General features: G+C 46.1%; 4 protein-coding genes across 4 annotated transcripts; 1 reads left to right on the top strand and 3 right to left on the bottom strand.

The window, feature by feature from the left end:
• Positions 1-4680: 4680 nt before the first annotated feature.
• LOC112892565 lies at positions 4681-5247 on the bottom strand. The gene has a single exon (XM_025959701.1). The coding sequence runs from the start codon at positions 5245-5247 to the stop codon at positions 4681-4683; it is 567 nt and encodes a 188-aa protein (XP_025815486.1).
• Positions 5248-34721: 29474 nt separating this feature from the next.
• Positions 34722-36698, top strand: LOC112894429. Its single transcript, XM_025962143.1, has 3 exons — positions 34722-35404; positions 36014-36326; positions 36421-36698. The coding sequence occupies exons 1-3, from the start codon at positions 35172-35174 to the stop codon at positions 36433-36435; spliced, it is 561 nt and encodes a 186-aa protein (XP_025817928.1). The 5' UTR covers positions 34722-35171; the 3' UTR covers positions 36436-36698.
• A 16019-nt stretch (positions 36699-52717) lies between these two features.
• Positions 52718-56288, bottom strand: LOC112892564. The gene is made up of 4 exons (XM_025959699.1): positions 55968-56288; positions 55256-55489; positions 53915-55171; positions 52718-53866 (listed from the first exon to the last, which is right to left on the bottom strand). Exons 1-4 carry the CDS (start codon positions 56286-56288, stop codon positions 52718-52720), a joined length of 2961 nt encoding a protein of 986 aa, XP_025815484.1.
• A 344-nt stretch (positions 56289-56632) lies between these two features.
• On the bottom strand, positions 56633-58757 carry LOC112895286 (lysine-rich arabinogalactan protein 19). Its single transcript, XM_025963235.1, has 3 exons — positions 58396-58757; positions 57494-57636; positions 56633-57221 (listed from the first exon to the last, which is right to left on the bottom strand). Exons 1-3 carry the CDS (start codon positions 58693-58695, stop codon positions 57209-57211), a joined length of 456 nt encoding a protein of 151 aa, XP_025819020.1. The 5' UTR covers positions 58696-58757; the 3' UTR covers positions 56633-57208.
• Between the last annotated feature and the right edge of the window lie 13332 nt (positions 58758-72089).

Raw genomic sequence — 72089 nt, 5'->3', positions numbered from 1 at the left:
GTGCGAGTTCTTTCTTTTGTCAATTGTCCACATAACTCAATAATATAATAAGATATAAAGAAGATCTGGTGACTGACGTGAAGAATCTGCTGTACCAAGCCACAGATGATGCAGAAAAGTTGATTAAAGCGCTCCAAGATGTAGATGTGCAACTTGTAATGTGTATGACTCAGATCAAGGACATAGCCGCTGAGAAGGAGTTGAAAGATGAGGACCTTGAAGAGCTCAGGGTTGCGGCACAAGTAGTCGTAGACATGGTGGATCCTCCAGAAGAGAGGGTAATCAATGAGAGGACGCTACTGGAGTGATTCTGTGAAGCCCCACAAAAGATTTCTAGAAATATCTCGAAGACCACCAAGATTTATGTAGCGCACATCCTTGGGCTCGTAATGTCCTACTGGCCTAAGGCCAATCTGAAGCCACTGGTTGACGGTATGTTTGCTGATTGCTCTGAGGAGAAATTCTCAGAGTATATGAAGAAGTAAAACCAGTGGCTCAGAGATTGATTGAAAGCTTAGAGCAGGAGTGAACATGATGTGTAATCACTGAACCACCTATTCGTGTATGTAAACATGTATATATGTGTCACACCGGTTTTGGAAAGGAACCGAATGCATCTCATATGTGCACTAGGATCAAGTTCCACACATATGGTAGACGATACATGTGTATACCCGAAATAATGTCATAATGAAAGAGAGTATTATAGTACTTTATTACATGACCGAAAGTCTTAATCTTAAGCGAATAATTAAACGTTTATAACTAGCAGCGGACTTCAACTTCACAGGCAAATGACTGGGAGACATACGCCTAGAACTCCTCAAAATCTTTAGGGAACTCCGGACAATTATCTTGTTCTGAGCATCATTGGTTTTAATAAATCAAGCGTGAGTACACTCATGGTTGGCACTCAGCAAGTGCAGTAAATTATATGATATGCAAGGCCAACATTAAGGAAAGGCTGACACGGTTTGACTGCGATAAGCATTTTTAGTTGACCAAGTTTTATTTAGCAAGCATTAACTAAATGTAAGTATATACCAACCCTTGAATAAGTAAAAGAGATAATTAACAACAACACAAACAAAGAACATCAATTTAGATCATTTTTAAGTTTAATTATTATGTGAGGGTCCAAGCCGCTCTTAACCGTGAGCACAGCTGATATATCAGTTTTCACTCTGGACTGCATATCATAAAGCCTCAAGAGGACCGAGCTATACCCCGACGATGCAACCCCTCTTGCCCTTTCGGTAAGATAAGCATAGGCTAAAGTTTCTAATTAATTAGATAAAACCAGAGCCATGTAGTATTGTGGTTGCACTGTTTTCCTACGTGGTTCTCCGTGTTCGAATTAATGCAATGATCTTGATTATCACCATAAAAGTATTCCAGAATATGAGCAAAACCAATGTAGCATGATTTTCAAGTTATCCAACTCAATCCTAAGTAAGAGAAACTAGCATAGCTACAATATAAATATAACAACCCAGGTTTAATCAAGGAATTTCAAAAGAAACTAGGCACATTCTTAGTTTGGGATCTATCATATTATAGACACATGCATGCATATAAAGTAAATGGTGTATTTAAAAAGTTATCAGGACCAGAATATGATCAAGGACCACTTGCCTTCGTCAAAGTACTGCTGCTGCTCAGGGACGTCTTCAAAGCCTTGCGCTTGCGGACCCTCAAACTGCGCACCGTCTATCGCAACACCTAAGTACATACAATCAAACAAGTACAATAAAGAAGAAACAGTACACCAAACAATATAAACAGAGCAAAAAAAATTTATGAAACTACTGTATACGTCGCAAGGGTCGCGTGAGCGCAAGAATCGACAAAAACGGAGTTAAAATGGCGAAGTTATGGCTAAAACATGATTCGGGGGGCTTATTTGTAAAAGATTTAACACTAGAAGGGATCTGGAAAAAAACCGAGGGCTAAAACATAATTAAACCTTAAATCTAGGGTTTAGATTGAAAAATATAGGCGCTAGGGACAGCGGGTTCTATTTTAGAAAAATACAAGAGCTTAAACAGAAGAAAAAGGATCTACTCGTGAATACTTTTGAACTGTCATGGATTGCGGGTTGATTTCGATAGAACTCAGGGGCTAAAGTGTAAAAGATCCTAGGGTTGACCAGTACGGGGTTATTTGACCCCGGTCTAGATCTAACCTACACCGTCGGATCTAGATTGGACTGCTGGGGAGAGGCTGGCGGCTTGGGGTGGCGGCGCTGGACGCCGGCGACGACGGCACACGGCGGCGGACTCGTCGAACATGGCTGTAAACAGCCGTTCGGGCTCGATTTCACGCGCGGGCTGCATGGGAAGAACGCGGGCGCTGCGAGGAACGCATCCAGGGGCTCAGGTTGGCGAGATGGGGGCCGGAGAGGGGCGCGCGGCCGTGGAGCTTCGGCGAGGAATTGCGCATGCGGTAAGGCAGGGAAAAGGGGGAAAAGGGGCCGGCGATGCTCGTTACCACAACGTGGAGCTCTGGGGGCACTTGCTCGACGGTGGAAAGCGGTGGAGCGGCGGCGCGTCGGGCGGCCGAGGGGCGGTGGCGGCGGTGGGCTTGCGCGGCTAGGGTTCGCGAGGCGAGGCGGCGGCTGCGGGGTTGATGAGACTGAGGGCGTGAGGAGGCGGCTTTATAGGGTGGCCGAGGGGCCTCGACGTGCAGGCTTGGGGCACCGCGCGGGCGGAGGTGATGTCGTGCCGTGGCTGGACTCGGGCTCGAGTCCGAGCCTGGCGCGACATCGGGGAATGACCCGACGGGCGGGTCCCGCTTGGCAGTGAGAGAGAGAGGGAGAGAAGGCTGGGCCGGCTGGGCCACGCGGGGAGGTAAAAAAAGAAGAGGCCGGTTGGGCTGGGCCTTGCGGTAGGAAAGGGAGAGAGGGGAAAAGAAAGAGAGAGTGGGCCGGGCCAAAAGAGAAAGAGAGGGAGAAAAAGAAATACATTCAAATGCATTTGAATTTGAATTTGAAATTTAAATACAAATGGAAGACAAGCAATAAAACAATGCAATATGGCATGATATGCACAAGACCTATATTTTCTTATATATCTTTTTATGGTTAAGTAAATTATTGTTAATTCTATGTAAATGCTATAAAATCAAAAGAATTTGAAATAAAACCTAATGGATCCTGAAAAAATCTAGCAAAATTTATTTAGGTTCCTAATTTGAAAATTAGGGTGTTACAATATGTTTTACTTGTTATTGCCTGTTGATGTGTTCGGTGTGCTTACTCATAAAGTAATACCAAAAATCGTAGGACTTAGATAAAGAATGTGGGATGCCCAATGCAGAAACTCAGAAGGCCACACTTCTGGAGGTAGTCCACAACTTGGTATCCAACATAAAGTCCCATACAGCAAGAATAAGCGACTTTGGATTTACTCACACTATGTGATACATTGGATTGCTTTTGTAGGTGTGAGAGCCTCTTTGTCTTTCTTGCAGTAACTCATGCTGTTGGTTCTTAAAAACTGTTAGGCTAGTGCTCGAAGTAGTCGGAGTCGATCGCAAGTAGTCTTGGCGCTTTGGCCCATAGGGCAAGTGTGAAAGTAGTCGTTTAGAAAGGGCTCGTGGTGATAGCTCCCGAGTACTTTAGAGACTAGGCATAGTTAACGTGTTGTAAGTACGCATGGCTGAAGCCCCCAAGTTATGTAGTCTTGCTTAGAGACAAAAAGTAGTCATTGAAAGATCAAACCATCTCTTTCTTGATACACATGCTGCGCTGCAGCTGATAACTTTGTGTACAAGTTATCTAGGGGTAGAAACAGCGTAGGTGCTCGATATTCCAAGAGTTTGGGACCTCTTGGCCATCAGGGTATTGTAGTCAATACGACCTTGGTTTCTTGTAACTTTCATGACGATAAAGGCCCTTCCCATCGTGAGTTGAGCTTGTGAAGCTCTGTCTCATCTTTGATGCGATGGAGGACTAAATCACCAATGTTGAATGACCTCTCCTGTACATTATGGTCGTGGTAGCGTCGGATGCCTTGTAGGTAGCGAGTTGACTATAACAGGGCTATGCATCTGACTTCTTGCGCCGAATCAAGTTCTAGATATCTTGCCTATCAGCTTCGCCTTCTTCATACATCTTCAGTCTTGGAGACTTCCACATGATCTTTGCAGGGAGGATAGCTTCTGACCCATAGAAGAGAAAAAAATAGTGATTGACCTGTGGCTTTGCTTAGTTCAATGCGAAGCCCCCAGACAACCAAGGAAGCTCATGAATCCACTTGCCCTCTTTTTTCTATTCTAGTCATAGAGTCTTTTCTTTAGCCCATCAAGGATTAAACCGTTGGCGTGCTCAACCTAGCCATTGGCCCGCGGGTGAGCAACCGACACGTAGTTTACCTCAATAGTGCTATTCTCAAAGAATTCCCAGAACTCGTGTAAGTGGAAATCAGATCCCAGATCTGTGATGATAGTGTTGGGAAAGCCAAAGCGGTGCAAGATGTCGCAGATGGAGCTGACTACTCGATCCGCGGAGATCTTTGTAATTAGCTTGTACTCGATCCATTTTGTGAACTTGTCGATGGCCACCAACACATGGGTAAAACCTCCTAGCACCATAGTCAAAGGCCCAATCATGTCTAGGCCCTAGCAAGCAAAAGGCTAGGATGGTGGTATGGTGATGAGGTTATGCGCTGGGATATGAGCCTACCTGCCGAAGAACTGCCAATTGGTACACCGATGAACAAGATCCTCGACATTAGCAAAAGCTTTCTTGACTTGCGTCCTTGATGCTGCATGATTGCCATAGATTCCTTCTTGAATTTCTTGCTGTATTTCTTTGACTTCGTCAACTGGAACGCACTTCATAAGGATGCCTATTGCTGAACCATGCTTGTACAACTTGTCGCTGACCAGAACATAACCCTTGCTTTGCCTGATGATGCGTGCAGCCCAAGCGCATTTTTCATCAACACCAGGGGGTAGCTTCTGATCTTTGATAAAGTCAATGAACGGTACCCAACGGTCGACCTCAATCATCATGACCTCTCGGTCAGGCTCAAAAGAGCATGGAGCGATGGTGCTTTGATCTGGTGCTTTGATGGACGGGTGATGTATCTCATGAACAAATACTCCCGGTGGGACATTTGCTCGATTGGAGCCTAGTTTTGAGAGCACATCTGCCCCCACGTTGTTGTCCCAAACCACATGGTGGATCTTGAGTCCCGAGAACTTGTTCTCAAGCTTGCATACTTCCGTGATGTACGCATCCATGGTGTCCTTGTTGATGTCCCACTCTTTGTTGACTTGTTGAACCACCAGCAAGGAGTCGTCGTAGACAAGTAATCTCTTGATGCCAAGGGAGACAGCTAGGCATAGCCCGTGCAGTAATGCCTCATACTTGGCTTCGTTGTTGGAGACCTCAAATAGTATCTGGATCACGTATGTTGAGCTGTTCACCCTTAGGTGAGTTGAAGAGAACTCCTATGCCACCGCCTCTGAGCTTGAGAGAACCGTCGAAGTACATAACCCAATGCTCTAGCATGTTGGCTGAAGCTGCAACTTGATTTTCTCACCACTCTGCCATGAAATCGACTAGTGCTTCTAACTTGATGGTGGTGCGAAGCTTGAAGTCAATGCTGAGAGCACCCAATTCCACTGCCCACTTGGAGATGCGTCAAGTGGCGTCCCGATTGTGGAGTATATCCGCCAATGGAAATTAGTGACAACTGAGATCTTGTATTTATCGAAGTAGTGGTGAAGCTTCCTGGAGGTGATTAGTATAGTGTAGAGAAGTTTCTGAGTTGACAGGTAACAAACCTTAGATTCAGAAAGGACCTCACTGACAAAATACACTGGCCGCTGCAAGCTGAAGGCATGGCTTTCCTCCTGGCATTCCACCACGATAGCAGTGCTGATGGCATGAGTAATCGCGGCGATGTAGAGAAGCAGATTCTCGCCTGGCAATGGAGCAGTGAGGATAGGGGGTGACTGGACATGATGCTTAAGGTCCTCCAGTGCCTACTTCGCCTCCTCTATCCATTGGAACTTGTCCTGCCACTTCGGGAGCTTGAAGAACGGTAATCCCCGTTCCCCAAGGCGTGAGATGAATCTGTTGAGGGCCGCCATACACCCTGTAAGCTTCTGGACGTCCTTGATCATTTGTGGGGCTCCCATGTCGGCGATGGCGGTAATATTCTCTGGGTTGGCTTCAATTCCCCGGTGGTTGACGATGAACCCGAGTAGTTTCCCTTGCGGTATGCTAAAGATGGACTTGGTTGAGTTGAGCTTCCACCGGAATTTGCGCAAGCTGTGGAAGGTTTCCTCGAGGTCGGAGATGAACTCATCTTGGTTCCTAGTCTTGATGACCACGACATCCACATAAGCTTCAACATTGTGATGTAGCTGATCAGCGAGGCAAAGCTGGATGGCTCGCTAATATGTAGCCCCTACGTTCTTCAACCCGAAGGACATAGTATTGTAGGTGTAAGCTCCAAACGGGGTGATGAATGTTGTCTTGATCTAGTCTTCTTCCTTGAGGCAATCTGATGGTAGCCCAAGTAACAATCAAGGAAAGAGAGCAGGACGCAGCCAGCCGTGGAGTCGATGACTTGGTCGATGCGTGAAAGTGTGAAAGGATCTTTTGGGCAATGCCTGTTAAGGTCGGTATAATCCACACACATTCTACATTCATTATTATTCTTTTTCAAAACAAGTACGGGGTTAGCTAGACACTCTGGGTGGTAGACTTCTTTAATGAAACCAGCCGTGAGTAGTTTTGCTAACTCCTTTTTGATGGCCTCCCTCTTGTCAGGGGAGAATTGGCGTAGTCGTTGCTTCTTGGGGGTGGCTTTCGGATCAACTTTTAGGCAATGCACGATCAAACTCCATGGGCACCATTGGCATATCTACTAGTTTCCACGCAAATATGTCTCGGTTAGCCCTAAGGAAGTTGACGAGCGTGAGTTCCTATTCGTCGTCCAGCTCGGCGCTGATGAGTGCTGTCTTAGACAAGTCGCCCTCCTGCAATAGGATGGACTTCACGCCAACATCGCTGGTGTTGGGCTTCGCCGTTGACTAGCCCAGCTTTTTCTGTGGAGGTACAACTTGAATCACCATCTCCAATTGGGAGAGCTGCTATACGGCCGTGAAAACTTCAGATCAAGGTTTTGGCATGCGTGTAGTCAAGGCATACTCGATTGCCTCTTGATCGCAGTGATGTTGTCTGTCGAAACCCACGGCGAGCAGCGACAGGCAACACGAGGAGCCGAGAGGCTTCCGGGACTGCTGGTGGGTCCCGGTCCCTCGGTCAATGGCCCAGAAGTCCGGCACACGCCCTGGCTTGGTGAAGTGCTAGACGTGCCACCTATCCTATACCAGATCAGGAAGGTGTAGAAGTCGTTCGCCAGCTATTTTCTGCATGCACAACCATATCAAACATTAGTCCGAGCCGTGATCGGCTCTTACAACGACCCCGAGATCAGCTAAAGAAGCCGATGGAGTCACTGTACTAGGTCGAACCTTCGGGTACCTTCCAGAATCGGCTACAAGAAGCCGATTGCCACGTTGAACAGATCGGATCTATTAACATGTGAACATTTTGTACGAATCCGATAGAAAAGATAAAAGCATGCTCTGTAATTGGCAAGCTAATCCAATCTGTGACGATAAAAGCTTTCATCGCATAACCAGAACATCCTATGCGTGGTTAAGCCTAATGAACATGAAAGGTAACAATACACTAACCCGAAGAGAGGCCTAAAAACCAACTAACAAGTCGATTCCCGGAACAATCCCTCGTCAGGTTACCATAAGGCACCAAACATGCAGCCGGAACATTTAACCCGTTTGAAGGGCCTAATCATATGGATATTAAACCAATTCCTTGTAACACAAAGAACTACCATAACAGATTAGATCTACTAAGCAATAACAGAGCAAGGCGCTGCCCTTACACCTGAGATTACGTACAAGAGTAGCTAAACAATCACGAACAGCAAGCAGAACATGGATCTACTATTCAAAACCAATGCAGCATCATAATTGTTTAAGATAACTAGTGTTACTCGCCATAAAAAATGCTTCAGTACGAGAAACACAAGAATAAACAGATAAAAGCAACGCTGCTCCGACCATGCAGGATATGATCGGAGCAGCATGTCGATTACCTGGAGAAGACCCTTGGGGAAGGGGTGGCGATGCGCCGAGAGTTTGTTGTGAATGTTTGATTGATTTCCTTTATTGAATCTCATGATACATATTTATAGTTCGGAGACTTGATCTTTTCTAACTAACCCTAGCTGATTACGATACAATCTCTAACTTACTATTTTTAAACTATCCTTAGATACACGGCCATTCTGGCCCTTAACACGTTCGCACAGAAGCCGGTTCGCAGACCATTACGATGATTTCCTTCAGCCCATGTTGCTCTCGCCCATCCCTTGGCCCTGTCAAATTATGGCGATAACACATGCCCCCCTGGTTTTGGCAATGATAATTCTGAAACCATCGCCTCTTCAACTTGTCAGACTTGTGCATGCACATACCGCTCCCAATGCCATTGGACGTGGCCCTTCGACTTCCAAGGCCCGTACACGCATGCTGCCTTCCAATACCATCGGACGCGACCCGTCGACTTCTCCCTCGGGAATCGCGATAACACCGCTTCGCCTTCCATCTCTGCCTTTATAAACTGTCATCGGCGGATTTTTTTCTATTCATCTTCTCTCCCCGTGCATTAGCCGCACTAGCACACTCTGCATCCCCTGACAATGGCTTCCCCTTCCTCTATCTCCTCCAATTCCCCTTCGTCTTCTTCCATATTCTCCATCACTTCTCCTAACTCCGAAACCTCCAGGGAGGCGATGCCGGAGTTCGATCCAATAGCTTCATATGAAGCTCTCACTCCTCTGCATTGGGACGCAGAGGAGTGGGATTTCAGTACTTGGTCATAGGACGATGAACCCCTGACCGACGATGAAGACCTCCAGATTCTCCTTCATGGGGACCTGGACGAAGGCGACGATGAAGATTCCTGGGATGATGATTTCTTCTCTTTCTCAGAAGAAGATGCCAAGGACACTTCCACCAACGACAACTCAGCAGCAGGAGGGTTCCTGCACGGTGGATCATCGACTTCAGAAGATGACGGGGATGCCAGTGACGACACCAGCGATGATGGTGGCAACAGCAACAGCACCGGCGGCGGCGATGGCAGCAGCGACGATGACACCAGCGCATCCCCCCGTACAAGCGTCGCAAGACCTTAGGGACTTACTGGTGGTAGTTCGTAGGGTCTTCCGCCGTTGTGCTCATAGCCGGTAGATCGGCTTCTTTTGTAATAATTTCTTGTAAATGAACCCTTTTAATTTCAGCGAGCCAGTGTCTAAAAATCTAATCTTCTAAAGTCCGATGGCATCGCATCAGCCTCTTTCCTTGAATCGCCCAATCCAATCTCAAACTCTTCTTTATTCCAGATCAAAAATCCCAAGAACTCGAGTACCCTTCAAATGATCTCGTCAATAACAAGAGTACTCTGCAGTCGACTTCTTTGCTTGTTGTTACATCTCGATCCCCAATCAGGTCAAAAAATATGAGTACCCAGGAAACCCTGCAAAGGAGTCGAACCTGTTCTTTTAAGGTCAAGAGACACCTGCAACCAACCTCTCTGCTTTTATCAACACCCAGGATTTGCAAGGCCCGATTATTGCTTCTAAAGTCGATGGCTTAACATCGGCTGTTCGACCTTCAACTCTGCGCACGGACAGACGCTGCTTTTTCTTTATAGATCTGGCTTGCTCATCCCATTCCACCTTACAACCTGATGCATTGCACCGGCTTCCAAAGTACCCGATAGATACCGTCCTGCAGCCCAGTATACCACGAGGTACCTGATTAGATCAACTCGATGTACCGCAAAGTACTCGATTATATCTTGCAGCCCAATGTGTCATATCGGCTTTTCTCGCAAATACCCTGATTGTATTGGTCCATAGCCTGATGCCTTACATCGGCTTCATTACTCATCTTCCCACATGCTCGGGAAATATTTCTTGAGATGCTGACCATTGACAGCCATCGGAAATTTAACCCCATCCAATTCTTCAAGCATGTATGCATTCCCTGGCAGAGCTTGATCAACTCTATAAGGCCCGTGCCAATTTAGAGACCATTTACCATATGCCGCATCCTTAGTCCCAATGGTAACACCGCTTCCCACACTAAATCCCCAACTTGGAATTCCTTCGGTTTAACCTTCTTGTTGTACGCGCGGGCTACCTTGGCCTTATTTTCCTTGTTCTTTTCCAGCGACCAAAACCTGAGTTCTGTAATGTCTTCCATATTGTCGCTCATTAGTGGTGCATATTCTTCAGCAGTCAACTCATTCTGAAACTCTATCCGTCTTGAACCGGCCGTAATTTCCCATGGCAATACGACCTCCTGCCCATATACTAAATGATATGGTGAAGTTCTTGTTGCCCCATGGCATGAAACACGATAAGCCCATAACGCTTCTGATAATACTTCATGCCAACGCCATGGATGTTCATCAATCTTCCTTTTGATCAACTTGATCAGGCTCTGATTAGACGCTTCGCCTTGTCCGTTTGCTTGAGCGTAGTATGGAGATGATTAATTTGATTCCCATGTCGGCAGCAAACTTTTTGAATTCATCAGATATAAACACCGACCCTCCATCTGTTGTAATGGTCTGTGGAATCCCAAACCTATGAATAACGTGTTCTTTGATGAAATTGATGACGTCCCTCGATGTTACTGACTTCATAGGAGCAGCCTCTACCCATTTTGTAAAATAATTTGTGATAGCCAAAATAAACTGATGGCCCTTACTCGATGGAGGATTAATCTTACCGATCATGTCCATGCCCCAGCCCCTGAATGGCCAAGGTTTGATGATAGGATTCATTGCTGATGCTAGTACTATTTGTATCTTTCCAAACCTCTGACAGGCCTGGCATCCTTTATAATACTTGAAGCAATCTTCCAGCATATTAGGCCAATAATATCCCGAGCGCCTGATCAACCACTTCATCTTGTGGGCTGATTGATGAGTACCACACGTACCTTCATGGACTTCATGTAAAAGCCGATTGGACTCAATCGGCCCCAAGCACTTAAGTAGTAGCCCTTCAAGAGTTCTGTAGAACAAGTCGTCCCCTATCTGGACTTGCTTCATGGCTCTGTAACGTATCTTCTTAGGTGCCCCCCGAGCCGGATCCTTCAAGTAATTGAAGATATCAGCTCTCCAATCCCCCTGATCCAACAGGTTTATTGGAAAATCAGCTCCATCCGCCGTGTCCTTGTAACCGGAAGCCATCTGGGCAAGATCATTGGCCTCAGAATTTTGTACCCTTGGTATCCAGTAGAAATTTATATATCTGAACCGGGCCATTAGCTCCTGGCATTATCTCCACAAGGGAAACAACAACTCGCTCTCACATCGGTATGTCTTCGTGAGCTGAGAGATGACCAGTTTGGAATCCCCAAAAACTTCTACTGCTTCTGCTCCAGCTTCGAGAAGTAACTCCATACCTTTGTGCACCACTTCATACTCGGCTAGATTATCGGTGTAAGGTGTTGGCAATCTGATTGAAAAGGAATATGTTGCCCCCCGAGGCGAGACGAGCAAGATACCTATGCCAGAACCATCCCCACAGACCGACCCATTAAAATACATTGCCCATGCGTGGATGGAAAGCGCCGCTATGTATGAGCTGGTCCTTTCCGCAATGAGATCAGCCAGCGCCTGCCCTTTGACTGCTTTCGCAGGCTGGTACCGGATATCAAATTCTGATAGAGCGAACATTCATTTACTGAGTTGGCCTTTCAACACCGTGGCTGACAACATATGTTTGATAACATCTGATTTGCAGATGACAATTGTCTCGGCAGAAAGCAGGATGTGGCGGAGCTTCGTACAGGTAAAGAATAGACAAAGGCATAATTTCTCAATTTCAGGGTACCTTGTCTCTGCATCTAGCATCCTCCTGCTGAGGTAAAAAACAACTCTCTCCTTGCCATCCTGCACTTGTACGATGACTGAAGCAATGGAAGTGGTACCCACTGACAGATAAACATAAAATGGCTTACCCTGCTGGGGTGGGACTAACACTAGCGGCTTGGATAAATATTCTTTGATGTCTTCAAATGCCTGTTGTTGCTCTGCCCCCCAGCGGAACTCATCATTGGCTTTAATTTTTACCAACTCCATGAATGGCTCAATTCTTCCTGACAGATTGGAAATGAATCTCCTAACAAAATTGATCTTGCCAATGAGTTGTTGGAGTTCCTTCTTTGTAGTCGGTGGCACCATTGTTTTTACAGCTTCTTGACTTTTTAGGCCGACCTCAATTCCCTATTCATGAACCAGAAAACCCAGGAACTGACCGGCCGATACACCAAAGGCACACTTCTTAGGATTCATTCTAAGCCCGAACTTCCTAGTTCGTTCCAGAACTTGCCGTAGATCTCCTAAATGTCCCTCAGCCAATGTAGATTTCACCACCACGTCATCAATATAGATTTCCACCAGCTTGCCGATCAAATCATGAAACATATAGTTCATGGCCCGTTGATATGTAGCACCAATATTTTTGAGCCCAAAAGTCATGACCACGTATTCGAATAATCCCACTACAACTGGTACTCTAAATGCTGTCTTATGAATATCCTCTGGAGCCATAAAAATCTGGTTATAACCAGCATTGCTAGCCATGAAACTCAACATCTTATGACCAGCAGCCGCATTGATCAACGTTTCCACGACTGGCATCGGGTACTCATCCTTTGGTGTTGCTCTGTTGAGGACTCTGAAGTTTACGCAGACCCGCCATCGGCCGTCCTTCTTCTGTACAGGTACAATACTGGAAATCCATTCAGCATACCTGCATGGCCTGATGAAGCCTGCTACTATCATCTTTTCGACTTCTTTTTTGACCTCTTCTAGTACTTCGGCCTTCATTTGCCATGCTCGTTGCTGAAACGGCCGAAATCCTAGCTTAAGAGGGAGTCAATGCTCAACAATACTTCTATCCAATTAGGGCATCTCTGCGTAATCCCAGGCAAAACAGTCTGTATATTCTCTCAGCAGTATTATCATCGCCTCTCGCAACTCTGGATTTAACTTTTTGCTGATAAATGTTGGCTGTGGCTTATCCCCAGGACCAATATCGACTTCTTCCAGCTCGTCAGCAGATGTAAACCCGTATCCTAGCTTCCCTTCATCCATTAAGTCGATACTGCAAATAAACAAAGAATATGAAGCAGAAGGATTTGGCCGATCGCAGGGATCGGCCGTCTTGTTCTTTGCATTAATGTGTATTATTTTACAATCACATGGCCGGTTGCTCGAGCGGACCTCTTTGTGATCATTATAACAATGTAACATGGATGACAAAAACAACTCGATTCTATTTCTTGGGAGCTGATCGCAGGGATCGGCCTTTCCTGTTACTTTCCAATCTACTCCGTAAGGTCAGTGGATAAGACCAGCCTCACCCTGTTTTTTGTAGCTTCCACGCGGTCACAGCCCTCCAAACTAATCCCTGAGATCGGCTCCTGGTCCTCCGCGTCCCAGACACTCATGGCGGCATGCAAAACTTCAACAGAATCATCCGCGTGGACCACTTCTACTTCATCTCCGTCCCATTGAATCAGACACTAGTGCATTGTAGAAGGGATACAGCAATTGGCATGGATCCAATCTCTCCCAAGCAGAACGGTGTATGAGCCCTTGCTGTTGACCACAAAAAATGACGTAGGGACGGTTTTACCTCCTTGCGCCTCTGAAGTTTGTCCGTTGAAGTCACTTAGCGTGATGTTGGTTTTGATCAAGTCCCAACAGAATGCCTCAACTTGCGCAGCACTGAATATGGCATTATATTAACCGCTGCTCCTGTATCGACTAGCATCTTGCTGACAGGCTGGCCGTTTATGTACCCTTTGAGATATAGAGCCTTCAGGTGCTTGTAATTCTTTTCTCAGGGCTTCTCGAATATGACTGGTCGTGGCCCCAAGTCAAGCTGAGCCACTGGCACCTCCTCATGTCCCGGTGCATGAAACTCTGCAGGGAGAACAAACACCATGTGTGCATCAGCCGATGTCTTCACATCGGCTTTCGACTTCTTGGGTCGCCATTCCTTCTTGGAAGAACTGGCCTCTGCTTTTTGGGGGCGGTGAACTTTCTCCGCCAAATCCGGCCGTGCCTTCCTTAGTGTTTCTAAGTATTGGGCCTCGGCTTCTTCCAAGCTGCGCAGCCGCTGTACCCTCCACTTCTGGGACCGGTTGAGCCCATCAGGACACCAGCATGGTCGGTGACACTTGTCCTCCTCATCTTCTGAATTTCCCACTGTATGTGTCGACTTGTCTTGTTCATGGCGGGGTTGCCCTGGCCCCAAGCGCTGAAAAACTGAGGCGCTCCTTGTATCTTGCTTCTGAGAATTGCATTCTGGGCAATCCTCAAGGGTAGGTAGTCTTTTCATACCAGAATCCCAACAGTATTTGAAGAACGGGCAATGCCAATGATCTCGTGTATCCTCTCGCTTCCTAAGGCGTTTCCCAGTGAGTCGGTCGTACTCTTCTTCTTCAGTCTCCTATTGGAGATGCTGTTGATACTGATACTGGTATTTTCTCAGAAGATGAGAGGAAACCGGTCGCTGATTCCTGACGTGCCTGACCTGTTCCTCGGTAATATAGTCCCTTTCTTCTTTTTGGGGCCTTTCGCGAGAATCGGCCTCTTGCCTCCTTGTATGCTGACGCGATATATGTCCTGCCATGTTGATACCGAGCGTAAATCCAGCTGACGACGTGTTGATCGGTCGTACCCTTCTACCATGTTTACATTCGGGAATGGTTGAGTATCGACCTTCATGGCGTACTGACCCAAGATTAATCGGCCTTGCTCAATGGCCGATTGTATCTATCGTTGGAGTTCCTTGCAGTCATTGATACCGTGAGTGAAAGAGTTATGCCACTTGCAGTATGATCTCCCCTGGAGCTCCTGAACTGTTGGGATCTTGAAACCTTCAGGGAACTTCAACTGCTTTTCCTTCAAGAGTAAGTCGAATATCTATTCGACTTTGCTTACATCCAAATAAAAACCTTTCAGAGGGCCCTGTTGTTTCACCCATTTGCAAGGCACGGGCTTTGCCCCCCGTGCCCACTCCACAACTGCGATCTCTTGGTCATCCTCAGAGTCTTCGGAGTCTTGAGCGTCAACCATTATTACTTGACGTTTGAACTTGTCTTGGTATAATTCTGGGTGACGCTGCTCGTATACCGTCATCTTTTGCACCAGATGTGCTAAAGAGTTAAACTGCAGCTGGAAAACCAAATCTCTGACCGACTTTACCAATCCCAAAGTCGCCAACTCGACTGCCTCTTTCTCTGAAATTCGAATCGAGTAGCATCGATTCTTGACTTCGCTGAAATGCTGGATGTACTCCGCCACTGTTTCTCCCCGTTTCTGGCGGACCTGTGCTAAATCAGCAATCCCAGCTTCTGCAGCTTCTGAATGATATTGTATATGGAATTGTTCTTCTAGCTGCTTCCAGGTGCGGATAGAATCAAGGCCCAATGATGTGTACCATCCAAAAGCTGGCCCTGTGAGAGACTGCGAGAAGAACCTTACTCGCAATGGATCCGACACCGAAAACATCCCCAGTTGCGCTAGATATCGGCTCATGTGTTCTATGGAGCTGGATCCTTCTGCTCCGCTGAATTTGGTGAACTCAGGTAGCCGATACTTGGGCAGCAGAGGAATCAGGTCGTAGTTGCTTGCATACGGCTTGGTGTAGCCGATCGCTCGCCTTCTTGGGAGAATGCCAAATTGGTCTCTCAAAATGGCAATAATTTGATCCACTGTATGAACTCCTGGGGCCGAGTGCGTACCTTCATGACTCGGCCCTGTTGCATAGGTAGCCAGCCATGCCTGTTTATCGGCATCGACTGCAGATGTTCCTCCAGTTGCTCTCTGCGTGGGTTGCGCCGAGTTACCACCATCTGGTATATACGCGCAAACATATCCATGCGGAACCTCCTTGGGGGGTTCGCTGAAGAACTGGTGATCAGCAGGGTCACCTCCTACCTTGTATATGACATATGCTGGAGAATTATGTTGCTCTGGGGCTACAAATGCATATGGCATTGGTGGTCTGGATTGAGAAGGCAACTCTCCTTTGTGACTCCCTAAAGCAGGTCCTGTTGGAGAGTACTGGTGTTTCATAATTTCCTGCACCACGCGCACCGCGACGCACTCGAGGGTGTTCACCAAACTCTCAGAATGCCGATGTAATGAGTGAGCCACCATGTAGTTGACTTCCTGGTGGAGAGCTCGCGTACGTTCTTCCGTAGGGGTAGACAGATCCACTTCGTTGAGTGCACCTTCAGATGAAAATCCCTTCCATCTGATGCCGTGGTGACGAGTTCTTTCAAACGAGCCGATGAGATCGGCTTCAAAAGCAGCTTTTATTTCATTATACCTCTGCTTGTGCTCGTCGGATAACTCCTCAAAAGTAATCGTGTTCTCGTCCGGCATCTTGACAACGGAAGTCGATGAAGCCGAAGAAGATGATGCAGCCGATTGCAGCCGATGTAGTCGAAGGAAGTAGTCGGTGTAGTTGATGAAGTAGTCGATGATGTCAATGATGAGTCCCACCGGGCGTGCAAGAATGTGTTGTCGGTCAAAACCCACCGGCGAGTAGCGACAGGCAACACAAGGAGCCGGGAGGCTTCCGGGACTGCTGGTGGGTCCCGGTCCCTCGGTCAACGGCCCAGAAGTCCGGCACACGCCCTGGCTTGGTGAAGTGCTAGGCGTGCCACCTGACCTATACCTGATCAGGAAGGTGTAGAAGTCGTTCGTCAGCTATTTTCTGCATGCACAGCCATATCAAACATTAGTCCGAGCCATGATCGGCTCTTACAACGACCCCGAGATCAGCTAAAGAAGCCGATGGAGTCACTATACTAGGTCGAACCTTCGGGTACCTTCCGGAATCGGCTACAAGAAGCCGATTGCCACGTTGAACAGATCGGATCTATTAACGTGTGAACGTTTTGTACGAATCCGATAGAAAAGATAAAAGCATGCTCTGTAATTGCCAAGCTAATCCAATCTGCGATGGTAAAAGCTTTCATCGCATAACCAGAACATCCTACGCGTGGTTAAGCCTAATGAACATGAAAGGTAACAATACGCTAACCCGAAGAGAGGCCTAAAAACCAACTAACAACTCGATTCCCGGAACAATCCCTCGTCAGGTTACCATAAGGCACCAAACATGCAGCCGGAACATTTAACCCGTTTGAAGGGCCTAATCATACGGATATTAAACCAATTCCTCGTAACACAAAGAACTACCATAACAGACTAAGCAATAACAGAGCAAGGCGCTGCCCTTGCACCTGAGATTGCGTACAAGAGTAGCTAAACGATCACGAACAGCAAGCAGAACATGGATCTACTATTCAAAACCAATGCAGCATCATAATCGTTCAAGATAACTAGTGTTACTCGCCATCAGAAACGCTTCAGTACGAGAAACACAAGAATAAACAGATAAAAGCAACGCTGCTCCGACCATGCAGGATATGATCGGAGCAGCATGTCGATTATCTGGAGAAGACACTTGGGGAAGGGGTGGCGATGCGCCGAGAGTTTGTTGTGAATGTTTCATTGATTTCCTTTATTGAATCTCACGATACATATTTATAGTCCAGAGACTTGATCTTTTCTAACTAACCCTAGCTGATTACGATACAATCTCTAACTTACTATTTTTAAACTATCCTTAGATACACGGCCATTCTGGCCCTTAACACGTTCGCATAGAAGCTGGTTCGCAGACCATTACGATGATTTCCTTCAGCCCATGTTGCTCTCGGCCCATCCCTTGGCCCAGTCAAATTATGGCGATAACAAGTCGTACGACTTCTTCAAGTCGCAGCGGAAGGTGAGTACCCCTATCTTGCCCGGCATCTTGAGAAGCAGGTAGATGTAATGGGTTACGGCCATGAATTTGGCTAGAGCAGGTCTGCCAAAAATGGCATGATATGAGGACCCGAAATTTGCCACCTCGAACTTGATGTACTCCGTATGGTAGTTTTGCATTGTCCCGAACGTAACTGGCAGTGTTACCGAACCAATCGGTGTAGCCACGTTCCCTGCAATGATGCTGTAGAAAGGAGCCTTGCTTGGGGTGAGCATCTTGGAGATGTCCAGACACATCTTCTCCAAAGTACTCGTGAAGAGCAGGTTGAGGCCGCTCCCGCCATCGATGAGTACTCGGGTGAGCTGTGAGCCGGCCACCACAGGATTAAGAACAAGCGGGAATTTTCCTGGCTCGGAGAAGCTGGTCCAATGATCCTCTTGAGAAAAAGAAATTGGAATCTCGCTGTATCTCAAGGGCCGCTGTATGGCTAGCTCGACAGATAAAATCTCGTGCAGAGTAAGCTTCTGCGCGCGCTTGGTTCGGAAACCGTTGTCACCGCTGAAGATAATATTGACGACATTCTTGGGATCTTGATATTCCTGGGCTCCGACTTGTCTCCCTCCTCCTCATCCTTGTCCTTCCCCTTTTCATCCTGATCAGAGAGAGGTGCATTGAGAGACTTGCGGAGGCTGATGCACTGGAAGAGTGTGTGCTTGGACTTCGGATGCATAGAGCATTGCTTGTGCATGATCTTCTTGAATTGATCCTGCTGGTTCTCCGACTTCTTGCCATGTGAGTTGCGCTCTACAGCCATGACTTCATGGTCTGGCTTGCCCTTTTAGGAGGGTTCCGAGTAGTTCTGCTGGCTTTTGTCAGAGTGGTTGCCGTTGTTGCACTTGGCGAAGCGCTCGTTCTCCTCATCCTCCCGGTCGGCTCATGACTGCATCATGTCACGGAGTTTCATGATAGTCTTGGGGCGATTGCGGCCGAAGTCGCGGTAGATGTTCTTCAAGCTGAGGCTGTTTTGGAAGCAGTGGATGATGTCCTTATTGGTGATGTTGGTGATGGTGGCGCGCATCTCAAAGAAGCGCTTGGTGTAGGACCTCAGGGTCTCGTTCTCCTCCTGCTTGACCTATGACAAGCCATTGGCGAGTACCTACGTGGAGCATGGAGCCCTGGAAGTTGTCAATGAAGGTTGTCTTTAGGTCCTCCCAAGAGTCGATGGAGTCTAGCTTGAGGCTTTCGAGCTAGGTGAGCGGTGCAGATTTTAGCGCCATCGGGAAGTAGATAATCTTGGCCGTGTTGGAGCCGTCCGACACTTCAATGGCGGTGGAGTAGTAGGGAATCCACTATCGTGGATCTTGTTTGCCATCGTACTTGGTGATGCCGACTGGCTTGAACTCCCTTGGGCAGTCGCGGGACCTGATGTTGTGGGTGAAAGCTGGGAAGCGATCACTATCGTCGATGTCACGTGGATCACCGCCGCGCTCGTGGCGTCTTGAGTCGATGATGTCTCAAACGTCATAGGCTTTGTTGATCTTCTGCCTTAGGTCAACTGTTGCCAAGTCACGGACGTTTCCATGGTGGCTGTGGCCTCCTGCAGAGTGAACACTGGCTTGAGGCCATGCGACCTGGTGGTTGCCCGACTGTCGTGGAGGCTGGTGGAATTCTTGGTCAGCGTGGCCACACGTGGATTGCTGGGCATGCTGGTGTCCTTGTCCACTCTGATTGTCTTGGTTGTGGTGGCGGTTGTCGTTCCCTCGAGGGTTGGGTCCTCCTCCTGGGGTACGACTAACCTGGGGGACGGAGCTTGGGTGACGCTCCGATCTTGAGCGGTTGCGCTGCAACGATGGCATGGGTCCCACTAGTCCAGTTGAACGATGGCGCGCTGCGTCAGATGCAGCAGCCTCTCGGTCTCCGAGGTTTGGGGGAACCGCTGAATTAACAAAGCTGCTTCAACGATGTTCCTGATTGGCATGTTGTACTGGCAATCATCGGCTATAGCGAAGGCACCGTTGAGGTTTCTACGGTGAGGTGGGTTCCGTGCGCGGGCTTCTACGTTCCGCCTACGCTTGACACACTAGGCGTTCTTGATCCTTCGAATTCTTCTATGCTCCTCGTCTTCATCTTGAGGAGCGACCGCGGTGCGCTTGTCGGCGGAGACGTCTGCGAGTAGTTCGTCATCGTACTCTCTTCCTGGTTTGTCATCATTGTCATGCTTGTGGAGGGAAGCCATGTAGACGTGATGTTGTGGTGAAAATTCTCTGCTAGGGCTATAGTCGATGAGTACTGTCCTGCCCTCTCCCTCCTCCATGATGGGATAGAGGGGCTTGCCATCCTGGAAAGGTAGTTCTTGTGTTAAGGCCACAAGGTAGGAATCATATTCAAGTAGCTCAGAGGGCTGCATGCCCTTCCAGTACACGAACGAGTCCAGGTACTTGTCGAAGAAGGGGGCCTCCCGGCAAGTGGTGGCACCCTCCTCTCCGATCTTGAGTAGGTTATCCAAGTCCTGTTCCAATGCGGAAAGGAACTCGGATTGAGTAAGCTCTTGGTATATAGAAGCCGCGTCGCGTAGCCCGAATAGGAGTCATGTACACTCTTCCCCAGATTGGATTGTATCCGACCTGATACGTCCTGGTGCAGCACGAGTTCAAGTCACATTGATAGCGGACTCCTCCTCGATCTCCCTAGCTAGGTCAGGGAGCATCTCATCGAGGTTGTCGATGAACTCATCGAGATCGCTGCGTTGAGCTGCTGCAGGTGTCTCTGACTCCCTGGAGTTGGCTAGACAGTTGTTGAAGCCACCCGAGCCATTGGTGATGTAGTTCCAGGAGCCGAAAAAGAAGGTTGTGCCCTTGTCAAGCACAGCGATGGTGAAGTCAACAGATGCCATCGAGTTCTCCGATGGATGCTCGATGACCACCCCTACCTAACGCACTAGCTGTCGCTGTTTAACCTCCAAGCCCACCGAGGGATACCCCCGAGATGGTAGATTGTAGGTGGGGTGTCGCCGAGATTAGGAACTCAAAGGTGCAAGGAACACAAAACTTTAGACAGGTTCGGACCGCCGAGAGCGTAATACCCTACGTCCTGTGTGGTGGTTTGTATTGCCTTAAATGATGTAATTTTTAAAGGGGGTCTCTGCCCGCCCATATATAGTCTGGGGGGATAGGCTTACATGGAAGTCCTAGCCCGATACTAACTTAGGAGTCCTACCCGAGCACTACTCGGGTAGTTTCCTTCTGTTCCGACTAGTACAACTCATGTACAAGTAGTTACAATTGGTGTAGGTGTGGGCCATATCTTATTGTCGGTGCTTTACCGCCTGCCCACCGAGGGGTATACCCGAGGTGGTGAGTTTTAGGTAGGGTGTCGCCGAGATCAGAAACTCGAAGGTGCAAGCAACACAAGGTTTTGACAGGTTTAGGCCACAATGTGCGTAATACCCTACGTCCTGTTTGGTGGTTTGTATTGCCTTGGGTGTTGATGTGTTTTGAGGGGTCCCTGCCCGCCCTTATATATCTGGGAGGACAGGATTACATGAATCCTAGTCCGACACTAGCTTAGAAATCTTACTCGAGTACAACTCGAGTAGCTTCCTTCTGTATCGACTAGTTCTACTTCGCATGCGAGTAGAGTACAATAAAGATAAGGTATAGGACATGTCCTATCCCCTATTCTTGTATGAACTACGTTATGTACATAGTCCCGTAGTCCTAAGTCTGACAAGCCCTCGAGCTCTTCGTAGCTGAGTACTGCAGGCTCCTCGAGTACTTCTGAAGTAGTCTTCGGCTTCCTTTGAAGCTCCGTCTTAAAGTTCTTCTTCGAGTACTTCCTTGGCTGCATCGAAGCTATGAGGTGCTCATGCTCCGAATTACTTCTTTGGTATGGGGTGCGATGGAAAATCGCACTCTATATGGAGTAGCCCCCGAGCCTTAGGTTGAATCGAAGAATCAGGCTGAGGGTCACATTAGTCTTGAATCTCCCTTGCTTACTCTTTGAATATATTTGAAAAATAAGTAGTCGATGTCACGTATCCCGCAGCCTCCGAGCCTTGAATCCAAATCTCTTAGGCTTGGAAAAAAGGATCCAATGGTCGTGGCATGCAGTGAAAAAATGTTCCCTTGGAAAATAATTGGTATGATGGTACACATGATAGAAGTTAGATTTTAAATTCGAAAAACCCCTTTTTTCGGGACAATTAACTCTGAAAAAATGGTTAATCAAATAATTTATCAAAAAATCCACCAAATAACCCCTCATCTTCCGAATATTCCCTGTGATGACTCTTCAACTTCAGAATAGTAAACCTGTATCCGGCTGCTGGTTATTTAACCCCGAGGTAACTTAGGGTAAAACCCGTGCTTCCAATCTTCAATCCGCTGAGTAATTTCCGAGTCCCCAATCAGATCCGTGCTCCGCCTTCACCTCCTGTGACAAGCCCCAAGCTAGTCGAATCTCTCCACCCCTCTCTGCAGCCCCTGAGCGCATGCGAGTAAAGCGGCTCGTGACAAACAGATCTAAAATGGCGCCCAAGAGATCCAACAAGAAGGATGGGAAGGGGAAGGAATCACAGCCGCCTTTCGGGGAGTCCAACTCCGAGCTCCAAAACAGCTCAAGGAGCAGAAAAAAGTGCATCAAGGCAAGTCCTTTCCTCACTTGAGTACTTTCTCTAGCAGTTGGTCTTATGTTCTAAAACACTATCTTCACCGCAGAGCTTAAGAAACTCTTAGCTTATAAAGAAGAGTTACTTACTGATGTGAAGAATATGCTGTATCGTCATACAGATGACGTCGAGAAGCTAAGGGTGGCCGCCCGACAGCTGGTTGAAGTGGTGGATCTGCTAGAAGATGGCGCAGCAAACGGGCGATCCCTGCTGGAGCGACTTCGCGGAGCTCCGCAGAAAGTCCTCAGCTTCATCGCTGAGGCCTCCACAACATATGTTAGCCATACCTTAGGTCTTGTAAAGTTGTTTTGGCCTAAGGCTCGACTAGAGGTATTGGCACAAGGTGTAGCTGCGAACTGCTCTAAAGAGCAGTTCAGCGAGTACCTTCTAGAGGCCAGGCCTGTAGCTGAAAAAATTGTAGAGAGTATAGAACAGGATTGAGTTATTGTAAAGACAAGTACTCTTGTCCTTGTAATATATCTGTCAGTGTTGTCTATACTATCGTTGCCTTGTGATTTCTGGATTACCATCCATGCTCATAGGCTAAGTAGTAGACACTACCCCGGGTGTAGCGACTCTGGGAGTAGTCGATATAGCTCCTCAAGTGAGCCCGTCAAACAAGTTAGATTGAATCCGATCGAGCGGATCTAACCTGTTCGGAGTATGTGATCCTTATCATGACGACTATCATGCTCGTAGCAAGTAGTCAATACTACCCCGAGTGCAGCGACTCTAGGAGTAGTCGATATAGCTTCTCAAGTGAGCCCGTCAAACAAATTAGATTGAATCCTGTGGCAGAACCAACCTGAATTATACCGGCTCAAGTACGCGAGTCCACTTCCGAGGGCTCCAACGTGCTTCAAACGGTATAATTCCCTTGGCCTGTCGGGTAACGTCCCGATAAACCACCGATACACAGGATCAAATAAGGTTACCTCACACGAAGGTGAGTCCAGAGATACATTTACCATCACATTTTGCATCACAGGGAATTACATTACAAGGGTTATCAAAAGAGGTACGAAGATTTAAATTCAGAGAAAAGATTACAAATTGTAAAAACTATGGTTTTAGCAGCGGAAAACATACGCGATGATTACAACACGTCGTTAATACGGATGTCATGCTAAGCCCGGGCACGACATCACTCGTCATCACCAGTGCTGGCCGGGGACGGATCCCATTCCACGGACCAACCTTCTGAAAGAGCACAGGACCAGGGCAAGGGAAAAGTAGGGTCTTCAAGACATAACCTGCAAAACGTATAACTAGCAAGGCTGAGTATACTAATACTCAGCAAGGCTTACCCGGGATTGGGTATACTTAGCCCATAACTAGACTTATGAGAGCTTATAATGGTTCTGGGTTTAGTTTCAGCTGAAAAGCAACAAAGAGTAGATCCTTAACTTCAAATTTTAGCTTTCAGATTCTAGTTAATTATCCATTCTAGGTAAGCACCTATAACTACTCAAGCAAGGTAGAGCTCTTTATTTCAACCATCAGTATTACTCATCATTTAGTTGCTCTTGTTACTCTGTGTGATAAAGGGATTAAGCAGTCTCAATCTTCGTGAGAAGCGGACGATTCGAATCGAATTTAACCTTGCAAGGGAAACCTAACTCACACGCTTCGAATGCCACAGGGTCATTCCGAAGCAACCGTTTGCCTTTCATTCCGACTCGTGGACAGGTCCACCACAAGCGACTGCAGGAACATACGTACACCCAATGTGTGCAGGACATACGTCTGTAGCGCGACTACAAAACCCGTATTCCTGGTTGCCCTTGCAACACGTATTTCCTCAGTCGAACATAAGTAACCAGAAGAAGCAAATCGAGTGGTGGGAGGTATGTCCACTCCTCGGGCCGATTGGCTACTAGGCTTACCGCTTACCCATAACTCACGGCATGTGGTTAGTACTTTCAAACGCTTAACCCCGATCGGCACACACCGCGACCTTATCAAATTCAACAACACAGACGGGGTATCACCTCAACCATGATACCGCACAAAACTCCCGTCCGGCATCCTTATAGTGATAACAGGAATGAAAACATTACAACTCCTATATCGCGCGAGTGACAGGAAATCACCCGACTTCTACCGGTCCTATTAGCATAGCAGCTAGTCGGACTCAAGTGCTAGTATTCATCACATTGGTTCCTAGGGAAGATGCAACTAGGGTTTTCAAGCAATTCCTAAGAACTTAGTGCATAGAATACGTAAATAGATATAGATTGCAGTATAATTAAAATAGTGGGTTATGTCCGGGGCTTGCCTTTACTGGTGGGGCTGGGGTTAGTCAAGTTAATAACGTCCGAACTTTGGTTCGGGCCTTCCGAGAATTCCCTGACGAAGTCCTTAGGGTCTTCAGAACAACCTCCTTCTGGTTCCAGGATTAGCTGGTAACTTCCGTCAGCGAGGGAGAGATCGAGTCTACATGATATGCAAGATGGAGTTCAATGGATGCATACACTTTCATTTCAATTCACGATAAAGTTGCAATCCAAATAAAAGAACATTACATTTTGACAAACAATCTAACTACCCTGTACTGGGCAGTCATTTATCGGGTATCAACCAAATTAACTAGTTACTTTAAGCAACAGGGTGGGTTACCCTAAACATCTATACTAACTTCATTAGGTAGCATGTTTGGTTATTTAATGGGTTGGTGTATAGGTCTTGGCCGTAACCGATGAGGATGCATCAGGTTTAGCCGATTGACGTGCTTTGGTCATGTCTAACAGAGGCGTGTCTTAACTGAGATGTGCTTAAGTATTATCCTAAGTAACTAGGTGTGGTTGCATCGGCTGGATTACGTCAACACAATAATTGAGTGCCGTACAGCCGATAGGGTTAGCTAAGTTAGACCTATTTCAAGAATTAGGTGTAACAGAACACTAATATTATACTAGGTTGGTGAGACCACAAGTGCGAAACTAGTCTAACGAGAATGTGGCCGATAGGTGTATAGTTGATGGGTTGTACGTGCCTGACTTCTTAGCCGACAAATCGGCATATAGAAGTGTGCCGGTAAAGATTGGAAAACTAAGAATTGATCGGACACAATTGACCTATATGGAAAACAACTAAAATCAGCTTGGATTAGCCGAAAGTAAGAATCTTAAGATCTAGTGTGAAAACTCAGATAAATCGGCTGTTTAACAAAGGTTCACACATAGCCGATTCACATTTTAATCCGACAGAGTACCTAGCCGGTAGGTATGTAGTCGATAAGTGTATCCTAAAGGTATGTGATCGATAAAGGCCGGGGTGTACTGATTTTACAGAAAAGGTCCTAGCAAGATTAAAATCTACATACAAACATTTCATCAACTACAACACAAAGGCACTTAAATTCCATAGCTAAAGAGCAGGAAAAGACTTGAAAATTTTTACACAAGACTAAACAAGAAGGACACAAGCTATATTTCAAAGATTAGCTATAATCCAATAGGTTAACACTTAAGAACTTATGGTATAAAAAGGAATCTAAGCCTTAAATCATAAATATTAACTCATGACTAAAGCATTAATTTAATTGAAAACAGAAATTAAGTATTCAAGTTTAAATTAAATTTAAAATTGAATGTGAGTCCTAGATAACTAGAGTTATAAAGTTTTGAAAACTTTAAACACAATTTTATTGCATACTTAAAAGATTTTGGCTAAAAGATCTAATTAGATAGGTCTTACTAAATAGACTTAGCAAATTTTCATATAAAACAAATTGAATTGATCAACTCTTACAAATTAAATTATGAATCAAGATTAAGTTTGAAATTTCCACATCACATCATATTTAAACAATGGAGGTTGCATAACAAAATCATGATCACATGGTTAACCTATAGGATTAAAATTGGAATTACGGATAGGATATTACATTCCCATGTCTTAGATTCAATATTGATTCAAAACTATTTGGTTTCAAATCAAACTCACTTAATAGGAGTTATAGAGTTCTAAACCTAGTTTCAAACAAAACTGGTTTTGTAATTTTTGGAATTTCCTACAATTCTCTATTGAATTTACAAGTCAAAAATATCACTCACATGAAATAACAAACATCCATTTACTTTTATTCTAAATACAGTACAAACTATCTATTTTCACAGCATGGTCATAAAACAAAAGTGATAGAATTTGAGATGAAGATTCAAGTACAACTGGTTTCACATTTTTTTGAATTTTCTACGATTTTCTAGGAATTTTCAAAGTTCAGCACATTGGAAAGGAAGAAAGGGCTGAAACTTTCATTTGGGCCCTTGGAAAGATTTGGGACTTTGCAATTGGGTCCCTCTGCCATGGATGGCCGGAGCAAGCTCGGGTTCATCCCGATTCCGGCGATGGAGTGGTGAATCCGCAAGGGGAAGGGGGTGGGAAGGAAGAGGGCATTCGGGCGCACCCTGTTGGGACCTTGGCCGGGCTTGGGGAAGACAGGAAATGGGTCGCCGGCGGGAGGCCGAAGCGGCGGCGGCACGGTGGCGCAGGGAGCCAAGCTGCAGCGTGGGGAAGGCGCAAAGGAGTGGGGGAACGGCTTCTAGAGGTCCCGGGGTGCTATTTATAGGAGAGGAAAGGGAAGAGAGGGGCGCTCGGTCGGGCGCCACGGCGGCGGCTCAGGTGAGCAGCACCGGCAGCTCGGGCAGACGATGGTGGGTGCGTGGCGGCACAGGAATGGGCGGGGGAAGTAAGGGATAAGGGTGGGGAAGGGATAAGGCGGCGCCTGGGGGTGGAGAGGGGGCAAGGGGGGCTGTACTGACGCCGGAGTTAAGGAAGAATTGGCGGCGGCGTGCTGAAACAGAGGAGCAGGGGAAGCAGCCAGAGGTAGAAGATGAGTGGGAGAGCGCCAAGGACCTGTTTGTAAATTGCAAAAACTTCAAGGGCCCGGAAGTAAAACTAAATTTCCCACTGCTACAAGGCTCTAATGATGAAATGACCAAAACGAAAGTTGTACAACTTTTCAAGCTCTACAACTTTGCTTTAGGGTTTGAACTCCAAAACTCAAAGTATGCATCTTTATTTTGAAATTTTGGACTAACTTTAAGTTTTCTAAAGATTTGTCCTTGTTACATATTTTACACACAACTTGGGCCTAAATGCAAGTTTTCAAAGCTATCATGATTACTTGCATTCTTATAATTTGGCCCCTAGTAACTTTTGAAAATTACTTTTGTAAATCAAATATTTGCGTAAAAGGACTTATACTTTTATAAAATTACATAAATACCCTTGTTTTTACCACTTTACCCAAAATTTTTACATACTTCAACATACACATTTCCAATAAAACTTTTGGATAAATAAATATATATTTTTACAAGGGTTAAAACAAGGAAAACATGTTTACAAAACCACTTTCACTTATTTTGAAATTACCCTAATCCAAATACATGTTGCAAAAACAACCCTATGTTTTTCTGTAATTACAAAAATACCCTTTTTACTTGTACTTTAAATTTTCAACAGTTTCACACAAACACACAAAAGTTTTACACTAACAAGCGTCCACTTCACACTATCAAATTATAAGCCTAGCTTACAGATACATGAACTGTCACAAATCCGATCGAGCGGATCTAACCTGTTCGGAGTACGCGATCCTCATCACGACGACTATCATGCTCATAGCAAGTAGTCAATACTACCCCGAGTGCAGTGACTCTGGGAGTAGTCGATATAGCTCCTCAAGTGAGCCCGTCAAACAAGTTAGATTGAATCTGATCGAGCGGATCTAACCTGTTCGGAGTACGCGATCCTCATCATGACGACTTTCATGCTCATAGCAAGTAGTCGATTTATATGAAACTTGAATGTGGCTATAGCCTCCGAATTTTAATAGAGAATTTACATTCCTGATTCTGTGGCACATGGCCTCCAAATTGAATCGAAAGGAAACCACCTTGGCGCTCGAAGAACAGCTATCACTGCGTGTCTTCTTATGGGTAAAACTTTCGTAGGTTTTGTACGTTCCAGGAATTTGGGACGTCTTGGCCCTCAGGGTATTGTAGTCGATAAGACCCCGGTCTTGTAATCTCCTTGACGATGAACGGTCTTTTCCATCTCGAATTGAGCTTGTGTAATCCTGACTCATCTTGGATGCGGCGTAGGACCAAATCGCCTATACTGAACGACCGTTCTTTGACGTTGCAGTTGTGATATCGTCGGATCCCCTGTAGGTATCGTGCTAACTGAACAAGAGTAGTGCAGCAAGCCTCTTCGACAGAGTCTAGCTCTAGCTGCCTTGCTTCTCCGCCTCGCCTTCATTGTATATTTCAACCATTGGGGATTTCCACATGATGTAAGCCGGTAAAATTGCTTTGGAGCCGTACACAAGAAAAAAATGGTGTTTGTTCTGTGGCTTTGGACGGCTGAGTCCTGAGCCCCCAGATGACATGTGGCAACTCGTGTATCCACTTTCCACCTTTCTTGCTATTTTCATCATAGAGTCTTTTCTTGAGGCCCTCAATTATCATGCCGTTCACCCTCTCGACTTGACCGTTGGCTCTTGGGTGTGCAACGGATATGTATTTGACTTTGATGCACGTATTTTCACAGAACTCCCAGAACTGGTTAGCTATGAAGTTTGATCCTAGGTCCGTGATGATGGCGTTCGAGAAGCCGAAGCGATGCAGAATGTCGGAGATAAAATCAACGACTCTGTCTAGTGTGAGCTTAGTTATCGGCTTATACTCGATCCACTTGGTAAACTTGTCGATTGCTACCAATGTGTGGGTAAAACCGCCTGGCGCCGTTGTAAATGGCCCAATCATATCAAGGCTCCAACAGGCAAACGGCCAGGATGGTGGTATGGTGATAAGATTGTGGGTTGGGACGTGAGATTGCTTGCCAAAGAATTGGCAGTTTTGGCATCTCCGCACCAGGTCTTCAGCGTCTGACACTGCGGTGGGCCATCAAAAATCAGCTCTGTATGCTTTCCCGACTAGCGTTCTTGAAGCTGCGTGGTTGCCGCATACTCCCTCATGTATCTCCCGCAGTATGTCATAGCCGTCTTCTCCCATGACGCATTTCATGAGTACACCTGATCGTGCGTCACGCTGGTAGAGTTTATTGTCGACTAGGACAAAACCTTTGCTTCTGCGCATGACACAAGCTGTCGCTGCGCTTTTTGCGTACATCCCCGCTGGTAGTCTTTGGTCCCGGATGAAGTCGAAATAAGTTTCTCTCCAATCCTCCCCGAGCATCATAACCTCCCGATCGGGCTTCTGAGGGTCAGTACCAGTGGTTATCTGAGGTGAGGACTTGATGGATGGTTGCTTCAGCTCCTGGATGAAAACTCCCGCTGGGACTTGTGCACGGGTGGATCCTAGCTTGGATAGTATATCTGCACCGACATTGTGTTCCCGTATCACGTGATGAACCTCCAGTCCAGAAAATTTGTTTTCCAGCTTGCGCACTTCTTGTACGTAGGCATCCATTGTCTCCTTGTTGCAGTCCCACTCTTTGTTGACTTGCTGAATGACCAGAAGTGAATCGCCGTATACAAGTAGTCGCTTGATGTCTAGTGATATCGCCATACGTAGCCCGTGAAGCAAGGCTTCATACTCGGCTTCGTTATTGGATACCTCCCAAAAGATCTGGAGGATATACTTCAGTTGTTCGCCTTTTGGGGAGATAAATAGGACTCCAGCACCTCCACCATCGAGCTTAAGAGATCCATCAAAATACATGGTCTAGTGCTCTGGCTTATCGACTAGAGTTGGAATTTGGTTCTCTCTCCATTCGGCCATAAAATCGACTAAAGCTTGAGACTTAATTGTAGTGCGTGGCTTGAAGTCAATTGATAGAGCCCCCAATTCCACTGCCCACTTTGATATACGTCCCGTGGCGTCCTGATTGTGTAGAATATCCGCCAACGGAAAATCCGTAATCACAGTGATCTTGTACTCGTCGAAGTAATGACGTAGCTTTCTTGATGTGATCAGTATTGCATATAGAAGTTTTTGAATTGCCGGGTATCGTACCTTAGATTCAGAGAGTACCTCGCTGACGAAGTACACGGGCCTCTGCACTCCAAATGCATGGCCCTCCTCGCTGCGCTCGACGACGATGGCACTGCTGATGACATGAGTTGTCGCCGCAATATAGAGTAGTATATTTTCTCCCGGTAGTGGTGCTGTGATGACCGAGGGTGACTGTAGGTGTTGTTTCAGATCCTGCAGGGCCCGCTCAGCATCTTCCGTTCATTGGAATTTGTCTTGGTGCTTCAGGAGTTAAAGAAGGGTAGTCCTCTCTCCCTGAGTCAGGAGATGAATCTGTTCAGGGCAGCCATACATCCTGTTATTTTCTGCACATCCTTGATTGTGGCCGGAGTCTCCATGTTAGTGATAGCCGTGATCTTTTCAGGATTGGCTTTAATTCCCCGGTTGCTAACGATGAACCCGAGCAATTTCCCTGATGGTACTCCGAATATGCACTTTGTTGGGTTGAGCTTCCATCGGAACTTTCGTAAGTTGTTGAACATTTCTTCCAAGTCAGCAATCAGATCCTCGGGATTCCTAGTCTTGATGACCATGTCATCCACGTAGGCATCAACATTCCAATGCAGCTGATTGGCGAAGCACATTTGAATTGCGCGTTGATAGGTTGCACCTGCGTTTTTCAATCCGAAAGATATAGTTTTGTAGACATATATCCCGAACGGGGTGATAAACCCGGTCTTTATTCGATCTTTTTCCTTGAGCGCGATCTGGTGGTACCCCGAATAATAGTCAAGAAAACAGAGGAGTACGCACCAATGCGTCAAACAGCACCGGAGGAGAAGCTCCTTAAATCCCGGTGACTGGAGCCATTCGGTGGATCGGGAGCAAAAAAAACCAGCTCCTCTCGACTCCTCTCCATCCCAAACCAGCTCCTCTTGACTCCTCTCTAGAGGAGCAGCGGCGGCGAGGCAGCAGGCCACCAGCAGCGGTTGCAAGCAGCCGAGCAGCAGCGCTTGCAAGGACAGAGGGAGCTGCAGGCGGTAGGAGGCAGAGCAAGCTATTGCTGGAGAAAAGATAAGGATCAAGTCGTCCTGGAGGAACGGATAAGGAAAAGAATGGAAGGGAGGAAAAAAGGGGAGGAGAAAAACAAGAGAAGAAAAATTGTTTGTTTAATCTATACTTATGACGATTATTTAGTTTTATTTCATATGAAATCACGTTATAACATGAGAAGAACAAGAAAATTATTTGTACAACAAGTCAGATAGCTAGGGGTATATTGGACAATTGACATCTTCAATGCATCATTAAAAAATAAGAAGAAGCTAGGAGAAGCCGTTTTGCCAAACGATTTTCAAAATAGTTTCAGCTCCACCGGAGAAGCCGTTCCACCAAAGGAGCTACAGTCAAAGCCGTTTCAGCCACAGCCGGAGCTCTGTTTGAACATGCCCTTAGTGCATCCTGCGATAGGCTATAGCAGACTGCTATCTGCCGTATATTGTCTGTAACGGTAACTCTTGCAATCCCTTCCATTTTATGTTTTCATTCTATGCGAACTAATTAGAAAGATGGTGGGACATATATAAAAAAACCATGTTCGATATAATGGTGTAATAGTAGAATTACTGAACAACTGGCCTTTAATTTTCTCATGATACCTCAACATATTGAGGAATTCGCCTTCAGGCCTAAACAAATTCAAGAACCTTACGATGAGCCTTAGTCAGAGAAAAATGTTCTTTGGTAACTCAGTCTGATCTTATAGGTGCATCTTCCCATGCCACTAGAAATTTAAGATCCTCACTCTGCCCAGACAACAACTACATAAGATCCAGTTTTTACCAACTACTACAAAATAAGAATATTGTAACACACTCTTGTAACACATTCATCAATATGTTACAAAGAATTTTCGCAGGAACACAAAACTATGTGTTACAGAAGGATGTGGTAACACCTAACACTTATTTGGTAAATTTGTGTTACAGATAACGATTATAGTAATACAAAATTAATGTTACACATGAAATGTTACAAATATGGTAGTATATTGTAACACATACAAGATAATGTTACAATTGAAGTGTTACAAAGACCTTGCTTTCCACTTCTCGTGTGTCACCTGATGGGCTGGACGATAGCAAGCTGGGTGAGCAAGCTGCAAACCTTTAGATATCAAGTTTAAATTCATGACCAGCTTGATTTTTGAAAAATGCTGATTTGGTCGGTTCTTCCCAGATCTATTGCACGTTTCATTTTTAGCCAGACCTCTAAGGCTCAAAATCAAGTTTTTCTAATAGGACCATCCGGGATGGTCCTAATAACTCTGTCTGCGACAAGCAGCGATCATACCGCATAGTCCCTTTATGTCACAAGCAGTTAGGCTTTTGTATGTATTGGAGTCAAACACCCCTTGCTAGCCTGGCTCTGGATCTAGGTTTTTCCCAACTAGGACCATTGGTTTCTTCCGGTTCTAATAACCATGTATACGAGAAGTACGGCATGTCGCCGACGAGAGCGGGGTTGCTCTAGACCTAAGCATTTATATGAGAGGGATGTCAACTGAAGGGATAGGAACAGCTAGATCTAAATCGAAGTGAGAATGCTGAGCTAAGCCCACCTGGGTGAGCTAATGAGTCAATTTTTTTATCAAACCCTATGTTGACTAACTAATGCACTTTTCTAATTAGCCGTTGTATGTCAATGAGAAAAATAAAGAAAAGAAATAAGAACTAGTTTATGCAATAAAGTACATAGATTTTAATAAGAATATACAATTGTGTTAATAAGCACTTGTGTCGTTAAATCATATAGGTTTATGGGATCATTTCTACAACTATCTATATTCACAGAAAAAAACCTGGACCTAATGGGCCTCGAGTGGTGGTAATCAAAGGCCTAACTAGAGCCTATTTGGGGAGGTAGAGGAACCAAAATCCTTCAGTTACCTGCATCGCTGTAGTAGTGTTTCTTGCTTCCATGGTGCGCGGATCATGAAAACCAAGATGCAGCGGTGTCCTATCCAGCGTTAGGGCTTGATCTTCCATGTAGGTAGACCAGTCTCAGTAAAAGTTTCATTGCATTAAAACCTTTAACACATTAGTAATTTTGGTAATTTGACAGACTAAATAAGAGGAGAGAAGTAGAAAGGGTTTCGTCACCGCGCAACACCCCGATCGCACAGTTACCAGTCCGTTGAAATTCGATGAAACCCGCACTGAGGCCTTTTCCGTTTCACTTGCGGATCAGCTGGGCTCGCCCCGCGTGCAGCCCGCGCTCCTCGCGCTCCATCCAGGCTTCTCGCCGCGCGAAATCCTCTAGCGCGCTCCTCTCACCTCGCTACTAGAAAAGATGCTTATAGCACTGGTTGAAGAGTGCTATAAGTATCGGTTTTGCAACCGGTTGAAAAGTGCTTTAAGTACCGGTTATGCGACTAAAAGTCTCGAGTATCAAAACCGATTGCATGATCTGGTACAATTTTAAGTACCAGGCAATGCTTCCGCCCGGTACTAAAGTATTTTAGGTCCAAAAATATTTTAAATCTGCGAAGAGGCCCGCACACTCGCGACGTCCCAATTCACAAGTCACGTTAGTTTTCACGCAAAATAATCGCGCGTGCGGTGGATGGGATTCAAACGCGAGACCTCTCGCGCGTACCTTCCTTACCATGTCACCTACACAGCAGTTGTGGTTAAAAATAGATGGTTTCCTTTTAAATTAATCCATGGATGATCCGTTAGTACCGGGTGGAAACACCAACTGATACTAAAAATTGTACATTAGTACCGGGTGGTGTTACTAGACGGTACTAGTGTAGGGGAAGCATTAGTACCATATGGAAATACGAACCACTACACCCAAACAGCTCAATTTCATCGGCCAGACTTATTTTCGTCGGCCTATGCAAAGCCAACGAAAACTGTCAAATTAGTTTATCGGCTTACACAAGCCGACGAAATTGCCTTATTTTCGTCGGCCTGAAACATGCCGACAAAATAAAGGTACTATTTTCATCGGCTTAATCTAGATCGATGACAATAAGTAAAACAAAGATACTATTTTCGTGGCTTAACCTGGACCGACGAAACTAAGCGTTATATTTTCGTCGGCCTCGTTCAGGCCAACGAAAATACAGCTGCTCTAGGTCACGAACTGGCCACACACGTTTTCTTTGGCCGGCCGTCCCTGCCCCGGCAGGCGTCAGCCGGCCCCGCCCGTCTCGGCCACTCGACACCTCCGGATTCGTCGCCCTTCCCCGCCCAGGCCGGCGCCGCTCGTCCCCGGCGGACGTCGAGGACCGTCCCCGTTGGCCCGTTCCTCCCCGCCCAAGCTGTCGGCGCTCGTCCCCGCCGGCGTTCCCCATCCGTCCTCGCCCGGCGCTGGCCGTCGACACCCGCCGACGCCCGAGTTCCCGCGGCTGCGATCCTAGGCAAGCACCAGAATGGATTCGGGACAGGAGGTCGAGGATGAGTGGTTCGGCGGCGACTACGACGGCACTGCTGCGACGAATGACGGCCTTGATTTCTTCAATCAGGCCCCAGCTTCCACACGGCCCCTTTGCACTTCGGCGGTCATCGCAGCTTTTCTCGTCACGGAGCAGCTGCCGTGCAGGGCCTGGACCTCAACTCACAGGCCATGGACATCACCGACAACGTGGTCGTGTCGCGCCGAGTTGTCCTCCTGCTGCCACTTCATCATGCCAATTCCGACCACCTCATCCGGCTGGAGGTCAAAGCAATACGGGAGTCGCAACTCATGGTGTCGCCGACGCCACCTTCGATGGTGGCTTTCACGATCCTGCCGAATTCAATTGGAGCCAGGACCCCTACGACGAAGACGACGACGATGTTCAGGAGATCGAAGAAACGGTGAGACTATTGGTCTGCTAAAAAAAATGTTCTTTTTTATTCTGATCATATATCCCTTGAGACATAGCTATAATTGATTAATTTGAGACATAGCTATCTTCTACTAGTGTGAAACTTTTTTTCTCTGAACTGAAGTGTATCCCTATTTGTCTCGACAAAGATCACTGCTTGTCTCTTGCAGTTATACTGCTTTGTGAAGGCTAGCAGTAGTTTTGGGCATCTTTTTTATTGTGAATTACTGAGTATGTTTAATAAGCTTGTGTATGCTGTCTGGCCACTCCTCTAGTCGTGTTGTGAACCATTTTTTGACATCTAATATTGCTTCGATTTCCTCCGTCTCCAGTTCATGCCATATTTCCCTGACTGTTTCTGTACCTTACCTATGCTAACTGATGCACTTTGTCTAGTGATATTTCTTTGTCTTGATGCACTTATGGTGATACAGAACGGCCATACCCTTTTTTCTGAACTGAAGTTGTATTACGCAAATGAGTAAACCAATACAGTTTCCTGCATGGTTCTTCCTGTCACATTTCTTCCATGTTTGATTGTAGTTGCAAAGCGTTCAATTTAACACTTGTGTCTTCTTAATTCTGTTTTTTACATTAGAGGGATGATCTATTTGACAAAGCTGACTGGAGCAACAACGCCAATAATGCTGCATTTTTGTGAGCTTTGCGTTGAGGAAATTAGAGCAGGGAACACAAACAATGGACACTTGACCAACAGGGGTTACACCAACATAGCTGCAAACTTTGAAGAGCAGACAGGGCTACATCACTCTAAACGACAGTTTAAGAACAGATGGGATGCCCTTAGGCGCATGTATACCTTTTGGTTGTGGCTGAACAAACAAAGTGGACTTGGACGGAGTGGGGGCACGGTTGTGGCAGATGATGCTTGGTGGAAAAAGCACACTAAGGTAATGGATGCTCATCTGCTACCTAATGATATATTGATTTTACTTATGATACTTGAGTTCTTGGGCACTAATCTGTTTTCACGTTTTGTAACAGGGTCATATGGATTAAGGTCAACAAATAAGATGAGTTCCATTGAGTCATTAGCTATGTTTCTGTGGGTCATTGGAGCACCACAATCAATTAGACAGGCTGAAAATCAGTTTGAGAGGTCAACCGAGACAGTCAGTAGGAAATTTCAATAATGCTTGGATAGTGTGTTTAGACTCTCTGATGATATTGTGAAACCAAGAGATCCTCAATTTCGAACAGTGCATCCTAGACTGTAGAGTTCTCGTTTCTCTCCACACTTTGATAATTGCATTGGAGTTATAGATGGGACACATATACCGGTTGTTGTTCCGTCATCGAAGTTGCTTCAGCATGTGGGTCGATATGGTTACACGACTCAGAACGTTTTGGCTGTTTGTGACTTCGACACGAGGTTCACCTTTGCGGTTGCGGGTTGGCCTGGTTCTGTACATAATATGCGGGTCTTTAATAGCTTGCAACTTGCATGATGATGGATGAATACTGTGGTATGCTGTACTTATCGATGACTATTTTTATGTTAATTAACTGCTATTTGAAATTCTGAAAAACTAGTATGCAGTAGCTTTTTTTTAGCAGGCGCTCAGTATTTTCATCGGCCACATGGCTGAGGAAAATACTGTACACTCTCCAGTATTTTCATCGGCTTCCATAGCCGACGAAAATAACTACATTTATTTTCGTCGCATGCTCTGGCCGACGAAAATATGGTGCATATTTTCGTCGGCTTCCTTTGCGGTTGCGGGTTGGCCTGGTTCTGTGCATAATATGCGGGTCTTTAATAGCTTGCAACTTGCATCATGATGTATGAATATTGTGGTATGCTGTACTTATCCATGACTATTTTTATGTTAATTACTGCTATTTGAAATTCTGAAAAACTAGTATGCAGTAGCTTTTTTTAGCAGGCGCTCAGTATTTTCATCGGCCACGGGGCCGAGGAAAATACTGTACACTCTCCAGTATTTTCGTCGGCTTCCATAGCCGACGAAAATAACTGTGAGTTCATTTATGAGTGAGTGACAATTTAGTACTTAATTTTTAGGTTTTTTTATCTCATGTGGCTAATAGTTTTCCTAGTACAAATTGTGTCTTTCCAACAGTTACATGAAAACAACAACAACATCATTTCCAACAAGCTCCAACAGTATACTTCATCAAAGAGTTTTGTGTGTGCTTGTATGTGTGTGTGGTGCTTGTGGTGGGTTTGAGTGAGGGGTAGAGAGCAGCCAAAATTTTTAAGATGGTAACTGTGGTAATTATCAACACAGCCAAAACGGTTCCTATATATCATGTTTTCGTTAGCAAATGCATCTATAACTGAATTTTAAATAGCACAAAAAGTTTGGATTATACTGTTCAATTTGTTGAGCACGTCATAAAAAAGTTATAGAAACATAATTTATTCCCTAACTTAAATCTTTAGCAATATATATATTGAGTTGAACTTTATAGCATCGAATTATAGTTCTTGCTTGAAATTAGTTATAACGGAGTTCAAATTCTATAAAACTTCAGAGTTAATTTCAATATTCAATATTTGAGTCTAACACAAAATTATTTAGGTTTATTTACGCTTTGTATCTTATCAACTGATGGGGTGAATATTGATTCCAAAAAGAAATGAATCTTGAATTTTCAAATTCATAAGTGATAACACGAACAAAACAAAAATCTTAAACCTTCTTCCATATGAAATCTAATCTGACTAAACAACAAAATATAACATGGGTAAATACAAAGATGTTGCTTATTGCTATACTCGGCATTGCATTATTTATTTATTTTTCAATGGTGAAACTCTATAACAGCCTCACAGACTGCTATATATTCCATATGCCCATATTGGTTGCAGTCCCTTCCTTGTAGCCCGGTTCTTGGCAGCCTCGCCGATGAGACACTCGCCGCAGTCAGTGAGGGCGACCTAGGAAGGCGTGATCCGGTTACCCTGGTCGTTGGCGATCAAATTGCAAGTGGGACGGCGTGGGGATACCCACTACCCGTCCGCATCAGCAGCTAGCATTTGCGGGTATTTGCGGCAGCCCGCAAGACGCCGCATGCTAGCTGCGGGTGTTTGCGGTGGCCCGCAAGATGGCAAGACGCCGCATGCAGAAATGCAGAATGCTAGCTGCGCCTTGACCAGCGTCGGACCACAACAACCAAAGGGTATCGAGCGTTGGGCACAGTAGCCAACAGCTCTTAGTAGCAATCATGAACTAGAGTCTCAGCAAACTGTCCGGCTCACAGGCCTTAAAAAATCTCCAAGAATTAAAGAAAAAAGTGGGAAATTACAATGAAGATGTTAAGGACATTTCTTAGCAAACCGTCCACCTCACATGCTTGAAAAGCATTGCAATCATACCTCACTTGCTTGTCAGCTAAATGAAGATTCCAGTTTAGTACACTATAGGAGATATAATAAAGAGCTCTTCACATGGTGATTCACAGATGCAAGTAGAAAACTAGGCAAGAACAAAAAAAGCTTGATGAGCAACAGAGTTCAAATTCTATAAAACTTCAGAGTTAATTGCAATATTCAATATTTGAGTCTAACACAAAATTATTTAGATTTATATACGCTTTGTATCTTATCAACTGATGGGGTGAATATTGATTCCAAAAAGTAATGAATATTGAATTTTCAAATTCATAAATAATAACATGAACAAAAGCAAATATCTTAAACCTTCTTCCATATGAAATCTAATGTGACTAAACAACAAAATATAACATGGGTAAATACAAGGGTGTTGCTTATTACTATACTCGGTGTTGCATTATTTATTTATTTTTCAATGGTGAAACTCTATAACAGCCTCACATACTGCTATATATTCCATATGCCCATATTGGTTGCAGCCCCTACCTTGTAGCCTGGTTCTTGGCAGCCTCGCCGATGAGGCACTCGCCGCAGTCAGTGAGGGCGACCCAGGAAGGCGTGATCCGGTTACCCGGTCGTTGGCGATCAAATTGCAAGTGGGACGGCGTGGGGATACCCACTACCCGTCCGCATCATCCGCTAGCATTTGCGGGCATTTGCGGCAGCCCGCAAAACGCCGCATGCTAGCTGCGGGTGTTTGCGGTGGCCCGCAAGATGGCAAGACGCCGCATGCAGAAATGCAGAATGCTAGCTGCGCCTTGTCCAGCGTCGGACCACAACAGCCAAAGGGTATCGAGCGTTGGGCACAGTAGCCAACAGCTCTTTGAAGCAATCATGAACTAGAGTCTCAGCAAACTGTCCGGCTCACAGGCCTTAAAAAATCTCCAAAAATTAAAGAAAAAAGTGGGAAATTACAATGAACATGTTCAGGACATTTCTCGGCAAACCGTCCATCTCACATGCTTCAAAAGCATCGCCATCGTACCTCAGTTGCTTGTCAGCTAAATGAAGATTCCAGTTTACTACACTATAGGAGATATAATAAAGAGCTCTTCACATGGTGATTCACAGATGCAAGTAGAAAACTAGGCAAGAAACAAAAAAAAGCTTGATGAGCCTGGTTCAGGCATGACTCCACCAGCTTCTGCAGGTCCTGGAGCTGATAGCGGAGGAAGATAGGTGGATCAGTCAGCGCAGGAAATTGATGTGGTCTTGCATGAAGAAATATTCAGAAACATAAATTATATCAAAGTAAAGCTGGTATGCTGATTGACCAAATGAATGAAATGGGATAGCACATGTTCATAAGTAGAACAATAAGAAACAAAAGGTAACCATGAACTGAAGCAATTAGCTAATTTACCAATGTTCAAGTTATAAAGACCATGCCATAGGTTACAGGTATTGAACAATCTGACTACGTTATGCATTCATTCATAAAGCATGTACCAGTCACTGAATGCTTGGACATGATCCAGATAATGAAATTATTATGTTAATAATACTTACAGTGCAGATGCAGCACAGTTAGATGCAATCAGACTCATCCACCGCAACATTTTCTGCTGTGTTATCATGTGTACTATCCTCTGATCTTGGCCAATCTTGAAGACAGATAACAGCTTCAATTGTTTCGCTTTTTAGTCTGCTCCTATAGTCACTCACAACTCTTCCTCCGGTAGAAAATGCTGATTCTGAGGCCACCATTGATGCAGGTACTGCCAAAATATCACCGGCCATGCGTGCAAGTATTGGATAAGTGGTTGAGTGCATTTTCCAGTATTGCAAGATGTCAAGATTAGATCCTACATCCAGTGTCTCTTCTTCTAAGTACGTGTCTAAGTTATTTATTGGTCTTCTTTTTATTGCACATTTTGATGTCGCCACCAATTTGGCCATGGGTTGTTATCATCAGTATTGACAATTTGTGCCTTCTCAACAACTAGGACATTGATTTTTGAGGAATATTCAGCAAACAGCTTTCTAAATGTCTTCTCTACTTTAGAAATGTATCTGAATGCTTCATCCTCAAACCATTGGCTCAAGCAGAAATTAAGAAAGCGGATCTTAAACCGAGGATCAAGAATCACTGGGATGCAGATTTTCAAATAGGACAGATCCCAGTATTTGTTCAACTTTTCCCTCATCCCATGCACCATAGTTGCAATTATCAAGTCAACATTTGAGGATTGTCAGTCTAGCTCTTTCTTCACCTCCCAAATCATATGGAAGCAGCGAGCTGTAGTAGGATATTTTGAGCTCGAGACTATATTAGTGGCGTCATAGAATAGTTCTAACATGTTACCACTAGTACAATATGGCTCTACACAAGCGGTAGCCTTTTTCCATCACAAGCGGCTAGGTTGTAAAACCGCTTGAGATGTGCCAGGCCATTCAAACCGCTTGTGATGTTTAAGTATCACAAGCGGTCCGAAATTAAAAAGCGCATGTGATATCCGCGTCAACATCACAGGCGGTTTATAAGACAACCCGCTTGTGAGTTTATCACCATCACAGGCGGTTTTTAACCTGACCGGCTGTGATATAATTTTGAAATCACAAACGGTCAGTAATACGAAACGCTTGTAATGCGGGACATGTGTCACAAGCGGTTTTAGAATCTTAACCGCTTGTGATGGATTAATATCTCAAGCGGTCTGTAACAGGGAACGCTTGTGACGCTGGATACGTATCACAAGCGGTCAAGCTAAATAGAACCGCTTGTATATGAATACCAAACCGAGTAAAATTGCATAGACAGAGGTCCTTCGTCCAGAATCACAGAATGAAATATACTCAAGTCCAATATAGATCAATACAGAATCACAGAATCGATATTCTTTCAAGTCCAATATAGATAAATACAGAATCACAGAAGGGAAATTTCTATAATCTACAAGTAACAAATTAATATGTAACACTATAATGAGCTCCAACAAATGATCCTTCTAGCTGAGACCTCTCCTGGGCATTGCTGCACATATAGGCAAAACAAATCAGTTCACCGTGACCTTTAGCATCAACATGAGCATTTATATTGTTAGTAGAAAACCACCATATATATATGTGAATGAATTTAAATAGCACACATAGAGAACTTGAGAGATTTTAAATTCATTGGTAACCACAATACATAGTCGATCGGACACATGACAAATACGATTTGATTTATACAATTTTTCATGAACTACCATTTTTCCGCATGTATGGCTTCAAGTTCTTATCAATTTTCTTTTCCACACGCTTGATTCTCTCAGGACCATTAAAGACGGACATCTCTTCATACTTATTGTATTCCTCATCTCCGTCTCCCACATTCTCAACTCCAACAATTTTTTGCTTTCCAGAAATAACTACATGGCACTTCTCATTTGATGGATCGAGTACATAGAACACTTGTGCAACACATTCGGCGAGAACCCACGGGTCATCTTTATATCCTACTTTCTTTAAGTCTACCAGTGTGAGTCCATAGTTGTCCACTGTCACCCCCCCGGGATGTTGTACCCATTGGCACCTAAATAATGGTATTTTCAAGCTCGGACCATAATCAAGTTCCCATATTTCCTCTATGAATCCAAAATATGTGGTCTTCTGTCCCTGTAGGTCAAAAGCATCAATACGAACACCGCTATTTTGCACAACACTTTTCATGTCTTTTGATTTAGTGTGGAATGTGTACCCATTGATGTCATATGCTTGCCATGATGTCACTAAACACGATGGTCCAGAAGCCAAATTCCTCATTGTTTTCTCTTCCAAAGAGTCTCCGGATGGGATGTTTTTGTCCATTAACCATTCGCTAAAACGATGTTTGTGCTCCCTCATGATCCAGTCCTCTGTGCGGTTCTGATTTTCTTTACGAAGCTCATCTAGGTGTTCCTCAATGTAAGGCTCGGCTATCGCGAGATGTTGTAGTACACTACCATGAGCACAATGTACTATCTTGTAATCCTCGACGCGGAAAGTTTTCCTGCCCATTCTCCCTCTCCCACATAGTTTACCCTCATGTTTAGGTACAGGCACACCTATCATTGTTCCATCTCTGATGTAATCTATACAGCTCTCAATCACTTCTTCTGTAGTGTATCCCTCCATGATTGAACCCTCTGGGTGAGCGCGATTTCGCACATAACCTTTTAACACTGCCAAGTACCGCTCCAACTGAAACATATGATGTAAATATAGTGGCCCTAATATTTTTATCTGATCCACGAGATGTATGATAAGGTGTACTTGCATATCAAAAAATGATGGAGGAAAACACATTTCAAGCTTGCACATAGTCTCGATGATGTATGCCTTCAGATAGTCCAAGTCTTCTAAAGCTATTACTTTTTGTGACACTGCATTGAAAAAGTAACACAAACGTGTGATGACAACTTTGACATGCTCTGTTTCGAGGGCTCTTACCGCAATTGGGAGGAACACCGTCATCATCATATGGCAGTCATGAGAGTTGTAACCAAATAGAGACAAGTCCTTCATCCTAACTAGTTTGCTGATATTGGATGAGAAACCTGTGGGCACTTTGATCCCACGCAAACATTTGCAAATTTTTGTTTTCTCCTCAACTGTCAAGTTGTAGCTAGCTGGGGGAAGGTAAGGCTTCCCTTTGCCACTATCCACTGGATGAAGTTCCGATCTGATTTGAAGATCTACTAGGTCCCGGCGTGACTTAAGTCCATCCTTTGTCTTTCTCGGCATGCCCAGTAAGGTTCCAATGATGCTATCAAAAACATTCTTTGTTACATGCATCAAATCAATGCTGTGGCAAATTTCCATATCCTTCCAGTATGGGAGGTACTTGAAAAAAATCGATTGCTTCTTGAAAGTTGTGTCAGTTGAAGGGTCAGTTCTCTTTCTCTTTTCTCCTTTGTTTTTTTTCCCCTTTCCGAATACAACCTGAATGTTTTTTACAATTTCAAAAATGAGTTTCCCGCTATAAGGCTTCGGTGCACCTTCACTTTCCAGTTCATTGTTAAATTCCTCTTTCATCTTTCGGTACTTATGCTGCTTCATCAAGAACCGTCTGTGTCCCATGAACACCAACTTCTTGGATGATTTAAGGTATAAGGAAGCAGTTCCATCCACGCACACTACACAACCATTCTTTCCTTTGGTCTTTTGCCCTGAAAGTGTGGCGCCCCCGGGAGAATCATGGATGGTAACAAATATAATTGCTCTTAGGTTGAAATACTCCTGGTGATACTCATCCCATATTCGACCTCCTTCATTCCAGAGCTTCGCCATATCTTCCATAAGAGGTTCCAGGAACACATCAATATCAACACCAGCTGCTTTCGGACCTTGAATAAGAATAGTCAACATAATGTACTTCCTTTTGTGACACAACCATGACGGAAGGTTGTACATCGTCAGAGTCACGGGCCAGGTGCTATGTATACTTCTTTTTTCACCAAATGGATTCATTCCGTCTGTACCCAAAGCAAATCTTACATTTCTGATTTCTTTGGCAAACTCAGGATACATATGATCAAAAGTTTTCCACTGTGATGCATCAGCAGGGTGTCGAATCTGATTGTTATTCTGCTTGCGACTTTCAGCATGCCAGCGCATAAGCTCAGCCTCCCTAGGGTTCGAGAACAAACGCTTCAAGCGATCAATTACTGGAAGATACCACATCACCAAAGCTGGGATCTTTGACCTCCTGTTGCCATCCATGTCATCAAAAGTGTCATCATCAATTTCAGGTCCGATAGCGGCTTTCTTGTTTCTATTTATCTTCGCGATTTTGCTCACACACTCTTGATTGTAGCTCTTCTTGTATCGACTGACATTGCAAACTGGGCATCTTGTTGCGTTCTCAAACTCACCACGATACAGAATACAATGGTTCGGACATGCATGAATTTTTTGCACACCCAGAGCTACGGGAGATATAAGCTTCTTCGCTTTATAAGTGCTGGTTGGTACTTTGTTGGGTTTTGGTAGGAGTTGGGATAGAAATTTTAAAAGATCTGTGAAGCTACTATCAGACCATCCGGCGCTAGCCTTCAACTTAAGAAGTTCAAGAACTGTACGCAGTGTAGTAAACTCTTTGTCACAGCCCTTTGATTCATCATATAAAGGTTCTTTTGAGGCACTTTCCAAACCCTCCAATTTAGGTAGATCTTTCTTCTGTGATCCCATAGAACTCAACATTTCTGGATCCATATGGCGCAACATGTCTTCGCAATCAAATTCTACAAGTAAGAGTCACATGGTTAGTATAAAGTCAACTAAATCAATGATCCTATGAACAAGTGTGTTTCCAAAGTTGTCAAAATCAAGTGATTTTTTTTCTACGAGTTCAGTAACCTAAATTATGATGCCATGTCAAGTTATAGATTTTTTGGACAAAATATCCATATTATTAGATTTATTTGTTGCCATCACACAGAGCAAAGGTACCTTTTTTAGTAAATAAACAATTAAATTTTGGATCAATTTCTGGAAATTAGTCAATAATATAACACATCACACAATATATATTTTTCAGGAATTTTTTTGAGACATATTGTTCGTAGTCTTAGTTCAAGTTCGAATTACTCTCAAGAAGCATGTAGAAATTCACTTAAATACAATTAAATAGTTACCGAACTCAAAAATTCATGAAAATTCTAGGCAGCGACACTCATGCACTATATGATATGTAGAAATTGTACCAAAAGATTTATCCAACGTTCACACACAGATTATTCTGAAACGAAATTTCATAAGACCTAAATTTGTAAAAAGTTATCCCAAGCGGACTGGAAGGAAAAAGCGGTTGGGAAGGAAAAGCGCATCGCAAGCGGTTTCACAAGCGGTCGGGAAGGAAAAAGCGCTTGTGATGTTCCACATCACAAGCGGTCGTGAAGGAAGAAGCGCTTGTGATGTTCTACATCACAGGCGGTCGTCAACGAAAAAGCGCTTGTGAACAGATGGATGCCTATGTGTCCCACACAGGCGCGCCCCAAACAAAATTTTCATCTCCCTCCCGGAGGCGCGCCGCCAGACAAAATTTTCTAAACCGCCTACCGCGCCAGCCGTGTCCATCCCCGCCGCCATCCCCTTGCCGGCCGGAGGGCCGCGCCATCCTCGAGCCGAGCGGAGCGCCGCCATCCCCGAGTGGAGCGCCGCCTTCCCCGAGTGGAGCGCCGCCGTCCGCGAGCGGAGCGGCGCCGTCCCCGAGCGGAGTGCCGCCGTGCCCTAGCGGACGGCCGCCGTCCCTGAGCGGAGGGGCGCCGTCCTCGAGCGAAGTGCCGCCGTGCCCGAGCGGAGGGCCGCCGTCCCCGAGCGGAGCGGCGCCGTCCCCGAGCGGAGCGCCGCCGTGCCCTAGCGGAGGGCCGCCGTCCCCGAGCGGAGCGCCGCCGTGCCCTAGCGGAGGGCCGCCGTCCCCGAGCGGAGGGGCGTCGTCCCCGAGCGGAGTGCCGTCGTGCCCGAGCGGAGGGCCGCCGTCCCCGAGCCGAGTGCCGCCGCCCCCTCGCCCAGTGCAGCCACGGTTGTACCTGTTCCTGTTGGCCTTCTCGTAGTTGACTCTCTGCCTCACAGTTTACATATACGTACATCAATTGTTCTTCCTAGATGCTGCTCTAGTGCACTGCCCTTTACAGAATGTAGTTGTTCTTCCTAGATGATAACAATACATGAACTGCCTCTTATGTTAACCTCTATTTGTTAGCATGAACTGCCTCTTATGTTCTAAGATAGCATGTATTCTTGATCTGAATTGCATTGATTCATCGTTTTCAGTTACATAGAATTAGCTTAATTTTTTCTACTGATGTGCAGTGCTTATATTTGTTACTAGGATGGATGATATGGACTTGACCGGTGTCTGTAACAAATCTAATGAAGACGCGACCAGACTCCATTGGCAGACATCAAGCAGTTCCAGTGAAGGCAGCAGGGAGGAGGATAATTCTAGTGATGACAATCCTTCAACACCCATACCTCCGAGACAGAGAAAAACTTCAGATGAGCTTGATGCTGACTATATTCCCAACGAAGAGGAGGTAAATAGAAATCAGCCTGATAACTTAAATTATGTAGCATCTAAAATATGTCCATATATTAAAGGCTATCAATTGTTTGAATATATAGGTCTCAAATGAAGAGAAGAAAGAGGAGGCATGCTCTACAGGAAACACAGAGGAAGCTCCGGTGGCTGAATCATCTGTTTCACAGAAGCGGAAACGAGGGCCACGAGGTCCCAATCAGCTGAAGGCCGGTGCAGTCATGTACATAACAAAGCTCAATGCAGAGGGGTTTCCTGAAGAACCACTTGATGTGGTTACAAAGTTCCGAAATGCCTGTGGGGCTATTGTTAGAGATATAGTGCCAATCACACTTCAGAAGTGGAAGGATTTGGATGCGGACACCCGCAATAGGCTATGGGCTAAGCTGTCAGAGTCATTCAGGGTCCCGAAAGGCACGGAGGATGCAGTAAGGAAGTCGATGCTCTCTGCTATGGCCAGGAGGTTTCGTGGGTGGAAGGTTGAGATGAATAGGGATTTTGTTAAGAAGAACAGGGTTCCTCCGCCGAAGAAAATGGGGAAAATCACACAAGCTCAGTGGGAGGAATTTGTTCGTCAGAAGACCGAACCGAAGGCCATAGAGCTGAGCGAAACTAATTCTCAGAGAGCAAAGAAGAACAAACACCCCCATCGCCTCGGGTCAACCGGATATCTCCCTAAAGCAATGGAGTGGAACAGGATAATTGAGGAAGCTATGGCCAATGGCACTTTGGACCCATTATTAAAAGATATCGATGAGCGAGCTCTTCGTTGGATCTTAGCTCGTGCAGGTTTGACTAATGAGGGCAAACTGTTGAATCCAGAATTGGTTGGTGAAGTTGCAGAAAAAGTTCAAGAATATGCAGAAAAGAGAAAGAAGGGCGAGTTTAAGCCTCGGAGGGAGAATGACATACTAACTGCAGCACTAGGCACTCCTGAACACACTGGACGGGCTCGGGGAATCTCTTCTAAGATTTCCTGGAGAGAGGCATTTCCAGAGTATGCAGCGTCATACAGGAAACATGAGAAGGCGAAAAGGACCCTTGAAGAGGCTATTGATGAAAGGGTACAGAAGGCTATTAGTGAAGCAATGAAGAGAATGAAAGAATCAGGATGTGTACCGAGTGAACAGCATCCAGGCCCCATGAGTCCACCTCTAGTCCCTAGCAGTGTAGGATCTGTGCAAAGCTTGGGATCGGGCACCAAGTTCCCTGTAGACTTCATTGTTGAGGACACGCCTTGCCGTCTTCATATTCCAATCAATCGATCTGGGACAAAAACAAAACAGGCTGCTATTGGTGTGGTAAAACCAGGACTGCTTTGCTGCAATGATAGTCCTGTTCCGCCATTCTATGCTGTGGTCCAAGTTCTAGAGATCACAGATAGTGGTTGTGAAGATTGGGAGATAGACTATCCAGTTGAGGGGATCATGACTTTGCAGCAAGCAGTGAATAAGTTGGTCCTTTGGCATCGACGCGACATTAAGTTGGGTGATGAGCTGATCTCAAGCCCGCTATCGCGTCATAAGTCACCAACACCAACACCAACTTCAACACCCATGCAACAGAAAGATAGTTCAATCCCCATGGTGCAGGAAAGTATAGCACCGGCCTCCCACAAAACTAGTGAAACAGTCATATCACCTCTGAAGAAGGCAGTTGAGGAGGGGGATGTGGATAGAATTGTTCCTCAGAATGTTGATGCTGACATTAGAAAGGAAGCAAAGGTTGACACCAATGTTGCAGGGCCAAGTACTTCAAAGAAAATTCATCAACAAATAGCCACTGACAATGTCAAGAAACCGGCAGAAGTTGTGACACGCTACTTGGAAAGGTTGAAGAGAGTTATGACAGATCAGTCAAAAGCAGAATCAGCATCTTGTGGAGTACGCACACGGTCCCAATTAAAAGACAAGCTCGAGGTATGGGAAGAAGATGGAATGATTCATACTCGAGATTCATTACGTCTTAAAGTCGATATCCCGATATACAAGAAGGAGGATGTTCCTCCTAAATTTGTGAATGGGAGGCCGTTCTTGACAACGGTGCAACTTTCTAAGTTGTCGGCTGCAGAGATTACAATGCATGAGTGGTACATGGTGGCTAGCAACAAACACAAACTCGAGGGCTTCTCATATGTTGTGCCAGATGATGCATTTTGGAGCAAAGATAATGTAGATGCTGTGCGGCATTTATTCTTTGACGATCTGTGGTCGTTGTACCATCGAAAAAGGATGGAAACCAACTACTTAACCCTCTTTTGCTTGTAAGTACCTCTAAACTTTAATGTCTGTTAGTTTTGTACAGCACAGATTCTAACAACTATTGCTTCTTACATGTAGGATGCAGTACATAGATGGTAAGAAGAAACAACTTCAGTCAGGTTTTCTTGATCCATTGATGATATCCCAAGCTCGCTACAAAGAAGTTGTTCGGAGACATGGAGAAGAATACAAAGACCTTGATGATGATGAATTTGAGAGAGCAGTAAAAAAGAATCAAAGAAAAAAAATGAGGCTAATGGCAGCATACATCGGGCGAGCCATGTACAATCATGTACAACATGGCAAGGAGTTAATAATAGCTCCGCACCACTTTAAGTAAGTTCTCCACATGGTTTTGAACTACAAATTATGGCAATCGTGATCTTAACATGTGTTTTCGTATATGTATATGTAGTGACCACTACATTTGTATCAAGATCTTTCCAAAGAGTGGTACAGCCATGGTCTTCGACTCGCTGAGAATGGAAAAGGCTGCATATAATGACTTCTTAAGGATTTTACAGAAGTATGACTATTTTACACTTGTACTTACAACTTAGCAAATGTATTCTCACAATGGTATTCTTATATGCAGCGCATACCGTTTTTATTACAAAGATCTTGGCGGCGAGCATCCAGAGGACAAGCCTAATTTGTCAATATCATTATGTTCAACCAGTCAGAAACAACCTCCTGGTACTGTCCTGTGCGGTTATTATGTATGTGAATGGAGTCGTGTCAACCGTAAGGATGTAAGTTCCCTATCATTGTCTATGTTTCAATTTTTTTTATTGCAGCCCATGACATTACTATTACAAAGCACCTTTTGCTTTCATTCCAGGTTTCTAAATCCAACATCAAGGATGAATCGCAAGGAAGAGATATGGCTACTGTCGGCGTGGCTAAGGTTGTAAGAGACTTGCTTTCCTTTTTGCACCGTGAAGTTCTTCCCCCAAATGGACTACTCTTCAATGAAAAGGGAAAGTTGTCTGATCTCCCAGAATTGTACAATCTAGCTCACAGTGTTTAGACCTTGAATTTGTTTAGCTTATGTCATGTGTGGGCTGTTCTTCAATGTTGATGTATGGACTTGAACTTGAGCTGCTGTAAATTATGGTTTGGTGATAATACTATTGTTGTCGTTCTGTGAATGTGATCTGTGATTTGTATGAATCTGTATATCTATTTGCTGTATGAATCTGGATATGATTTCTGAATGCAAATTGAATTTGGATATGAATCTGGACATATTAAACCGCTTGTGATGTGTTAGATCACAAGCGTCTGGGCTTGCAAACCGCTTGTGATATGTATTTATCACAAGCGGCTGGGCTTAAAACCGCTTGTGATATGTTCCTATCACAAGCGGATTGGCTTACAAACAGCCTGTGATATGAATTTATCACAAGCGGCTCGGCTCAAAACCGCCTGTGATATGTTCCTATCACAAGCGGATTGGCTTATAAACAGCCTGTGATATGTTCGTACCACAAGCGGTTTTTCTTTCAACCCGCCTGTGATGTTGGCCTATCACAAGCGGTTTGTTTGGAAGAAACCGCCTGTGATGTTGGCCTATCACAAGCGGTTTGTTTGGAAAAAACCGTCTGTGATGTGTGTCTATCTCAAGCGGTTTTTGATCGACCGCCTGAGATGTTGTTTTACATCACAAGCGGAGCGTCTCAAGCGGTTCCTGAAAGCGCTTGTGTAGAGGCTAACCGGACCGCTTGCGTAGAGCTTTATTGTAGTAGTGTACATAGCTTATTCTTTGGCACTTTCCAGCCTCTGATTGAAGGTTCATATTTATATTGTGGGTCATCCTACTTTAAAGCTTCATATGCTCGGCTATACTTCAATGCTATCTCGAGCATAAGGTAGGTAGAATTCCACCGATCCACAATGTCAAGAGGAGGATGTTTCCAAGCAGGTATACTGTCAAGGGCGTCAATGCCCAAGACAGCAGGACCTCGGCCCCGTAGCTCGTAGCCTCGGCTGGTAGAGGCGGCGGGGGTTTTGCCCGTCTGCCCAATGATGAGATTAGGAAGAGAGGATAAAGATAGGAGATTAGTGATTCTTTCTTGATTCCCTGAAGTTCCCGATTACATCTATTATATAGGCACATAGCCTGATCTCTAAGGAAACAACTCCCTGATCCTAGCTTACCATATAACTAACCAAATCTTTTATCCTATACTTTTCCTAACCACCTGATGGATCTTGCGCCTGTGTACGGGATCGGCGTTGGTAATGCCGTCCCCACATGACATCTCTCCCCCCCTCGACAAGCTGCTCGTCCTCGAGCTGGAAATGCGGGTAACGGTTAATGAAGCTGTCCGCGTCCTCCCAGGTTGCCGAAACAGCCGGCTCGCCCTTCCAATGGACCAAGAGCTGACGAACCCCTCTGGCCAAACGTGAACGAAGGACGTGTTCTGGTTCCGGCACAGCCGTGCCATTGTGGATCTGTGGAAGAGCAGGTGGCGGTGTGCCCACGAACGGCTTCAACAGACCGACATGGAACACGTTGTGAAGGCGTGCTCTGGGTGGCAGCTCCAACCGATATGCGGCCTCGTTGACGACGGCGATGACGCGATACAGCCCGTAGTAGCGTGGCTTGAGCTTTCCTGACATCGGTACGTGGAGCGACGTGGCGGGCCGCTGGCGTAGGCGGAGCCAGACCCAGTCGCCCACCTTGTAGCGGACCTCCCGGTGATACTTGTCATAGTGCCGCTTGTAGACGGCCTGGGCTTGCTCAAGGCGGAGCCGAACGTCAGGCAGGAACTCATCACATTCCGCCATGTTCTTGGTGACCGCTGTGACCCTTGTGTCGCCCGGCTCGTAGGAGCGGATGGAGGGTGGGTCACGGCCGTAGACCACCCGGAACGGAGTGTCGCGTAGCGCAGACTGGTAGGCGGTGTTGTAGATGTACTCCGCCCATGGAAACCAGCGCAGACATTGCCGCGGACGATCGCCGGTGAAGCAGCGCATGTACATGGTGATCACCTTGTTGGCAACCTCTGTCTGGCCGTCAGATTGGGGATGAAACGTTGAGGTCATGTGGATTTTGGCGCCGATGAGCCGCATCAACTCCTGCCAGAAGACGGAGGTGAAAATGGGGTCGCGATCCGACACCATGGACTGTGGAACGCCGTGAAGGCGCACAATCTCGGCGAAGAAGGCCTGCGCTACAGACTCCACCATGTACGGGTGGCCGAGGGGGATGAAGTGGCAGTATTTGCTGAAGTGGTCCACCACCATGAGGATGATGGACTTCCCGCCAACATGTGGAAGCACCTCGACGAAGTCCAGCCCAATTTTTGTCCAGACCATCGTGGGCACGGGCAATGGAAGGAGCAGGCCGGCCGGATGTAGGTGCTCCGACTTGTAGCGTTGGCATGTGGTGCAGGCGCGTACGAAGTCCTGGACGGCGCGCCTGAGGTTGGGGGAGTGACAATCCCGATGTAGATGGTGCAGAGTCTGTTGGACTCCCTCGTGGCCGTCATCGTGCACGGCGGCGATGAGCTCGTGGAGGAGCGGAGACGCCGGCGGAATGAAGAGACGGCCATTGAACACCACCAGTCCATCGAGGAGTGACCATGGGCTGGTTTGCTGGCTAGTGACGAGCTCCCCCCTGAGCGCCACCAGAGCTGGGTCTGTGTCGTGGGCCTAGCGGAGGCCGGCGACGAAGTCGAAGTCGGGGCCAGAGATGGCGAGTAACGTCGGTTCGTCTGTGTCGCATCGGGAGAGAGCGTCAGCCACCGTGTTGGTGCGACCTGCCTTGTACTCGACCGAGAAGTCGAAGCCGAGCAGCTTGCCCACCCAGTGATGCTGCGGGATAGTCACGAGGTGCTGGTCAAGCAAAAACTTGAGACTGAAGTGATCTGTGCATACCAGAAAATGGCGGCCCCATAAATACAGCCTTTGGTGGCGAACAGCTAGAACGAGGCCGATGAGCTCGCGCTCATAAGCTGCCAGAGACCGGTAGCATGGAGCGATGGGCTGACTGAAGAACGCCACCGGGTGTTGCCCTTCGAGGAGAACAGCGCCAAAGCCATGCGTGGAGGCGTCGCATTCAACAACGAAGGGCTGGTCGAAGTTAGGCAGTGCGAGGATGGGCACTGTAGTGACGGCCGTCTTGAGTGCCGTGAACGCCGCCTCAGCCTCGGTGGACCAGGAAAATCCTTCCTTGCGAAGGAGGGCGGTGAGGGGCGTGGTGATGGAGCCAAATTCCTTGATGAACTTGCGGTAGTAGCCTGCAAGGCTGAGGAAACCACACACCACCTGTGCCGAACGGGGCACTGGCCAGTCGGCGACGGCTTGCACCTTGGCCGAATCCATGGCGACGCCGGAGGCGGAGATGATGTGGCTGAGGTAGAAGATGGAGTCGGTGCTGAACGCGTACTTGGATTTCTTGACGAAGAGGTGGTGCTGGTGGAGAATGTTGAGGATGGCACGTACATGATGAAGATGGTCGGTCCATGTGGTGCTGTAGATGAGGATATCATCGAAGAAAACGAGCACGAACTGGCAGAGGAACGGCCGCAGGATGTCATTCATGAGAGCTTGGAACGTCACCGGAGTGTTGCACAACCCGAACGGCATGACCAAGAACTTGTAGAGGCCGTCGTGTGTGCAGAATGCAGTCTTGTCGACGTCCTCGGTGCGCATCCGAACCTGGTGATAGCCGGAGCGGAGATCCAATTTGGAGAAGAAGCGGGTGCCATGAAGCTCGTCGAGGAGTTCATCGACCACCGGGATCGGGTACGCGTCCTTGACCGTGATGGTGTTCAGGGTGCGGTAGTTGAAGCAGAACCGCTAGGTGCCATCAGGCTTTAGCACAAGCAACACCGGGTAGGAAAACGCCGAACAGCTCCTGCGGATGTTGCCTTGTCCCAGCATGGCGGCGCACTGACGTTCCAGCTCGTCCTTGTGCGCGGCGGGGTAGCGGTAGGGGCGGACCGCCACTGGGGCTGCACCCGGGAGAAGTGTGATGGCGTGGTCGTGGGAACACGACGGTGGCATACCTTGCGGCTCAGCGAAGACGGCGGTGAACATGTCGAGGAGGGCTGGAAGGAGGTCGTCGCCGGTGCATGCCCGAAGCGCCGGACTGGAGGGCCGAGCTTGGCCGCGCCAGCACACCCGGTGATCGCCGCGCCAGAAGGACATCGTAAGCGCGCGGAAGTCCCACAAGATGGGTCCCAGAGACGCCAGCCACTGCATGCCCAGGACCACATCGTAGCCGGCAAGAGCCAAGGAGAAGAAGTCCCCAGAAAATGTCTCACCGCCGATGGAGAACGCCACGCCGCGGTACGTGCCCGGGCATGGTACTTGGTCACCGTTTGCCACAGTAACCTGTAGCTTACCTCCAGGCCGGAGTTGGAGCGAGGTGCGGGCGGCCGCCTCCGCAGCAACAAAGTTGTGGGTGGAGCCTGAGTCGAGGAGGGAGAGGAGGAAGGCACCGCCAAGATGAATGCGCACTTGCATCGTCTCGCTGGTATGGATGCCGGTGATCGCGTGCATGGAGATTCGCGGCTCGTCGGCGGCCTGCTCGGCATCCCCGTCATCGTTGTCGAGCACCAAGTCGATGAGGAAGATCCGTTGGCAGACTCTGTTGTGGCCGCGCCCGAACTTCTCGTTGCAATTGAAGTAGAGACCCAGGCGGCGGCGCTCCTCCATCTCTGCCTGGGACAGACGCCGGACCTGGCGCCCTTCCGCAGTCGCCCCGGTCTGTGGGACAGTCCCCAGCGGAGCGAGCACAGGCAGGGGAAGTCGCGGCGGGGGCGCCGGAAGGAGGCCCCTCTGGCCCTGGTGGCGGGATGGCGGCGTGGGGGTCCCCGCGCATTGCGCACGAAGCTCCAGCTTGCGGGCGAGGCTCATGGCGACGGTGAGGGATTGCGAGTTGAGGATCTCGACGTCCAGGCTGAGGGGCGGCTGCAGACCGGCGGTGAAGAGCTGCAGCTTCTGGACCTTCGTCAGGGCGCCGGCGCGGGGAAGCAGGGCCTCAAATCGGTCCTGGTACTCGACGACCGAGCCCGTGCGGCGGCACGCCACCAACTCGCCGAGCGGATTGGAGCGTAGTGGTGGTCCAATGTGCGTATGGAGCAGCTCAGTGAAGTGCCGCTACTATGGCGTACCTTCGTCACGCTGGATCTGCATGAACCACATCTGGGCACCCGCCTCCAGATTGTAGGATGCCATCCATACCTTTTCCTCCTCCACGATGCGCTGTTGGTGGAAGTAGGACTCGCACCTGTTGATGAATGCGAGGGGATCGGACTTGCCATCGAATTTGGGAAAATCCAGCTTCTGGAAATGTGGTGGCCGGTCGTGGTGGTGCTTGCCGGTGTGCGACCCTCGGGGCCTGATGAGGCAGAATCGGTGGAGCGTTGCTTGAATGTGTCGAGCCTGGATTGCAGGGCCTCGACGGTTGCGGTCAGCCTGGTGACGATGGCCGCGAGATCAGCGGTCAACAAGTCAGCCATCGGCGGAGACGTAGGTGGCAAGGGTGAGGCAGCAGTGGGCGAGCGAGCCGGTGGTGGAGGGGATGAGGAACGCCTGGATCGTGATACCAAGTTGTCAAGGGCGTCAATGCCCAAGACAGCAGGACCTCGGCTCCGTAGCTCGTAGCCTCAGCTGGTAGAGGCGGCGGGGGTTTTGCCCGTCTGCCCAATGATGAGATTAGGAAGAGAGGATAAAGATAGGAGATTAGTAATTCTTTCTTGATTCCCTGAAGTTCCCGATTACATCTATTATATAGGCACATAGCCTGATCTCTAAGGAAACAACTCCCTGATCCTAGCTTACCATATAACTAACCAAATCTTTTATCCTATACTTTTCCTAACCACCTGATGGATCTTGCGCCTGTGTACGGGATCGGCGTTGGTAATGCCGTCCCCACATGACATATACCTACTTGCTCCACCATTGCCTTGGACCGTTGCTTCTGAGCTTGAGAACTCTTCGCATACTTAACACTCTCTCTAATGTTCTTTGTTGCATCACTAATATCCTTGAAACCCTCTTGAACAATTAGATTAAGGACATGAGCAGCACAACGACAATGAAATAATTTTCCTTTGCGAAGCAATTGACCCTTGGCAACAAGATTCTCTTGCAAAGTTGTCACAAAGTTGTCATTTACGGGTGCATTATCCAATGTAATTGCAAAAACTTTGCTTCCTATGCTCCAATCTTGAAGTGTGTTCAACAAGGCTGAACATAGTTCTACCATCATGGGGTGACTCTACTAGAGTGAACTTTATGATATGTTTATGAAGTATCCACTCATCATCAATGTTGTGAGCAGTCACACACAAGTAGCCCAAAGTCTGGTTTGAGGTCCACATATCAGCAGTGAGAGAAATCCTTGATTTTAAGCAGCTTAGCACCTTCCTTAGCTCTGACTTTCCTTCCTCATATGAGTTAGTGCAGTCAGATTTAATGGTTGTTCTCGATACTTTTTTGAACTATGGGTTTAAGGCAGCTACAAATGATCTCAACATTGGATATTCAACTAGACTGAATGGCAATTCATGCATAACTAGTTCTTGGCGAGCTACTTCTTGATTAAACCTCCAATCTTTCAAAGATACATCAGGCAAGGACACACCAGAACTCAATTGAGAGATCATATGATCTAATTTAGCTTTCCCCTTACAAGTCTTCATGTATCTACCACAAGCACTTGTTCCACTATCTCTATTAGCTTTGAATATTTGATTGCAATGGATGCATTGAGCTTCTACTACCATCCTATTTTCATATATTGGCTCAAATTCTTGCCATATATGTGAGGTAAGTTTGAAGACCCTATAATAAGATTTCAAAGATTTAACTACTTTAACTACTGCAAAATTATTGATGTCATGAAAAGATTTAACTACTGCAGAAATATTAAGTGGCAATAGATTCTAATACTATCTATCCCGAGATACGACTTCTTTTGCTGATAAAATGAGATATTGGGGATTCTTGTGGAGAGCTTGGCAATTCTGTTGATGGGGACATGATCCTTGGGGATAGCAACATCCTGATCCCAGTTGACCTTGCAGGTACTAGTGGTGACACCGGCACTGTTGGTGACTTGAATCGCTTTGCGTTTGTGCCTTTGTCCACTTCACCGCAGAGACCTTACGCTTTCCTACTGATAACATATCATCCCCTCGGTCTGCATAGACAAAAATATGTATTACAACATGGTCTATGAGAAAGCACTCCAGGAAAGCATGGTTGTTTGCTAAAACTGTGTTTCTTGATTGAGCTCACTGCAGAGTATTTCTCTTGCAAAAGAACAATGGTTGGTTGCCATTCTGGCCATCTAAACTACAAGAGCAAGTGACCGATCATAGTAGAGGTACAGATCACATCTCCATCGATCCAGCAAAAATGATTGCAGAACACAATAAAATTTCCACTTCCATTCTTGGCAAGAAACCTAACCTGTGCTTGCTTCCTCCTCTTTCCTTCCCTGATTGCCTCCCAATTTGCCGCGACGGCGGTGGTGGCTGAAGATGACGGTGGAGGAGGATCAGCAGACGACGGAGGTGATGATTCCTCGTGCTAGCAGTGGGCACGGGCATAGTCTACAAAAGATAAATAGTAATGCACTTTTGTTGTGCTAGATTCACATAAAGAGAGCATGCTATGCTAGAACAAACAAGTATTATAAGTGCAACTACTTTTAAAATGTATCAGTAACTTGATTAAGCATACCCATTATTTGAGGTATGGCAAAGTCGTGTACAAAATGAAACAGGACTCAAACTAAAAACAGTCTACAGTCTTTCTAAGAAAACAATCTACACATGTATTTGAGTTTGAACTGCTGCCACTACAAATGCCCCTTAAATGTGCAATCCGCCACTACCGATTCACCATAACAAATAAGAAAACAAATGCCAAATGATATGGTGACAAATCAAAAATGGAAAAAAATGTAAATTGCAGTATGTACTTCTCAATTCTGCCATGCCCTACAAATTTGCCTTTCCCTTCGAATCCATTTTAGCCTCTGTGCAGCTCTGCCTCTTTGTGTGCACCACGCGGCCAGCGGCCGCCGCAAGAAAGCAGTATCTACACGCAGCGTGCCTGCCCGCAACTGCACCCGTCTGAAGCTATCTGCTCTCCGGCGTCGATGATCCGTAATGTTGTGATGCCATCACCTGCGCGCATGCGAACCATCGCCTACGCGGCCCCGCGCTACGGTTACGCATGCAGCATGCTCTTCTAACTACGCATCTCATTCAGCAGTTTGAACTTTGAAGCTCGAACAGGCAGCCATGGCAGCCACTGTGTAGATGCAGTGGGCTAAATCAAGGTATGCCGTGGCAAAGAAACATGACCTGTGGTTGCTTCCTCCTCTCCCCTTCCCAGATTGCCTCTCGATGTGCTGTGACCACGGCGGCGGCGGTTGAAGACGAGATCATAGACATGGCAGCAGACCTCAAAGATGGAGAAGGACCAGCAGTTAATGGTGGTGACGATGTCCTCGTGGCAGGCGCGGGCACGGGTACGGACGGCGGCAACGGCAACGAAGAAATCCTTCCTGATGCAGGAGGCGGTGGCAACGGAGGCAGCGCACGCGGAGGAGTCGTCACAACGGAAAGCAGCAACACCGGTGGGACGGAGCTAGGGTTCCCCATGGTGGCGGTGCTGCGGAGCGCGGCTGAGACGGCGGCCGCTGCGGGGAGCTGGGAGGGCGATGCGTGATGTGCGGGCTGTGTGGGTTACCCGCATACGACCACTTCAGCAAATTGGGCTGGGATGCGGGATTATGTGGGCTAACGGTGCTGCCTAACCCAGCGGGTTAGCTGAGTGGCCCGCGCCACTTGCATCCTGAGTTGGCGATGATCTTGACGTGGCCCTCTACGCTGACGCACGAGCAGGTGTATTAGTACCGGTATTTCATCGGCTGACAGCACTGCAGGTCTCCAAGGTGATCTTCCTCGTGCGCCTTGAAACGAATCGGTGCTTGTAGCCTAAGAGAAGGAGGGATAAATTAGACAATTCTAAAATCTTAACTTATAGCTCGAGCTAGTTTGGACAAAATATAATCTTGAACATACTATCTAGATATGCAACTAAGATTCATCTAGTGTGAAACCCTCATCCTAAAGAGTGTTGTAACCTATAGCCAATCCTAGCAAGATACTACACTAAGAATATAACGGCACACAAGCTGTAAGTATGTAATGCGGAAACGTAAAGGAGAGGATAGGGGAAGCAAACTCTTGATGTAATGATTTATTCTATGGTATCAGTAGGCACTAAGCCACCTCTAGTCCATGTTGTTGAAGCACTCACAAAGAGTCTTGCTTTCCGGTCACCAAGTCTCTTCTGGAGCTCTTCTTAACTTACCACAAAGGCTCGGCCTCTAAAGCTCACGCCAAGTCCCGAGTCACCTTGATGCCACCTTCACTATGAAGCTTTCCACGAGGGAGGGAGCTCCTCATCCCCCGCATAAAAGCCGTCGTCACCACTTCACACTAAGCCGGAGGGTGAAGACTTGTCAATGAGCCACGAAAACTCCAAGGGGCCGCCACACCGAGATTACAGCCGAGGGCGCTCCTCATCCCCCGCACAAAGCCGTCGTCACCACTTCACACTAAGCCGGAGGGCAAAGACTTGTCAATGAGCCACGAAGACTCCAAGGGGCCGCCACACCGAGATTACAGCCGAGGCTCACTCAAGAACCACCACAAGGCATCTACATCTTGCCCTCTCACTTTAACTAGAGCTAGCCTAGCACTATCACTCACAAAGCTTATCTAAAGCCTAAGGATTTGATCAATGAGCTCTTGGATGGCTTGGAGAACTTTCTTTAGAGCATGGGTGCTTCACACAAACTCCAGCAGTCTCAAATGACCCGGGATGAGGCCTTATATAGGCTAAAAATCCACTCCTAGCCGTTGCATGCTTTTCTGCAAAAAAGACTAAAGTGTGGGTTAAACTGGTCATAGCCGTCGGTTTAACCGCTCACTTTGAATTTGATTGCGTCATTGCACCGATGCACCGTCGGTGCAACTGTCATGAAGGAATTCTCTGAGACAGAACGTAGCAACTCAAAATTTGGTACTGTATCAACAAACTACGAATGCACCGACGACTCTGATGGTACCGTCGGTTCAACCAGTGTCTCTATGTTTCTTCACTTGATCGTCATTGGAGCTGACAGACGCACTGATGCATACCGTCGGTTAAACCGGTGCTACCGACTTGATCATAGTAGCAATTCTCCAATGCACCGGTCAGTTTATTTTCCATGCTGTCGGTTTAACCGATACATGTATTCACATTGAACCTTATCCAATTTGTCCCTGCGGTCAATTGGACACCCCAAATTGGACACCTTGACAGTGATTTGGACACTCGGTCAATTGGACACCCCAAATTGGACACCTTGACAGCGATTTGGACCCTTTTACTGTGGATTGGATTTCATCGATGGGACCTAGAAATCTTACAAATCTTGAGCTCACAAACTTGTTAGTCTAATTAACTATATTGTCACACAATCACAAAAATCACAATTATGATCTAATGAAGCCATGTTTCTTATGGGCCTCAACACTACAGCCTAGGAAATCCAACCCGCCGTTCTTGGGCCTGGTGTGGCCAATGCAGCTTGATGCTGAGTGACGTGCGTGCTAGCTATGCCTTCCATGAAATATAAGATATTGAAGGGTTAAAAATTTGTATCCAAATATAAGGCATCCTAGGATGTTTTGGAAACTAATTATTCCCAGCCAGCCATGAAATCAGCAAAATGATAGCCAAATAAGGTACTCCCTTCATATCAAAATATTTGTTGCCGTAACTTTTTCTTCTAACTTTGACCATTCATCTTATTCAAAAAATTATGTAAATATCATCTACTTTGTGTGAGAACCGCCCAATTTAACATCATTTTGAGCGAAACCGTTAGTCCTTATTACGAAGATGAGAGTTAACACGTGCTCGCACAATGGCGCGCCACGGGTTAACCCACATCTAAACTATAAAGGACTGACCCATCATTCGCCAAAAATAATATTAAATCCGGTAGTCCCGGTATGTGCTCCATCGTATGCCCAAGATCATGCACACGCACATACCGTCACAAGCCCATACATCACCGATGATCCACAAAGAGCAAGTTTTAATATAAAGTTGAACAACTAACCATTACAACATTAATATAAGGGGAGGTTCCAAATTTGAAATTTAAAGGTTTAAATACGAGATACGAGCCTCAGGCTCACGAATAACATTAGAACGGGATATAAACCGTAGAGTTTAATGTTTAACATGAAATTCCCAAATACGATAGCGCAGCGGAAAACGTAACGAGATAAGGTAATGGCGTCTTGCTCAAGGACACCATTATAACCGCATCGGCCTACTCCTCACTCGCGTTGGATTCGGCGGGGTAGAAATGGCCAAACACCACTTCCGGCTCACCTGCAACTTAGTATAATAAAGCAACATGAGTACGAAGGTACTCGCAAGACTTACGCGAATAATTAATAACCAAGGAGTATGCATATGAAGGCTCACAAAGAGGCTTTAGGGTTAAGTAATATTAGATAAGCATGAGCTCCCTAATTCCACCAACTAGCCTTCTAGCATTTTAACTTACTTGCCCAACCCACCTCAAGTTTTAGTTAGTTACATTAACCAAACGCTATGCATCAACAAGAGGTAACACGTATCCAACCAACAAGACCAAAACTTCTAAAAAGAATTCGTAGGATAAAGAGCTTGCTCATAACCGAGAGCACGGCAATTCGAATTGATTCAATAACCTTGCAAGGGTGTACATCTTTACCCATGCGACTCACTCAACCGATCACGTTGAGCAAGGGGGTACTCGCATCAACCTTTTCAGACAAGTTGTAACCGTTGGACATCACGCCTAACTTGCGCGGAGAGTTACCTAGGTCCACCGGAGACACCCCTAAGTCTCTCTACAAAGCCCTATGGCCACGCATCTAGGACCATGCATCAACAATTAGAACTAGAGGGTTATCGGTTTATCCACCCCATAAATGGATATGTGGTAGTACGATAAGTGCTCAATTTCCGAGGTCATCCACGGACGGTCCTTAATCAATTTAAGCGGACTATGCCTTCGAGACTCCTTTCCCTAGGCCCTACCTTCCGCTCGAATCATGACATAACTATCCGACTAACCCATTTTTCCAAACTTCCGACAATCAACGAGTAAACACGAACATACTAAGAGTAGTGTAGTGAGCAAGGTGATCCTTATTCCGATGTTTCTTGCAAACTAGAGATCAAATCTAAGTATGACTAAGCATTTGCTAGATCATTTAGTTGTGAACTACACGTGACAAGGACATGAAAGTAAAAGCAAGGAAGGTCATAACATGTAATTAGGATCAACAATGCAATAGATAAACATATAGCATGTACATATATATACCCCATTGAGATAACTAAATTGAATCAAGTTAAAAAGGGTCAATGGATCATGCTTAGCTGCTTTCCTTGGTTTTCTTCTTGTTCCACAATAAACTCGGCTCCTGGCTCGGTCTCAACGGTCTCAGTGGGCTCAATGGGTTCGTCCTCCGGCGTCTCGGTCACTATGATGCATGAATGCGATATGTGCATTAGGATGATGCTAATGATATGAAAATGAGATGACATGCAATGACATGGCAATAGAAGAAAAATGTCACTCCAACACGGAAGCAAAACGACTATGGTACAACAAGCTTGACTACTAATTTTAATTCTAGGCCCAATAAGCGACATTTGTTCAACAAGGTACTTAACAAGAATAAATCATGATTTAAATTGTGCACACAGAGGATCTCAAAAGAAACTCATGAGAGTTGAATTTGCAGAAAAAATATTTTTCTGGAATTACTTATGCTAGTTACAATTTTCAGCTGCTAGAATCAAGTTAAATCTTAAAAGGTATGCAAGGCATTTTCATAAATTCTCAAAGAATTACCAGAGACAAAAGACATGAGAAAAAAGGTAACAGAAGTGGTTTTATCATTTTATCATTTCTCAAACTCAAGTTATGGAATTAATAATCTTACAAGGCAGAAAACTACTAAACACATTAAACCCTACTAAACATTCTAGGGTCATATAGACAAGTTGCACTATTAGATAGAGAATTTCACAAGGAATCTAACAAGAGTTGGTTTGGCAATTTTGGAGCATTACACAGAAAGATAAGCAATTAATTGTATTTAGAAAGGATAAAATATAACTTAAAATACAGGGCCCTAACATGCTTAACCCTAATTGTTCCTGGTAGCGCTATCACAGAGCAACCAAACAAAATAAATTTCACCATTTTTGGAGACCTATACAATTTTCTAGGCATTTTACAAGTGGACAGCATAAATTAAAAGAGGGAAACGGGCAGGAAACGCTAGATCCTCCCGGATCTAGCGCTCCTGGGCACCAACATGTGGGCCCAGGCTGCCAGCCCCGGGTCGGGCGAAGTCAAGGCCGGGGCGCCGGCCTTGACTCACCACGGCACGGCCGGGGCGCACCCACAATGCAGCCCGCGCGCGAACACGCGCGCGCGCAGCGCGACGTCGCTGCGGCCAACAGGCGGCAACGCGGCGGGGGCGCGAACGGGCGGGGCGGCACGCGCACGAGCAGCACAACACGGCAGGGGTGCTCGCGCGCGGCACAGGTGAGCAGGGCGAGGCGGTGAGTGGCGGCGCGGCGGAGAGCGGCGGCTGCAGAGGGAGAAGCGCGTCGGGGAGAGGCTGCGGGCGAAGGGAGGGGCGGCAGACGGCCGGTACCGAACGAGGGGAAGGAGGGGATGGTGTACGCGCGAGCAATTGGGCGGAGGCTCACCGACGGCGGCGGACGGCAGCGGTCGGCGGGCGGGCGGAAGAGGAAGCGACGGGTGGAGGGAAGTTAGGGTTTGGCTGGGGAGGAGAAGCGGCGTGATTGAACGGGAGGGGAGAGAAGGGGAACGGGCGGCGCGCGGGATAACTCCCACCCGGGGCCGCGTTGGCCAACCGGCAGGCATGAAGCGACGCCCGCCACGCGGCCAGCCAACGGGCGGGCGCAGACGCGGGGGGGGGGGGGGGAGGGGGGGAGACGGAGGGGGCGGCTGACGCGCGGGCCCGGGCGCGCGCGGGGAGGGGTGGCGTCGCTGCAGGTGGGCCGGCAGGGGAAGAAATCACCCGAAAAACAAAGTTCAAGTTTCTAAATTCAAAAACTGCTATTTCCCGGGCTCCAAAATTCACCAAATTTTTATTGGAGCAAGATCACACTATGAAGAACACAATGCAACAACAAACACTCAAAAAGCTGTTAAATATTGGTCACAAAAATTCCAACAATCATGCAGTTTTCAAAATTTCCAAGAATTTTATGGCTCAGGAAAGACATCTAAAAATTGAGAAAAATGTCTACAATTCTCCATTTGAAATCTAGTATTTGAATAAAATCTTTGGGGTCACAGTTACGTAGCAAAATTGGAACTTTCTTCACAACCTCTACTCAAGCAAGGCAAGAAAAAAAATAATTTCACTAATCCAACACATGCTCATGATGCTTGATTATGCTTGATGATGCCCATGATGCTGTTGTTATTTTTCTTAGCCACATGATTTTAAGTTTGGGGTCGTGACAATTCTCCCCCCTTAAGAAAATCTCATCTCGAGATTTGGTAGATAGAAAATGATAAGGCTTCGGGTGTAATAAGGCCATATTCACCTAGACAAGATAAACATCAAAGAAAGGATGTACAAGGCATGGGTGGTGTGGAGTGGTAGGACATCCCTAATTTCTCTTTGATGGTGACTGTGTACACATATATGATATCTAGAAGGATGAACTTCATAAAGAAAGTTGGGTGCGGTGGGGGAGGGCTTGAGGACTCACTCATGGAAGAAGAAGTCGGGGTAGTCTTGACGTAAACGATCCTCACATTCCCATGTGGCTTCATCTTCGGAGTGGTTGCTCCATTGAACTTTCACAAACTTCACCATACTTCGTTTCCCCTTCTTTTCAACATGATCAAGGATGGCAATAGGATGTTCTTCGTAGGTAAGACCCGCTTGAAGATTAAGTGTTTCAAGGTCGATGGCGTTGGTAGGGACACGAAGACACTTCTTCAATTGAGAGATATGGAACACATTGTGAACGGTGGAAAGTGATTGGGGAAGATCCAATTGATAACCCACCATTCCAATTCTCTTAGTGACTCGGAAAGGTCCAACGAAACAAGGGGCCAATTTACCCTTAACCCGGAAGCGATGAGTGCCCTTGAAAGGAGAGACCTTAAGATAGACATAATCACCAACCTTGAAATGGAGTTCACGGCGGCGACGATCGGCGTATAACTTTTGACGGGATTGAGCAATGCGAAGATTTTCACGAATGATCTTGACTTGGTCCCCGGCATCTTTTACTAAATCTGGGCCAAATAAAGGCCTTTCCCCGGACTCGGACCAATTGATAGGCGTTCAACAACGCCGTCCATAGAGAGCTTCAAAAGGAGACATCTTGATACTTGCTTGATAGCTATTGTTATAAGAAAATTCCGCGAATGGCAAGCAAGTGGCCCACTTCTTCTCATACACTAGAACACAAGCTCGTAGCATATCTTTGAGGATTTGATTTACTCTCTCGGTTTGGCCGTCGGTTTGAGGGTGGTAAGCGGTGCTATAGGTAAGGTTGGTTCCCATGGCTTCATGAAGACTTCTCCAAAAGTGGGCAACAAATTGAGGACCACTATCGGAGACAATTGTTTTTGGAACACCATGAAGACATACAATACGAGTAAGGTATAACTCCGCATATTGCTTAGCTCGGTAGGTAGTCTTGACCGGTAAAAAGTGAGCCGATTTGGTCAAACGGTCAACGATTACCCAAATAGAATCATACCCTTGAGTAGTCTTCGGTAACCCGGTGATAAAGTCCATCCCAATATTTTCCCACTTCCATGATGGAATAGCCAAGGGTTGAAGAGTACCGGCCGGTTTGAGATGTACGGCCTTAACCCTTTGGCAAACATCGCACTCGGCGACATATCGAGCGATTTTCCACTTCATGCGAGTCTACCAAAACCTTTCCTTGAGATCTTAAAACATTTTGATACTACCCGGATGAATAGAGAATTGAGAGTTATGAGCTTCATCAAGAATTAGATGCCTCAAGTTGTGATCCTTAGGCACGACGATACGCTTCCCAAAGAATAGGACTCCTTGATCATCACAAGAAAAATATTGAGCTTTACCCTCCTTCATTAAGGTACGAATTCAGGCCATACCTTTGTTATTCTTTTGAGCTTCCTTGATTTGATTGTAGAGGTCGGACTTGATTATGAGAGCACCAAGATGACCCTCCATGACCATTCCCATTTCAAGTTTCCGGAATTCATCACAAAGAGTATGAAGAGGAGGTCCCATGGTCAAACAATTGCATTGGGCCTTGCGGCTTAGCGCATCGGCAACAACATTCGCCTTACCGGGATGATAGTGAACTTCAAGATCATAATCTTTGATTAACTCAAGCCACCTACGTTGCCTCATGTTGAGATCGGATTGGGTGAAGATATATTTAAGGCTCTTATGATCAGCGTAGATATTGCAATGATTACCAAGAAGATAGTGACGCCATAACTTTAGAGTATGGACAACGGCCGCAAGCTCCAAATCATGGGTCGGATAATTTTCTTCATGTCGCTTGAGTTGACGAGACGCATAGGCTACCACTTGGCCTTCTTGGATAAGAACACAACCAAGACCAACGCGAGAGGCATCACAATAGACATCAAAGTTCTTGTGAATATTTGGTTGAGCGAGAACGGGAGTGGTAGTAAGACGATCTTTGAGAGTTTGAAAGGCTTCCTCACAAGCTTGGGACCATTCGAACTTGACCCCATTTTTCAATAATTCGGTCATAGGCTTGGCAATTTTTGAAAAGTTTTCTATGAACCGGCGATAGTATCTCGCAAGTCCAAGAAAACTCCGGATATCAGTGACACTTTGAGGTTGTTTCCATTCAATAACATCTTGCACCTTGCTAGGATCGACGGCGACGCCATCCTTGGAGAGAATGTGACCAAGAAAAGATACTTTCTCAAGCCAAAACTCGCACTTGCTAAACTTGGCATATAGACGATGCTTCCGGAGTTTTTGCAATACAATATGGATGTGGTGAGCATGATCATCTCGAGTCTTCGAATAGATAAGAATGTCATCAATGAAGATAACCATAAAGATATCAAGTTCCTCCATGAAGATACTATTCATCAAGTACATGAAATACGCCAGTGCATTGGTGAGGCCAAAGGACATGATGGTGTACTCATAGAGACCATATCTAGTAGAGAAAGCCGTTTTTGGAATATCTTCTTGGCGGATCTTAATTTGATGATACCCCAACCTTAGATCAATCTTGGAGAAATACCAAGCTCCCGAAAGTTGGTCAAATAAGATATCAATTCGAGGAAGGGGGTATTTATTTTTAATGGTGACCTCGTTCAACGGACGGTAGTCAACACACATCTGTAAACTATCATCCTTCTTCTTCACAAAGAGAGCCAGGCATCCCCAAGGAGAGGAGCTCGGATGAATGAAACCCTTATCCAAAAGGACCTTGAGTTGCTCTTTCAATTCTTTTAACTCATTAGGGGGCATACGGTAGGGACGCTTAGAAATGGGAGCCGTCCCGGGCATTAGTTCAATAACGAACTCCACCTCACGATCGAGAGGCATGCCCGGTAATTCTTCCGGAAAGACGTCCGGATACTCGCAAACCACGGGAATATCTTCCAACGCCGTGGTCTCGGTACCCGTCAAGGCGCCCGGTAATTCTTCCGGAAAGACGTCCGGATACTCGCAAACCACGGGAATTTCTTCCAACGTCGTGATCTCGGTACCCGTCAAGGCATAGAGACAAGCTTTCTTTGTGGCGAGAGAGAGAAGAACCCTATTCCTGGAGGGGTGCAAGAGATCGATGGTGCGTGGCCCATATTTGATAACCCCATCATGTTTTCCCAACAAATTCATCCCAAGGATCACATCTAGGCCCAGCTTATCTAGGATGACGAGATTTGCTCGAAAAGTGGCTCCCTCAATAAGAATTGGGACTTTATCTACAAAATGTTTAGAGATGATTTCCCCACCCGGTGATTCTATGTGGTATGGTCATGGTAGGTTTGCATTTGAAGTTTACTATGCATCATGAACTTCTTGTTAATGAAAGAAAGGGTTGCTCCGGAATCAAAAAGGACAAGGGCGGGATGAGAATTTATTAGAAGCGTACCCATGAGCACTTCGGAATCATCCGGAACCTCCTCCGTGGTGGTGTAGTTGAGACGGCCATGCTTAGGCGCTTGTGATGGCTTGGCTCCTTGGAGTGGGGCTTGCGGTGGAGGGTTGTTAGGCCTTGGTGCATTGGATGTGCCGCCTTGCCTTGGAGACGGACAATTCTTGGAGATGTGGCCCATGCCACCACAATTGTAGCATGGACCCTGTGGCAGAACCAACCTGAATTATACCGGCTCAAGTACGCGAGTCCATTCCTGAGGGCTCCAACGTGCTTCAAACGGTATAATCCCTTGGCCTGTCGGGTAACGTCCCGATAAACCACCGATACACAGGATCAATAAGGTTACCTCACACGAAGGTGAGTCCAGAGATACAATCACCATCATAATTTACATTATAGGAAATTACATTACAAGAGTTTATAAAAGTAGTACAAAGTTTCAAATTTAGAGAAAACAATACAAACTGTTTAAGCTATGATTTTTAGCAGCGGAAAACATACGCGATGATCTACAGCACGTCGACAAGACGGATGTCATGCTAAGCCCAGGCATGACATCATTCAGTATCATCAATGTTGGCCGGGGACGGATCCCACTCCTCGGACCAATCTTCTGGGAGAGCACAGGGCCGAGGCAAGGGAAGAGTAGGGTCTTCCAGATATTATCTGCAAAACATATAACTAGCAAGGCTGAGTATACTAATACTCAGCAAGACTTACCCGGAATTGGGTATACCTTAGCCCATAACTAGACTCATGAAAGCTCTTCAAGGCTTCTAGGTTTATTTTCAGCTGAAAAGCAATAACGAGTAGGTCCTTAATTTCAACTTTTAGCTTTCAGGTTCTAGTTGATTATCCATTCTAGGTAAGCACCTATAACTATTCAAACAGGGTAGAATCTTTAATCAACCATCATCTTGAATAATCACATAGTTGCTCTTATTACTCTATGTGGTAAAGGGGGTAAGCAGTCTCATTCATCGTGAGAGGCGGACGATTCCTGAATCGAGATTCAAACCTTGCAAGGTAAACCTAACACACACGCTTGGAACACCACAGGGTCGTTCCGAAGCAACCGTTTGCCTTTCATTCCGACTCGTGGATCAGGGCCACCACAAGCGACTGCAGGTCATATGCACTTCCAAAGTGCAGGAAGTACGTCTGTAGCGCGACTACAAAACCCGTACTCCTGGTTGCCCAGCAACAGATATGCCTACACGTCGAACAAAGTAACCAAAAGAAGCAAATACATGTGGTGGGGGGTATGTCCACTCCTCGGGCCGATTGGTTACTAGGCTTACCGCTTACCATATTTCACGGCATGTGGCTAGTACTTTCAAACGCTTAACCACCGCTACCACACACTGCGACCTTATCAAATTCCACAACACAGACGGGGTATCATCTCAACTATTATACTTCACCACTCCCGTCCGTTATCCTTATAGTGTTAACAGGAATATAAACATTACAACTCCTATATCGCACGAGTGACAGGAAATCACTCGTCTTCTACCGGCCCTATAAGCAGAGCAGCTATTCGGACTCAAGTTCTAGTGTTCAATACATAGGTTCCTGGAATTATGCAACTAAGGTTTACAAACAACTCCTAAGAACTTAATGCATAAAGATATACATAAATAGTATAGGTTGCAGTGTAATAAAGTAGGGGTTATGTCCGGGGCTTGCCTTTACTGGTGGGGCTGAAGTCAGTAAAGTTAAGATCTTCCGAACTTTGGTTCGGGGCTTCCGATAATTCCGCGACGAAGTTCCCGGGGTCTTCAGAATAACCTCCTTCTGATTCCGGGATTAGCTGGTAATTTCCGTTGGCGAGAGTGGTCGAATCTATATGATATGCAAGATGGAGTTCAATGAATGCATACACTCTCATTTCAATTCACAATAAAGTTGCAATCTAAATAAAAGAACATTACATTTCGACAAACAACCTAACTACCCTGTACTGGGCAGTCATTTATCGGGTATCAACCAAATTAACTAGTTACATTAAACAACAGGGTGGGTTACCCTAAACGTCTATACTAACTTCATTAGGTAGCATGTTTGGCTATCTAATTGGTTGGTGTATGGTTCTTGGCCTTAACCGATGAGGATGTATCAGGTTTAGCCGATTGATGTACTTTGGTCATGTCTAACAGAGGCGTGTCTACTGTGCTATCTTACTGATCTAGAGTTGTATACTTTGGCCTATGTAGCCGATGGATAGGTGCATTGGTTTCCTAATTGATCGATGAAAACATCGATTACTTTAGCAAAAGGGGTGTTTCCTAAAGTAATTGTGTCTTAACTAAGATGTGCTTAAGTGTTATCCTAGGTAACTAGGTGTGGTTGCATCGGCTGGATTACGTTAACACAACAACTGAGTGCCGTACAGCCGATGGGGTTATCTAAGTTAGACCTATTTCAAGATTTAGATGTAACAGAATACTAATATTAAACTAGGTTAGTGAGACCATAAGCGCGGAGTTAGATTAAGGAGGATGTGGTTGAGGGTATGTAACCGGCAAACATATAGCCGATCTCTCAGCCGATAAATCGGCTGATAACAGTGTGTGGATAAGGATAGGAAAACTAAGGATTGACCGGCCATATTTGACCGCCAGGGGAAACAACTGGAATCGGCTTAGATCAAAGGGTAACAGAACTCTAAGATTGTGTGTGCATTGACTATGTATAGACGATATGTTAGCTAAATCGGATGGCTAGTTGATCACTATGCGCATCGGCATAGCCAAAATGTATTCTTAACAAACTAGTCGACCTGTGAACATCAGCATGCTAGCCGATCAGGGTATGTAACTAGTTGATTGTGCATTAGTAAACTAGTCGACAGTGTGAACATCGGTCGAGCTAATATGTGCACATGCGTTAGATTTTGTGAATCGGCATAAGTAGCCGATTCCCTATGCTGTACTGGCTGTGCTTAGCCGATAAATACGTTCTTTATTGAATGTGCCTATCCGACTCTTGACTAGAGTGTTAACCGAAGTAACTAGTGTTTGATTGGTTCGATTTTACCAACAAAACAACCGATTGACGTATAGCCAACGCGGTTGTCTAGATTGGACTGGGTCAATTAGGGCACTAACATTGGATCGGACCGATAGGGTGGTTAACATCGGGCCGATGGGCTTTTGCCGATAGGGAAGAAGTCAAAAGGCTTATCGCCGAGGGGGTCCTACAGACCTGTAGCCAAAAAGGTATATGGCCGATAGGGTCGTGCCTATCGAAAATCAGCTGAACTAGTAGCCGATTGCTAAGCCTAGTTACAAAGGTATATTAACTAAGTAGTCGATACATAAGGTATGACCAAGATCTTTATATAGAAAGGGCTCTAGCAAGATTGCAATCAAAACCAGGGTAAAGGCATGAGCATCTATATGAATAAAGGTTAACCAAACATCACAAACATTAAGGACTACATAGCACATGAGCAAAACCTGACGGGTAACTTCAGAAATTCATACCTAGATGTCTAATCTACCAAGGATGTTGTTCTTCAACAACTTGGAAAGATTATATAAATGAATTGTAATTCATTGCAATTGGAGCAGTACAACTACAGATATGAATTTAACCCTAACAAATATAGGCAAAAATCTAAAGCAAGATTTTTCTACTAACACATACAAAATTATACACATACTGCATAGATCTACTTACAAGGATTCCATAATATCTTCATTTGACATTTTACGATTTTTATATCATTTCCTACGGATTTTATAAGTTAGCTGCTTTGCTCACATGAAAT

The sequence above is a fragment of the Panicum hallii genome, chromosome 5, assembly GCF_002211085.1.
Source record: "Panicum hallii strain FIL2 chromosome 5, PHallii_v3.1, whole genome shotgun sequence".
In the NCBI taxonomy this organism is placed as follows: Eukaryota; Viridiplantae; Streptophyta; class Magnoliopsida; order Poales; family Poaceae; genus Panicum; species Panicum hallii.
Note: the sequence above shows the minus strand (reverse complement) of the source record. Positions and strands in the feature narration are given on the sequence as shown.

What these genes read in the sequence shown, in the direction of transcription:
- LOC112892564 (XM_025959699.1), bottom strand. Translation starts at nt 56,288, where the DNA reads ATGATGGTAGAACTATGTTCAGCCTTGTTGAACACACTTCAAGATTGG. An exon ending in CCAAGGCAATGGTGGAGCAA is followed by an intron (nt 55,490 to 55,967) that starts GTAGGTATATGT and finishes CATCGTCACCAG; the next exon opens with GCTGACCGCAACCGTCGAGG. An exon ending in ACATCCGCAGGAGCTGTTCG is followed by an intron (nt 53,867 to 53,914) that starts GCGTTTTCCTAC and finishes GATGGCACCTAG; the next exon opens with CGGTTCTGCTTCAACTACCG.
- LOC112892565 (XM_025959701.1), bottom strand. Translation starts at nt 5,247, where the DNA reads ATGGATGCGTACATCACGGAAGTATGCAAGCTTGAGAACAAGTTCTCG.
- LOC112895286 (XM_025963235.1), bottom strand. Translation starts at nt 58,695, where the DNA reads ATGGGGAACCCTAGCTCCGTCCCACCGGTGTTGCTGCTTTCCGTTGTG. An exon ending in AGAGGAGGAAGCAACCACAG is followed by an intron (nt 57,637 to 58,395) that starts GTCATGTTTCTT and finishes TATCTTTTGTAG; the next exon opens with ACTATGCCCGTGCCCACTGC.
- LOC112894429 (XM_025962143.1), top strand. Translation starts at nt 35,172, where the DNA reads ATGGACATCACCGACAACGTGGTCGTGTCGCGCCGAGTTGTCCTCCTG. An exon ending in TTCAGGAGATCGAAGAAACG is followed by an intron (nt 35,405 to 36,013) that starts GTGAGACTATTG and finishes TTTTTACATTAG; the next exon opens with AGGGATGATCTATTTGACAA.